General features: G+C 35.3%; 5 protein-coding genes and 2 pseudogenes across 5 annotated transcripts; 6 read left to right on the forward strand and 1 right to left on the reverse strand.

The window, feature by feature from the left end:
• Positions 1 to 179: 179 nt before the first annotated feature.
• On the forward strand, positions 180 to 3344 carry LOC131654900 (CO(2)-response secreted protease-like). The gene is made up of 9 exons (XM_058924825.1): positions 180 to 399; positions 502 to 749; positions 849 to 960; positions 1059 to 1581; positions 1679 to 1779; positions 1872 to 2117; positions 2227 to 2341; positions 2410 to 2608; positions 2698 to 3344. Exons 1-9 carry the CDS (start codon positions 221 to 223, stop codon positions 3255 to 3257), a joined length of 2283 nt encoding a protein of 760 aa, XP_058780808.1. The 5' UTR covers positions 180 to 220; the 3' UTR covers positions 3258 to 3344.
• Positions 3345 to 11599: 8255 nt separating this feature from the next.
• LOC131654901 (CO(2)-response secreted protease-like) lies at positions 11600 to 14770 on the forward strand. Its single transcript, XM_058924826.1, has 8 exons — positions 11600 to 11841; positions 11952 to 12311; positions 12410 to 12917; positions 13034 to 13134; positions 13239 to 13484; positions 13586 to 13700; positions 13789 to 13999; positions 14089 to 14770. The coding sequence occupies exons 1-8, from the start codon at positions 11663 to 11665 to the stop codon at positions 14646 to 14648; spliced, it is 2280 nt and encodes a 759-aa protein (XP_058780809.1). The 5' UTR covers positions 11600 to 11662; the 3' UTR covers positions 14649 to 14770.
• Positions 14771 to 37806: 23036 nt separating this feature from the next.
• Positions 37807 to 41539, forward strand: LOC131660277 (CO(2)-response secreted protease-like). The gene is made up of 9 exons (XM_058929489.1): positions 37807 to 38042; positions 38131 to 38381; positions 38459 to 38570; positions 38678 to 39191; positions 39387 to 39487; positions 39937 to 40179; positions 40280 to 40394; positions 40467 to 40677; positions 40844 to 41539. Exons 1-9 carry the CDS (start codon positions 37852 to 37854, stop codon positions 41401 to 41403), a joined length of 2298 nt encoding a protein of 765 aa, XP_058785472.1. The 5' UTR covers positions 37807 to 37851; the 3' UTR covers positions 41404 to 41539.
• Positions 41540 to 45828: 4289 nt separating this feature from the next.
• LOC131657526 (secreted RxLR effector protein 161-like) lies at positions 45829 to 46470 on the forward strand. The gene has a single exon (XM_058926913.1). It carries the CDS (start codon positions 45829 to 45831, stop codon positions 46468 to 46470), a length of 642 nt encoding a protein of 213 aa, XP_058782896.1.
• Positions 46471 to 55069: 8599 nt separating this feature from the next.
• On the forward strand, positions 55070 to 56338 carry LOC131657527 (uncharacterized). Its single transcript, XM_058926915.1, has one exon. The coding sequence runs from the start codon at positions 55070 to 55072 to the stop codon at positions 56336 to 56338; it is 1269 nt and encodes a 422-aa protein (XP_058782898.1).
• Positions 56339 to 65222: 8884 nt separating this feature from the next.
• On the reverse strand, positions 65223 to 68670 carry LOC131660278 (la-related protein 1C-like; annotated as a pseudogene).
• Positions 68671 to 69842: 1172 nt separating this feature from the next.
• On the forward strand, positions 69843 to 70823 carry LOC131657528 (protein NODULATION SIGNALING PATHWAY 1-like; annotated as a pseudogene).
• Positions 70824 to 72089: the final 1266 nt, after the last annotated feature.

Genomic DNA, 72089 nt, shown 5'->3' on the forward strand with positions numbered 1-72089 from the left:
TTAATTTGAGTCTAATAATATTTTTCAGGGATTAAAATTAAAATTAAACATATGCATTTATTTACTCTATGTTAAATTTTACCATTTACAACATATGATAAACTCTGATGTAAATTTGTTTTCACTATATATAGAGAAGTTATACCATGCATATTTCTCATCAACCAATTGAACACCATCAAAGCTAGTTATACTTAATTGAAAAGAGAATACTAAAAACATGAGAGGAAATCCAATTTTGTTGATATTAATATTTTACTCTCTCTTCATTTATCTTGGAGAATCAAGTGAATCAGAGAATGATGATCAAGTTTATATTGTTTATATGGGAGCTGCAGCTTCAACTAATGGAACCCTTCGCAAAGATCATGCCCATCTTTTGAACACTCTATTAGCAAGGTCCTTAACATATTACTTTTTTTCAACACTCTCTTTTATATTGCTTGATTTCATGCACGTAGTAGTAGAGAGTATATTGCTAATAACATTTCTATTATTCAGGAATGGGAATGCTTTAGTACACAACTACATACATGGATTCTCAGGCTTCGCAGCTCGTATGTCAAAAAATGAAGCAAACTGGATTGCTGAACAACCTGGAGTCGTGTCTGTGTTTCCGGATCAAACTATGAAGCTTCACACAACACGCTCTTGGGATTTTCTCAAATCACTAACTCCCATTCAAATTGACAACAGGCCATCCGATTCTTCCCACTCGTCAGACATCGTAATTGGCGTGTTAGACACAGGTCGGCTATTATTTAATTATTGATATGAACACAAACTACATAGCATACAGATGTATATAACTAGTTACTCTATCATTATTTGAACAATGAATTCTTCAGGTATATGGCCAGAATCAGCAAGTTTTTCAGACGAGGGAATGAGTCCTATTCCATCTGGTTGGAAAGGAATTTGTATGACATCAACTGATTTCAACTCATCCAGCTGTAACAGGTGTGTTGGTGAATATATACCAGTGTATCAGAGTTTATTATTTCTATGATCTATGAGAATAATAACTACATTGAATTTTGGTTTCTTTTCATTTTTAGGAAGATAATAGGAGCAAGGTATTATCCTGACATTGGTGGTGTGGAGAACACTGTCAGAGATATATATGGACATGGGACTCACACTGCTTCGACAGCAGCAGGGAAGGTCGTGAGTGGTGTATCATACTATGGTTTTGCGAAAGGGACGGCAAGAGGTGGATCTCCTGAATCGAGGTTGGCGATTTATAAAGTATGTTATGGAACTCATCCTGAATGCTATAACTCTGCCATACTTGCGGCTTTTGACGATGCTATTAATGATGGAGTTCATGTACTTTCTCTTTCACTCGGTCCGGGTTCGAAATCCCGGCCTGCCTTGACAAACGACGTGATTGCAATCGGAGCGTTCCATGCAGTGGAGCGCGGCATTATGGTGGTTTGCTCTGCTGGAAATGATGGAAATGTTGGACCGGGAGACACTACCGTTGTGAACGACGTGCCTTGGATATTTACTGTTGGAGCCACCACCATTGATCGTGATTTTCTGTCCAATGTTGCCATGGGTAATAAAAAAGTTATTAAGGTACAAAATTGACTAATTGCAAACCATGAGCCATAAATTGTTGCTAATTGTTATTATCTTGATGTATGACTCATGCTTAGCAATTGTTATTCTTCAGGGTCGAGCTATAAATCTCTCTCCGCTTTCAAAATCCGCAAAATATCCATTGATAACAGGAGAAGCTGCAAAGGCAACTACCGCGGACTTAGCAGAAGCAAGGTACGTAAGAGACATTTATTTTGAATGTATTGATCATAAGCAAAAGACTAGAACTGAAAAATTTAAAAATTACTATAAATTGTGAAATGCAGGCAGTGTCATTTTAATTCATTAGATAAAGATAAAGTCAAGGGAAAGATTGTCCTCTGCGATGGTACAACTGATCATCTTTCAACCGGTTACAAATTTCTTGCAGTAAAAGAGGTGGGGGGATTAGGTCTTGTTCATATTACTGACATAGATATAGCAGAGGCAAATATCTATGAACTTTTACCAGCAACAACAGTGGTAACACCAAAAGATGCATCCTCAATTCTAGAATATTTGAATTCAACAAGGTAAATATTTTAAAGCTTTTCACTTGTTGATTTTCTTAAGACCGCAAGCAAAGTTGAAAGATTATCATTAGTTAATGTAATTGTATTTTTGTATATAATTAATTTGAAGCAATCCAGTGGCAACAATTCTACCAACAATTTCAGTGATAGATTACAAGCCTGCACCTATGGTGGCAAGCTTTTCAAGTAGAGGGCCTTCAACGCTTTCTAAGAATATTCTCAAGGTAATAATATAAATAACTATCATTTTATACTTATTATTAAACATTACCAACTTTTTTTTTCTTTGCAGCCTGATATTGCAGCACCAGGTGTTAACATTCTTGCTGCATGGACTGGAAATGACGCAAAAGGGAGAGAACCTCCGCTATATAACCTTGAATCAGGGACTTCCATGTCATGTCCACATGTTTCAGGCCTTGCAGGAAGCATTAAATCTAAAAATCCCACTTGGAGTGCCTCTGCAATCAGATCAGCCATCATGACCTCTGGTTAGACTTTTCTTTTTGATATAAAATTTAATTCTTGATATGATAATACTTATATAGTAACTTATCAACTCATATATTTTTAAATGCAGCAACTCAATTTAACAATATGAAGACTCCCATTACAACAGATTTAGGGTCGGTTTCCACACCTTATGACTATGGAGCTGGAGAAATTACACTGAATAGATCATTCCGTCCAGGGCTAGTTTACGAAACCAGCACAATTGACTACTTAAACTATTTGTGTTACATGGGATACAATACAACCACAATTAAAGTTATCGCAAGAACCATCCCTGATAGTTTTAGTTGCCCTAAGGATTCGAATCCTGATCATATTTCCAATATCAACTATCCTTCCATAGCAATCTCCAACTTCATTGAAAGACAAATCGTGAATGTGAGTAGAACTGTTACGAATGTTGGTGAAAAAAATGAAATAGTCTACTCCGCCATCATTGATGCTCCTAGCAGCGTGAAAGTCCAATTGATTCCAGAAAAACTCAATTTTACCAAAAATAGCAAAAAACTGAGCTACCAAATTATTTTCTCCTACACTTTAATTCCATTGAAGGATGATCTGTTTGGATCCATTACCTGGAAAAGTGGTGATTATGAAGTTCGAAGTCCTTTTGTATTGGCCGTCTAGTTAAATGAAAATAAATGATGAATAAATACAAGTTGAGCTATGGTAGATGCCAACTCTTGTGGTGCTTATGTTATATGTACTATTTTATTATAATTTTAAACAAAAGAAATATGTGTTTGTTTGTAAAATTACTATTATTGTTGTAATTCTATGTCAGAATGCACTATGAACAACACATTAGCCCCAAAATTAATCTCAAAATCTATATTACACCATAGTCATGCAGAATGCTCACCTGTTCACCAAAATTGAAAATAAGGATCTAGATCAATCAATTGAAGGAAAATAAATATGCTACAATTAAAAATAAAGTCAACGCCAATGTTTATGCAGGTTTCCAAATTCTAAATACTAGTGTTATCACCTGAAGTTCATCAATTTTTTCATTCAACTTTGAAATTTTTAAACACTGCGCTGATGATTCCAAATGATTGCAACCTCCTATGAAAAAGACACGTCTAAGCATATTAGAAAAGTAGGAAAATACACAAAAGTATGTGCATGTTAATAAAGGAATAGTACCTGTTTATTTGCATGCTGAGACAACAACTTTTTCTGCAACATCTCCATCTTTAGTTTCTCTATTCAACTGTCAGACACATAATTCAAGGAAGATTAAATACTAAAATTACAAGAAAAAATAAAATCAAGATTGAGATTTAGCCACAAGTGTGTTAGAACAGAGTGATCTTTAGTTTGAACTGGTATCTAAATCAATAGGCCATAACTGAGAGAACAGAATAATCTCCCTTCCACTTGATAATATCTTATACACACATTGAAGGAGTAAGATAATGTAATAAGCAATAAATAATTTTCATTTTCTCTAGCACTGAGATTTGTAGCTTCAAGACTTCATGTACATAGTTAGCTAAGTAGCAATGCTGTTAGTCTCCTTTTAAATGAAACTTGTAGTTATCCGTTTTCTTTGCTTGTGAAACCATTCGTATATGTGTCCCTGATGTTCCCTATTTAACTCTGCACATAGATATCAAGGTTCTTTTTAAATGCAGAATTAGTAAATTCACAAAGCTGGGCATATTCTTCATCATTTTTGCTTTCTCATGAATTCGTATCCAATGTGGGATCTTCAATTCAGGATTGAAGAATTCTATGAGCTTTTGCCATTGAAGATTGGATTTCCTTCATTTATCTGTAATGTCTACAATTTACACTATAGTTTTTGTTATTGTTATGAGTAGCTAACCCCCCATTGCTAGGGGGTGATCTTGATTCTGAATGTGATAACTTTATTTCTTTGATTCAATAACAATTTGGTTTTCATATAATTGGTTTGTTTTACATCTGTTCTTTATGCCTTAACCGTCGGACAAACGGATAATGAATTTGTATGAATAAATTTAGCTGGACAGCAAATTGTTCATTGACATGAGTAAGAACATAGGCTAATAATTATCGCCTAGGACTAGGGATATTTTATCTTAACCGGAAATTCTTGGTATTGGAATGCTTGATCATGATTATAATTATCTATGGACATAGTAATTAGGTTGTGAAGTCAAAGATCTTTTCACTAAGGCCTTAGGATTAGATATTCTTGAGAACCGGTAACCAATTGTGAAACTATGTTATTGCATTGAGAAGGATAGTTGTTACAGGAAGAATCATTCACCGACCCCTAGCAATCTACTCATCTCTGTTCATCGTTCTATTATTCTGTATATTTACTTTATTTGCAAAACCAACCAAAATCCCTTTTGAACTTTTGTTTAATTGAAATACTGATAAAACTCTGTATCGTCAAGCAGTCCTTGAGATTCGACATTCGGAGAATTTCCCTTTATTACTACAGAGGCAAAATAGTACACTTGCTATTTTACCGATCAATAGGCCATAACTGAGAGTACATAAAAGTATAGTAGAGAACAGAATAATCTCTTTTTGATTGTATTGTGAATGCCTGGGCATAAATTTCAAAGCACTTTTACCATATCATCCAAAGTGAATGATGCATTGAACGTACGGAAGACTTTTGCTGTAAATATAACAAATCAACTAACAGAAAAATACTAGCAACTTTTGATAGAACGTCTTTTAATAGATATTAACTACAGCCTGTGCTATGCTTTCTCGTTTCATGTTCTGAGTTCTATACATTTAGGTTGTAACACAAGCCACTGATGTATGACATTGTTTTCCTTGTCTGTGTGCTTTCAGTCCTTATAGATTGAAATTTAACACAATATTAAGATGGAATTAGTACACTTTTGGAATATGGTCATATCTTGAATCATAAATAATCGTCAAAACAAGGAATTATTGCACTCACAAATAGACATAATGGTGATAGATAAGCTCAGACTGTTTCCCTTCCACTTGATAATATCTTATACACACATTGAAGGAGTAAGATAATGTTATAAGCAATAAATAATTTTCATTTTCTCTAGCACTGAGATTTGTAGGTTCAAGACTCCATGTACATAGTTAGCTAAGTAGCAATGCTGTTGGTCTCCTTTTAAATGTAACTTGTAGTTATCCGTTCTCAGCAAATAAGTAGCAACAACCATGGTTTTAAATTGCGGTCCGCAACTGCAATTGTGGCCGCAATATTGCTGATGCGGTAGTCTCCGCATCCGCATCGGGCCGCAATTGCGGTTTAATTTGTAATCACACGTCTAACAACACTAGAATTCGCATCAAACACCTTCACCCATGTTTCTTCACATATTTTCATCATAACTCAACCACACAAAACCAAAATATCTATCATTCATGAATTCATTTTCATGCAATATCATTCATATCCATTGTGGGATCTTCAACACACATGATTGAAGATATCGAGCTGACTCTCTGATACTACTTAGGATTTGTATAGTGTCTAACCTAATTCAACTCCACAAAATAAGCTTGTAAAAATTGGAATATAAAAGCAAGCACAATTAGAAGTTGAATTGTTAATTTCTGAATGCACGAAGCTGAGATCCTTTTAAACTTACGAGAAGCCTCCACAGCCATTTGAAGTCGACGGAGATGTTTTCCGATCAGAGACGGAACCCTTTTTCGCTCGCAATATTTGAAACAAAAGAGAAAGGGAAGAAATCTTATATATACTGTTCACGTCACGTGCGACTCATTTCTAAGAAAACCCTGCGAAATATTTATTTTATTCTATAAATTGCAATAAATGTCATAATTTAGTGACCAAAAAGTTTGATTTTTAAGTAAGAGAATTCTTTTGTAAGAGAAGTAAAATAGAAAAATCTAAGATGATTTCTTAATAGACCCTGTAGGTTTCTCATGCATCACCGAATTGGCAAAAATGCTTTCGTGTTTCTGTAGATGTATTGAGAAAATCTCAAATTAATTTTCTAATTAATTAAGAAAATTCAAAATTAATTAAGTGTAAAAGCGTGAGATTTTTTTAATTAATTGAAAAAATCTCAATTAATTGAAAATTTTCAAATTCATTATGTTTTAACCTTTTAAAGATGCATCTACGAAAATTAAATACAATTTTTTAGATTTTGCACAGTACATGAGTCATTGGATGCTATCAGTAATTGTCAAATCTAAAGTGCAACTATATCTTTTTATTTATTATTAGTTGTATAAGTATTCACTATTAAAGATCTATTTGTTTTTTTTTTTCCTTTTTCTATGTTTTTTTATGGTTATGTTTTTTTTTCTTTTTGTGAATATATTTTTCAATACAATAAAGAAAACTAGAATTAATAATTTCTAATGGTTTTTGGTGTCTATTAGTAGGGGTAGAAATAAGTTAGGCCGAGCTAAGATTTGTCAAGCTTGAATCTGACCTGTCAAAAATTTAAAAGCCTAAGTCAGGCATGTAGCCTATCAAAGGCTTATTTTTAGGCCTAAACTTGATCTTTTCGAATGCTTGTTTGGCCTAAGAGCCTACATAAAAGCCTATTTTATTTGAGCATTTTGTAAATAAAAAATTTAACTAATGTTTAAATAGACTAACAAATTAAAAGATCAACAAGACTAGATGCTTATTTGCGTTGACTTATTCAAGTTTACCTATTAACATAATTTTTTTGATACTATTTGTTTGAGGGAACTTAAGAAAACAACTTATGACATTGTTCATAAAGTTTTTGCAATTGATTTTTATCCGTACTAAGCTTGATTTTTGTATTTGAATTCAAAGTATGAATACAAGATTATATTAATAATAAAATTATTCATATATATATATATATATATATATATATATATATATATATATTTAAGTAGGTTAGCCTACTAGGCTTAAAAGATTTTTTGTATGGCCTGTGGCCTAACCTTTTTAGCTAAATAGGGTTTTAAAAAAGTCTAGGCTTTTTCTATTTGAAAAAAAGTCTGGCCTGGCCTGGACCTATGTAGGCTAGACCGTAGGACCATGTTAGTCGGTTTGGCCTATTTCCACCTCTATCTATTAGTAGTAGTAAATATGATTATCGTATTTACAATTTTTTTTAATTTCTATAATTTATATGAAACTAAGAAAATCATACATGACTTTAGAAAACTAAATGACATAATATAAATAGGTCTGACCCTGTGTAAGTGCAACAAAGGCATTAGCACAGGGCCTCTAAATTTGGAGGGTCTCATCTTATGAAAACAATATCTTTTGTGTAACAACAACGTGTTTATTGAGAATATTCAGCGTCCATAAACAAATCTTTGTCGTCTACTTAATGATTATCAACGTTCAAGACACTACCATTATTGATTCGTGTGAAAACATAAAAACTTTCATTATAAAAGCATTCTGAATATTAAAAATTGATAACGAAAATATGAAGCGCTTGAAACAATCTACATCCACCACTATATATATCTTCTCCTCTTTCTTGTTAAAATGTTTTCCATGAAAAGTTTTCTATGATGGATTCCAAGAGCAAAAAATTATCTAAGTTTAAGGTTCTATGTTCTTAAATATTTATTTGAGTAGAAAATCATTTATATATCTATCCTTTTTTTATTTATATCAGAAACAAATGCAAACAAAAGCAATTGAAACATAATTCACTCTTGCTTAAAAGTTCATGAATGATTCACAATTACAACTCATAACAATTGAAAACACTTTTGATAGGGTAAATATTTCCTTTATCGTTTTCACATGGATTAGTAAGATATTACCGGCGTTCTGCAGTTAAATATGTTTTGAGTGAGGGTTTTGAAAGAGTTTATCAACATAAGGTTTAGATCGCATGAAAATAAAGCAAAGACGCTAAAATAGAATTTTTAAACGATTTGAGAAAAACGTGTCAAGATTAGGTTTCCTTAACTTGCTTCATATATATTCAATTAATCAAGCGTATGAACTTATTAATGATTAACACAATCACGTATCCCCTCGATAATGTTTATCCCTAAAGAAATATCGTAAATATTATCATAATAACCATTAGATGATTTCTCATGCCAACAATCAACATGATAATCTTAAAAAAAAAAACTTGATACAAATGATTATCGATTCACAAACCTATATCTAGAGTTTGTTTGTTGATAGATGAATATCTTTAGGTCATGGTTCGAAACATATCTCTCAATAGTGATTCAAAACAACAAATAGAACACAAACAACAAGGTATTAACCATATAGTAATCATCAACCAAGTTCGTACAAAATAGATCAAAAGAAATACATGATACACAAGTTAACTACCTCTAATCTTGACACAAAAGATGTTTAGCTTTCCATAGCCATGGAAGCTTCACTAACAAGTAACAAAAGAATATTAACTCAGTGGTGGAGTCAAAAAAATTATGCAGCCCGAGCAAGTTTTCATTAAATCTACAAAATTTGATGATATTTTTTTAGCATAAGTTTTTTATGAGAACATGACACAAATCATTTGAGATAATGTTAACTTTGTTTTGGCTTTGTAATGAGTAATTGGTGAATTGAATTGAAAACAGAAGTAACAAGTGGAGCATATATTGAACTGAAAGTTCCAAAGAAAACTATAGATAATATGATATAAAAGCATATACATTCATTCAATTCAATTGCATAATAACTAAATAGGATAGAAGGGGCGCTCTTTGATACTAAACTCGCTATTATAGATATTCTACCACCAATTTTATATTATCATCTCCATCATATTGTCATTCTAATTTAGTGCAAATAACCTGTTTATGTTTTAACTTCAACATAAAAAAATAACAAATAGTATATTAGTCATTCTGTTGCAACATAAACATAAAATAAAAGAGAAGAATATCATTCATGAGCAACATCATTAGTTGGGAGCTCATTCAAATAGAAGTTACAAACAACTTTTTTCCCCAATACTGTTTCAACAATCGTCGGAAGCTTGTTAGTCTAAGTTATGAACAACTCTTGACACCGTTGTTTCACGCTTGTTAGCGACACAAATGGTTTCTGCATCACCTCAGTATCATTCACATGACTTGAAAGTTTCGTCCTTTTATACTTACGATGATTCAAATCAAGATTTGAACCAGATTCACGAGACATATCCAACAAGGGTATAGGAGCAGTATTACTGTTTCAAAAAATCAGTAGTAATCACCAAGCTGCCACGCATCAAGAAACTCGAAAAAGATTTCAAAACAGATAAACAAAAGAACCTAGTTCAGTCATTCCATCGAACACTTGGCATGCAAGTACAAACAGTAAATATGTTAAGAAATTTGGCACCGATTAGCAAAACAGAATAGAACAACAATCCTACAACATAAATCAAAGAAGAGAGATGAAGAAGATTGTAACCAAAATAAAACTAAATTCTCAGTGGAAGTTAGAAACCGAGTCATTCTCAAAATCAAGAGTTGGGTATACGATTTTCTCCATCAAAAAGCCGCATTCAGAATAAATTGCTTTGTCCGCAAAATCGCAAAATCACGTTTAAAAAGCTACTTTGTTGTCGGACGAAGCCTGGGCGGCTGCCCTACCTGGTCGGGCGCTGGCTCTGCCACTGTATTAACTAGCATCAAACTCAAAGATGAAGATGAAAGATGTTTGGAAATCTTCCTAAAATCTCTCAAAGTTGTTTTTCTTTCCTCTCTATTTTGTGCCTGGAAAGTTACAATGAATGCACCGTGTAAATATCACTTCGTAGATGTCTGTTGTTGCTTCTCGCATATATAGAGAAGGGAATAATTGTGTTGATTCTCTTGATAATATAGATCTTAATGTTATAGACTCAATTTAATTTAGTTCAAATACCATTATTTTTTAGGACAGATTTTGAGAGGGTCTTGCTCTAGTTCTGCTCTCTATTCTAGAATATTTTTTTAAAATTGCTTTATTAAAAAAGTTTTGCTCTCTATTCTAGAATATTTTTTTAAAATTGCTTTATTAAAAAAAATATTTTAAGGAGAGACTAAAACAAAAGAATCTTTATAATGTAGAGAGGAGATCCAATTTTTTTACCGTGGATTTTTTAAATTTTGCCTAAATGATAGGGAAAATAATAAATATTAACCTTAATGTATATTTTAACACATGTCTTAATTATTAATTTTTTAAATTACAAAATTTAGAATAAAGTTAAAATATCATAATTTTATTGTATTGGTCACCATTTCGAAAAACCAAATATATCTAGTAAATTTCATCCTTTATCTAAAAGAAGTATGTAAATTATTCCAATTTCCAAATAATTGCAAGGATAGAGAAACCAATTTATTGGTCAGGTGAATAGTATGGCATTACAGTAAGAATAAATGGGATTGCTTTCATTTTTAAAATACTCCTAAAATAGATATCTTTGCAAAGATAAGGCATGCAGCTAGAGTTTTTCTTCTTCTTTTAAAATGTTATTTATATTGATATATATATGCTTTTGTGTTTTCTTCTTCAAAAATACTATTATTCGAATTGTGTTTGTAAATAATAATTAAAATCATATATAGTATGTTGGCTACTACTATTACTAATATATAAATTGTTTATATAGACTTGGCTTGTATTTGTATTGTATATTATATGTACACTAACTACTTGCTACCTCCTCAATTAAGAAACAAAAATATCATATGCTTGCACCCAATTAAAACAATGATTGACCTTGATTAGTTAATAAATTTCCCAATGGTTAACAAATTTACCATTAGAATTTCATGTAACCGGTATATACATTACAATTTTACTATTTTAATGTTTTTTTATTATTTAAAAAAACCCGATGTCTTTATGTAAATACACTTTTTTTTAATTTTTTAATTTTTATTGAACATATTTAGCTTATATTTTTCACTTTTCAGGGATTAAAATTAAACATTTATTTACTCTATTAAATTTCAACCTATATGATAAAATCTAGTTAAACTTGGATGTATATTTGTTTTCTCTATATATAGAGGAGCTAGGAGCTACCATGCATATTTCTCATCAGCCAATTGAACACCATCAAAGGTAGTGATAATTAATAGAAGAGAATACTAAAAACATGAGAGGAAATTCAATTTTGTTGATACTAATATTTTACTCTCTCTTCATTTATCTTGGAGAATCAAGTGAATCAAAGAATGATGATCAAGTTTATATTGTTTACATGGGAGCTGCAGGTTCAACTAATGGAACCCTTCGCAAAGATCATGCCCATCTTTTGAACACTCTATTAACAAGGTCGTTATGATAGTAAAATCATATTACTTTTTTTCAACACTCTTTTATATTTGGTTAAATTTCATGCACGTAGTAGAGAGTATATTGCTAACTTTTCTATTATTATTTAGGAATGGGAATGCTTTAGTACACAACTACAGACATGGATTCTCGGGCTTCGCAGCTCGTTTGTCAAAAAATGAAGCAAACTGGATTGCTCAACAACCTGGAGTCGTGTCTGTGTTTCCGGATCAAATTATGAAGCTTCACACAACACGCTCTTGGGATTTTCTCAAATCACTAACTCCCATTCAAATTGAGAACAACCTCTCCAATTCTTCCCCCTCATCAGACATCGTAATTGGCGTGTTAGACTCAGGAATATGGCCAGAATCAGCAAGTTTTTCAGACGAGGGAATGAGTCCTATTCCATCTGGTTGGAAAGGAATTTGTATGACATCAACTGACTTCAACTCATCCAACTGTAACAGGTGTGTTGGTGAATAATGGTGTATCAGAAATTTTTATTTCTATGATCTATGGGAATAATTAATAACTTGCTTGAATTTTGGTTTCCTTTCATTATTAGGAAGATAATAGGAGCAAGGTATTATCCTAACATTGATGAGGATGAAGGTGCGGAGAACACTGTCAGAGATACAGATGGACATGGGACTCACACTGCTTCAACAGCAGCAGGGAACACCGTGACTGGTGCATCATACTACGGTCTTGCGAAAGGGACGGCAAAAGGTGGATTTCCTAAATCAAGGTTGGCAATTTACAAAGTATGTTTTGATGGATGTTATGGCTCTGCCATCCTTGCGGCATTTGACGATGCTATTAATGATGGAGTTCATGTACTTTCTCTTTCACTCGGTCCCCAATCGAGGCTTGCGTTGACAAACAACGCGATTGCAATCGGAGCATTCCATGCAGCGGAGCGCGGCATTATGGTGGTTTGCTCCGCTGGTAATGGTGGACCGGAAGATTCTACGGTTGTTAATGACGCACCTTGGATATTTACTGTTGGAGCCACAACCATCGATCGTGATTTTCTGTCCAATGTTGTCTTGGGTAATGACGAAGTTATTAAGGTACAATTTAAGTTCTTATCTCTAATTACTAAACATGAGCCACAAATTCTTGCTAATTGTTATTATCTTGATGTTTGATGATGTACCACTCATGTTTAGCAATTGCTATTCTTCAGGGTCGAGCTATAAATTTCTCTCCTCTTTCCAAATCCGCCAAATATCCATTGATAACTGGAGAAGCTGCGAAGGCAACTACCGCAGACTTAGCAGAAGCAAGGTACGTAGGCGACATTTATGACAGCAAAAATTTTGAATGTATTGATCATAAGCAAAAGACTAGTACCAAAAATTTTAAAAATTACTAAAAATTGTGAAATGCAGGCAGTGTCACTTTAATTCATTAGATAGAGATAAAGTCAATGGAAAGATTGTCCTCTGCCGTGGTACAACAACTGATCATCTTGTAACCGGTGACAAAATTGATGCAGTAAAAGAGGTGGGTGGATTAGGTCTTATTCATATAACTGACAACGAAGGAGCAGTGGCTGATAACTATAAAGACTTTCCAGCAACAGTGGTAAGACCGATAAATGCTTCTGCATTACTCCAGTATGTCAATTCAACAAGGTAAATAATTACGATCATTTTTACTAGTAATTTTATATTGTTGGTGCATGTCCAATTTTCTTATAACTTAATTGTATTTTTTGCATGTAACTAATCTGAAGCAATCCAGTGGCAACAATTCTACCAACAATTATGGTCATGGATTATAAGCCCGCACCTGTGGTGGCAATTTTTTCTAGTAGAGGACCTTCTCCACTTTCAAAGAATATTATAAAGGTAAATACTTATATCAATATGGATTGGATTATAAATAACTATCATGAATGTACACCACTAAATATGATCATCAATTCTCTCTATGTAGCCTGATATTGCAGCACCAGGTGTTAACATTCTTGCCGCGTGGTTTGGAAATGACGCAAAATATACTCCAAAAGGGAAAAAACCTCCGCTATATAACCTTGTATCAGGGACTTCCATGTCATGTCCACATGTTTCAGGCCTTGCAGGAAGCATTAAATCTAAAAATCCTACTTGGAGTGCCTCTGCAATCAGATCAGCCATCATGACCTCTGGTCAGATTTTTCTTTTTGATGTAAAATGTAATTCATGATATGACAATACCTATCTAGTAACTTATCAACTCATACATTTTTCAATGCAGCAACTCAATTTAACAATATGAAGACTCTCATTACAACAGATTTAGGATCGGTTTCCACACCTTATGACTATGGTGCTGGAGAAATTACACTTAATAGATCATTCCATCCAGGGCTAGTTTATGAAACCAGCACCATTGACTACTTAAACTATTTGTGTCACATGGGATACAATACAACCACAATTAAAGTTATCGCAAGAACCATCCCTGATAGTTTTAGTTGCCCTAAGGATTCGAATCCTGATCATATTTCCAACATCAACTATCCTTCCATAGCAATCTCCAACTTCATTGGAAAAGAAAGCGTGAATGTGAGTAGAACTGTTACTAATGTCGGTGAAAAATATGAAACAGTCTACTCCGCCATCATTGATGCTCCTAGTGAGGTGAAAGTCCAATTAATTCCAGAAAAACTCAATTTTACCAAAAATAGCAAGAAACTAAGCTACCAAGTTATTTTCTCCTCCACTCTAACTTCATTGAAGGGTGATCTGTTTGGATCCATTACCTGGGACGATGGTAACTACAAGGTTCGAAGTCCTTTTGTATTAGCAGTCTAGTTAAAAGAAAATAAATGATGAATAAATACAAGTTGGGTTATCGTAGATGCCAACTCTTGTGGTGCTTATGTTATATGTACAATTAATTTAAAACTATTTATTATAATTTTAAACAAAAGAAATATGTGTTTGTTTGCAAAATTACTATTATTGTTGTAATTCTATGTCAAAATGCACTATGAACAACTTCTGATGAACAACTCATTAGCCCCAAAATAAATGTCAAAATCTAGAATACACCATAATCATGCAAAATGCTCAACTGTTCATCAGAATTGGAAATAAGGATCTACATCTATTGAAGGAAAATAAACTATGCTTCATGCTCATTCTTTATCAAATTTGATTAAGCGAAGAATACTATAATCAATATTAATCATAACAACTGAAGAAGTCCGTACCTTTTTCATAGGAACATCCTGCCGCTTGCACCAGGTAGTTAATCTTGGACGTGCCAAGTGCCACCGTTTTACGATCTTATTTTGTATGCATATCACGTTGCAGTTTCCCATTTTCTGTGCTGGTTTGTGTAATCTTGATCTCTATCCTGTAAAGATGCTAAAGAAGATGTATATTCAAAATCATAAGCAAAACCCTTGTCGTCACCGTCGTTGTCCATAGAATCATGAGTATGAGAAGTTGAATTGCTAATTTCAGAACGCAATTGATTACTCTTCCACGAAGCTGAGATCCTTTTAAACTTACGAGAAGCCTCCACAGCCATTTGAAGTCGATGGAGATGTTTTCCGATCAGAGTTGTAACCCTTTCTCTTCATTCACACGGCAAACCACTATTTTTTCGCTCGCAAAGTTTTAAACAATAGAGAAAATGTAAGAAAACCCGCTGTATATATTCTTTTTCCATTCCTATTACAATGAACAAATGTGATATTTTAGTGACAAAAATGTTTGATTTTTAAATAAGGAAATTATTTTGTTGAAGAGATAGAATAGCAACGCAATTATATTTGTTACTTATTATCATTGTCTTAAAAAATCGGACCGGACATCAAATCGGTGAAGGTACTAGGTCACTGATTTATTGGTCGAACCATTGGGTCACTGGTCGAACCGCATGACTAAACCGGGTTAAAACGGATAACTATCACTTAAATTATATAGGTATAAAATATGTCGAACAAGATGATTCAGTTTCTATAAAATATAACTAGCATTTAAATTTTTTGAAAATATCATATCACAAGTCCATAATTTAAATTCAAATTTTAAGCATATGTATCACACATAATAAAATAGTACAAAATTACAATGTATAATTACAAACAAAGTTTAATCGCAATATAATATAATTGAATAATTTATAACAAAATAATTTCATTGTCTATTAAATTTAATTTCAAGAAAGGAAAAAATGTTTCAATGTTGGGATCTCCTTCTTCAATAGCAAAATCATCGATAACAAAATCAATCGTATATGCAATAATTTTTATTTTTTTATTTTATTTTTTATTTTTATTTATTTTATTTTATTTTTTATTTTTCATTAAAATAATTAAAATGACGTCGTTTTAATTTTTTAAAATAAATAAAAAATAAAAAAATAAAAAATGCATTTAAATCGCCAGTTCAGAAAAACCGCCGGTTTTCCCGGTTTTGACCGGTTCGCACCGGTTCAATGGCATTTCCGATCCAACTATTAAACCACACTGGTTACCTGGCCGGTTCCCAGTTCGACCGGTCCGATCCGGTTTTTAAAACACTGCTTATTATATTATTTTTGAGAATTTCTAACTAGATCCCATGAACCTCTCACGCACCACTGTATTGACAAGATTGTCCTCCTTATTCCATAGATATACCTCCAGAAGTATTTTTTTTATATTTACGAAAAAATATTCCGTAGATGCACATAGAAAACACATTGTAGATACACTTGCGGAATAAATCCAAAATCAGCAAAACAACGGAAAAAGAAACATTTATTGATTAAAATCAGCATTACATCAAAATTTCAAACAGAAAATTAAATACTACATCTAAGAAATTACAACAGTCAAAATAATTTCATCTGATCCACACTCTTCTCCTCCCCATTCTTCGTTTTTTTTCTTCTTCAACTCTCATACTCTCTCAACCTTAAAAATCAAACTTCCCCAAAGCTTGTTTTCTTTCTCTCGAGCTCGGCCGATAACATCCACATCAACTATCAACACATTCTATCAAGTTCAAAACTCAATTTAATCGGTAAGTTTTCGACTTTTTGAGTTATTTAAGAGTATTTGTAATATAGAGTTAGAATTCGATTTTTAGGTGCAGCAATGATTGGATTGTTTTAGAAATATAGTCGTGAGACAATGAAAGTGTTGTTTGATGTGTTAAATGACGTTCAAGCCACCAAATTGGGGTTTTTAACCCTCTGCAACAGTGACCCGACGCCATTATTGGATTTTGTAGGTTTGAGAAACTTTCGTAGATGCATATACGGAAGAGATAAACGTTAGGTCATTCCATAGTTGTATCTACAGAATATAGAAACATCTTCTTTTTTTTGAGTTTTTCTAAATTAATTGTGTCTAATTCGACTTTATTTGTATTACGCAGACATTAAAGTCGACCAGGAAGATTGCACAGCATGCATCAACATCAACAGCAAAACATAAGTTTCATATTCAAACAAAATAAGGCCCCAAAAAAAGCCTAGCCATCAACAGTAAAACATAACTTCTTTGATGTTATCCAAGATAATTGAACTCTTCCGGAGCATAGTCGACCAACATTACCATGTGTTGTATGATGAAATTAGATCCAGTGCAGATCAGCTACAAAATTTTACTAATAACTTATGTTAAACGTAATTTAAAACAACTAAAACTTTGTAGTTGTTATGCACTGAATCTATTTTCATCATACAACATGGTAATGTGTTGGTGCTCCGAGAGAGTTCAATTATCTTGGATAACGTCAACGAAGTTATGTTTTACTGTTGATGTTAGTTAAGCTTTTTTGGGGGCCTTATTTTGTTTGAATATGGATTAAAACTACTAGTCTCATCAGTCTCAGTTTGAGACACTTTTGAACACGTTCCGTAGATGTACCTACGGAAGAATGGCTGAACTGAAATTCATTGTATTTTCCCACTGTTTACTACGGTTGTTTACGTTTCTGTAGATGCACCTACGGAAAAAAACCAATATTTTTGAAAAATAAGGTGCTTCCGGATGTACATCTACGGAACTAGGGGGCATAAATGAAAATTCGCCAGGTGACTGAGAGAATCATGGGGTACATTGAAAAATTCTCTTATTTTTAATTGTATTAATTAATAAAATATAAAACTTGTTAGATATTCTAAATGAAAATTAAAATTGTTTAACAAATCATATAGTGAAGTGAAACCCATTGTGAGTTTGTGAGTTTGACGTGGTTTTATATTTTTGATGCGGTGGAAAGAAGACGGACTAATAAGGTTAGTACTCGGACACCTAAGTCAGTAAGAGAGTAAGAAATATAATTTGAATTGGGAAAATAAATTTTACCTCGAGAGTGACGCGCGCTATCCTTTAAATAGGATAGGTGGTTGAAAATTTCATGTGAGTAAGAAGCGGTTGATCGTTGGATCGTTTCTAGGAGATCATGCATGGTGATTTTCTGAAGAGATTTCTCGTGTATGGAGGAAAAATAGAATTACATACTTTCTTCATGACCACCCCTTATACAACCATTGGGCCTTATCTACTAGGTCTTGCGACCGCCTCAGAACAATTTTCCCCTAAACCCTTGTCTTTGGTTGACTGAGTATGGGTTTGTAATGTATTTCAGCATACAACTAGGAAGCCCACGGGCGTGGATACCCTAGTCGGGACCAGTAATCCATGGGGATGGGTACACATAACTTCACTCTTTGAAGTCGTAACGTGGAATTGAAAGAAACTGACACATCTTCATTGATTAACGGTGAAGTTACTTCTCCTTCTAGAGTCCTTAGATGTAGGTAGTCTGCTTTTTTTAAGGAGATCTCCATTATCGAAAGGATGTTGTTGATTGAATGGACTTTAAGTACTTTGATAGAGGGTAAGGGTTTCTTTGAGTATTTCTTATCTATATGGAAAGTTATTGCGAAGAGGGTGTTTTGTTGTACCATTGAATCTAACTAAGACCATCTTGTTAGCCAATATTCATTCTCCATTTTGGATTGATTCCTCTTCTTAGCTTGAAATCCCTTTTTGTTCATTCTTGTGCTCTTTGGTTAAGGCATAAAAATCGTTCAAATTTGTCCACTATATTGCACCTGCATTAGTTCTATTTCAGGTATATTTTATTCATGGCAACTATATCAGTTTCAACCAAGAAGGGGTAGGAAGGATATTTCATGCAATTGAGTGGATCGCAAAATAATAGGGATTACTTTTGGCTTTGCTTTGGAAAGGGTTTTTGATCAAGCTTTGAGAGATGTAGGTTAAGTTACTAATTTGGATGTGTTTCCCCCATAGAAATGAGAGGATCTGCAACCCATACTGCGGGTGTGCCATCCTTTTCCAAGAAACCTTGTTCTCCATCATAGAAATCGTCTTCCCTTCAATGATTTTGAAGTAAGTGTCTTGAATCACTTGTCGATCTCCCCTTCGTAGTTTAATCATATAAGTTAGGTGTTCATAAAAGTCTTTCCGTATTGATGTGATATATAGGAGGCTGAGGGTGACACTACTCTTTCATCTTTTTAGGATCCAAAATAGTTCCAACTATGCAAACGACTCTAGCTCCTTCTTTGTAAGACAACTCATCCAGTATTTTGAGGCTTATTCAGAAAGTGTGGAGGATGTTAACAATCACTTTTATTTGGTCGCCCTTTTGACTGATGCTACGCATGCAAAGATTTTTCGTCTAGAGCTTAGTTCCTCTTATAGTTGCTTAGATATTTTTCACACAAATTGGATATAGATCCACTACCAGACGGGAGTCGGTTCTCACGCTGGTAAGGAAGAAGACATATCTCTAGAAAAACTATATATGAAGATTCAACTGGTAGCCTTTTGCAAAGAGTTAAACTATATTGATGATGCGTCTAGGCATTGATCAAAGAAGTGCATGTAGACCTGGTGGCAAGTGGATACCAAATCGATAGGGAGGAAAAGAATTTTTGGTGAGTGGAGCTACGATATTCGTCTTCAGTCTTATTTTTCTCAAACATTTCTTGATGTTTATTTTTTTACTTTGTATATGTGATGATGAATGGAGATGTTATGCGTCAATTGAGGAAGGAACTTCGAGCGGCTACGACTTTGGTCAAAATACCGAACACCCCATTTGTTAGAGGAGCTAATACTAAGGTTGCGCCTAACATAACACCTTCAAATAGGGTAGCTTCCCAGGTGTGGGTCCGAGATTTTCTCGTTCGAACATCTTCTGAAAGGCTAGCTTCTACCCCTAAAATGGATGAAATCCAGGAAACGAGGTCTCTTTAAAATGTTTGACTTCCCTCCGGAGGAGCAATATCTTGTATTGTAGAATCGTTTGGGGCCAAGGACAGATAGGGAGTTGAGGTCTTTATTTTCCTATGAATATTACTCATATCTCTAAAACTTATCTGAGGAAGCTAAGAAGAGGGAATTTTCTAATTCGGCCTTTCATAACCAACGAGCATCGACAATTTTTCCATTTGAGGTTATCAGTCGATGGGAAATTTCCTTCATGACCTCCTCCTAAGTGAGAAGATGAGATTGAAGTGGCATTTAGATGATCTTACCATTGAGCGAGATTGATACTTAAAGGAAGTCTGGGGTACTTCTGATAAGTTCCTTGCTATAAAGGTTGTCATGGAACACGTACATTGGCTCGCCTTAGAGGTGGTTGAGAAGGGTGAAGCCTCGGCCTCTATCCCGAGATCTTCTTCCCATGCCCTCAGGTGAAAACATGGTTCGAGTTTGGCGTATTAGTGGACCCACCGCGACCGCTTTCCTTGAGCATATGTGTTGGCATCGTCGGGTTTTGGTTTCTTTAGTTATACGCCTCAGGTATTTGTGACATCACCCCTGAGCCTTTGTGAAGGGGCTCTGATTTCTCTGGTATCACCTTGGACTCGACAATACATTTCATAATCATCAAAGAAAAGATAATTTAGTGAAAAATAATTCTTTTCAATTTAATCAAGATGGTTATAATACATTGTGATAGTTTGGTTTTGCATGAACAAAGAGAACTCGGAAATAACGTAACCAAGTGGCATGCCACCACTTGATGGTTATTTCTAAACTCTGTATGGAGTCATACAGTATCCCTTGTTCGGCCGAGGCGGATTGCTTTGGTCGGAGATGGGTTGAATGGCCATGTCTTTTAATTATGCGATTTAGGGAGGCCACATTTATCTCCATCTCCTTATTTTCACTTTCCTTCAAGTATTGTTGTAAAGCCTGGTAGATTTGTTTTGCTCCCAGAAGGTCAACAGTGATTGTGGCATGTTCTCCGTGTACATTGTAGTATTTGAGCTTAAGAAAGATGGGTGAAGCTACTTTATCACTTTCGTTGCAAAAGGCCTACCATGATGCAATAATACATAAACTTGCATTGAAGGACCAAGAATTGAGCATAAATAGTTCTGGTGTCTCTTCCCTCCCCAAAGTAACCACCAGCTATATGTATCCCCTAGAGCGGTTCATAGTGTCTTTGAAGGCCTGCAGGTTAGAACCTTCGTGGGGCCACAAATTTTGTTTCTTTAAACCCATATCCTTAATATATTAAGACAAAATACAAGGTTTCCCTAGAGCGGGTCATAGTGTCTTTGAAGGCATGCAAGTTAGAACCTTCATGGGGCCACAAATTTTCTTTCTTTAAACCCATATCCTTAATATATTAAGACAAAATACAAGGTTTCCCTCCTAACTTCTCATTAAATCCGTCAATATCCCGCTTAATTGCATTTAATTGTTCAAATGCTTCATTTTTTTCATCCTAGAAACTTTTCATATTCTTAATTAATCGTTAATTTCAAGTTCCATTAATTAATTATTATTTTTATATTCAAAACGTATAAAGATATAAAATTTTATTATTTTTTGTTATAAAAATGCAATATCTATTCTTAATCTTTCCTGTGCACCGCACGGGTAAAAGTTCTAGTTTTCAAAGAGACTATAGTACATAATATCGCAGAAACTTCCGCCATGGATCAATATCCTATATACGTCAAAGTTAGAGATCATGGTGCTAAGGACCAAAATGAAAATCTCATTGGGGATTCCTCTATCCTTCTCACTATCTCAGAATCTGAGGATAGGTATTTCTAGGCTCTTGGCAGAGGTAGTACCTTCTTTTTTTTCCTTGGTCGGCAGAACTCGGGAGGAGTGTGGCTTCCTCTTCTTCCTTTAGGATATGGGGAAGGAGTGTGATGTTTGTGTCGTTGATGGCTTATAGAATTTTGGACTTCTCCCGGATCCTTGGCTCAGAATTTTTAAGCAAGGCTGCGTCCAACACGGTGTTACTCTTTATAATGGTATTGTGCATGCTCTTTTCAATCCAAGTTAACCTTTTTATGAAGACTTGAAAATTTTATTTTTGAACCATATATTAAATATTCTTCAACAACTCATTATCTCCTTTCTTACCAAGATTAGCCTATAAGAGTTGGAAATCTAGAAGCACTTTGCACTCGGCCACATCAGGTGGTAACGTAGGTCTAAAGGAAGGCTCACCTAAAAGCAATTATTGAGAAGTTACGGCAAATGAAGGAGGTTGGGATGCTCCCAGATATTCCCTAGAAACAATAATATGAATGTGGGTCAAGGCAACTCAATATAAAAATGTGGGCTATGCTTATATAAGTTATAGTTAGCATGTAGTTAATTTTTTAAATTTTTTAAAAACGAGGGTTATGCTTATTTCAATTTAAAAAACTGGAACTAAAGAAAACTTTATTTGTAATCCAAAAAGTCATTACACAGGCAATCCTACATATCCAACCTACCTTTAAGGGCAAAGAAAACCAAGGGAAAACCACCAAGCTAATGCATTAGCAATTTACCAATGTGTTGCCTCGACTTGGGATTTGTCCAAGTCCTATACATTATTGTATCTATAATATTTGGACCTATGTTATTTCTATTTATACTGTTACCAAAACTCATATTGTTTATATATCTCCAAGCTTCATATATAGTTTCAACAAAGACACACTTTAACAAAGTTGCCTTTCATCCCTTGCCTTTACTGTTCGAGCAAATCCAAGTTAACTTTTCTTGCCATCTTCCTAGTTATGTTGAATTTCTAACCATATCAGTACCTATTTCCATATTTGTTTCAAGTCCAAACATTCAAAAAATTAATGTTGAAATGTTTCCTTTTGAGTACAAAATTAGCACATATCATTATCTATCATTCCAAACTGGTACAGTGGTTCCTGGATGGCCAGTCTATCATGGAAAGCTAGCCATAAGATAAATTTGGCCCTAAGCATTGCCATGTTATCATAGAATATTTTCCTCCATTGAACTAGTTGTTGGATACCTTTCAGAGCCAAGTATGTCTTAGTTGTTTGGAATTTGGGGATGCTCTATAAAATAGTCCACATCTTTCTCTATTGCACAATGGTTCTTTGTTTCAAAATTTCCTTAGTACACGAGAACAAACATTTCTCATTGGTACACTTGATCAAAAGACTATCAACTTTGCCACTTAGATTTCAAAGAAGTTTGATCATATTGGCTTGGCTCCACTCTTTTAGGGAGATCATATTCAAGCCCTCTTAGTTTTTGTGGGAGAATACCTTGTCCCAAGCCATAGGTGACTTTCTAGTCAAGGCCTTTTTGCCTGTCCAAAGAAATTATCTACAAACAGCTTCTACTTTTTAAATCATTTTCCCATAAATAGGAAAACACTACATCCAATAATTGGCAATTGCAAATATGACACTTCTAATTCATTGTAACTTGCTAGCAAAACTTAACAATATAGAACTCTAGTGCTTAATTCTAACCATAATTTTATCAACCGAAACGATACAATGGTGCACAAACAACTTTTTGCTAGTCAAAGGAACCCTTAGATACCTGAAAGGCAGTGATCCTTCAGTGAACTCAGTAAGGGAATGATTTTCCTGCTTAATATTATCATCTACATTCCCATAGAAAGTATTGCATTTAGCTTGGTTAACTTTAAGGCCTTTGGACTTTGAGAACTGATGGAATTTGTGCAGCATAGTCTCAAATGACCTTGTGGCCCCTCTAGCAAATAATAGGAGATCATCAGCAAAACTTAAGTTAACAATACTCAGTTGCTCACACTTGGCATGATAGTTATAATCAGGGATGTGTTTCATTTGTTGCAGAGTTCTGTGAAGATATTCCATTACTATGACAAACAAGAGGACAGATAGGGTCTCCTTGTCTTAAATCCCTCTTTGGCCTTGAAGAATCTTGTCTGTTCACCATTAATCATATACTTTTAAGAAATTGTTTTAACTGTCATCATCACCCAGTTGGTAAAGATTGTTGGGAAGCTTATTTCTTTCAGAATATAGTCTCCAAGGCATTCCATACTACAGTGTCATATGCCTCTTGTAGATCTATTTGCACCATGCACTTTGGTACTCCTCCCTTCCTAGTAAACCCTTTGATAAATTCTTATGCCAACAATATATGATCTTGGATGTGTTGTCTAGGTACAAATGTAGCTTGACTTTTGTGAATAATGCTCCCTAAAACTCTATCCTAATCTATTATACATGATATTATATATAATCTTGTAGACTATTGTGCAACATGATATGGGCCTTTATTCTCCTATTGATTTAGCATTCGTAACTTTATGAATATGATTTACTAAAGTGCTATTAATTGCACCATAAATCTTCCCTCCTGCAAAGAATTCCATGACAGTAACTCTCATATCCATCTTAATAATACTCTAAGAGGTCTTAACAAATTTAGCACCAAAACCATCTAGCCCCGAGGCTTTTGAGTCTCCTATGCTGTCAAGAGCTTTCTTAATTTCCATTTCAGTTATAGGGGAGATCAGATATTTCCTTCCTCAAGGGTAAGCCGAGGACCATGTCCCATATTTTAAATCATTTTTGTCGAGTTTGAACGGTTTGTATTATGGTGGGTTAGGTTAGGATTTTGGGCCTGCCGCCTACCAAAGCCCGCACCGCCTAAGCTCGTCCCGCCAAAGCCCGCCACCCGCTAAAGCCCGCCTCATCTATTCGTTAAGCTCATCTCGCCTTAAACCCACCCTTTTTAAGTTAATTCTAGTAATTCAAATTCTTGATGGTTTTATTTTATACATTTGTTTGTAAATATATGCAATATTTTTTTAGGTAAAATTTGTTTAAAAGATGCTTTGTAAAATATTGTTCTAAAAAATAAATGAAAATTTTAATTGAAAGGTAAAAAAAATACTATTAATCTATTAAAAATTAAAAGATAAATAAATAAATAAATAGACGGGCAAGCCCGTCGCCCGCCACCTTAGCGGGGCGGACATGAATGTTATGCCCATTTTACTTGGCGGGCTTGTCTACCCCGCTCGCTTGTTGACGGACTTAAGGTGGGGCGGGCAGTCTGTTTTGCCATCCCTAATTTGTATACAATTTTGAGCTAATTTTATAGTTTGACCGAGAATGACTTATGTCCTCTCTATTTTGTATTTCTTTTGTTATATATATTTGTCTAATGAAAAAAATTATTTATCATCCAACTATTTAAAATTGTGTAAAAAAAAATTATATTTAAATATTTTAAAATGAACCCTATAAAATTTATTTGACTTTTTTTATTTAAATATTTTAAAATGACTATAAAATATCTGTATTTAATAACAAAAATCCAATGTCTTAAATAATTTTTCTATATTTTATTGAAGTTTTATTTTTATATAAAAATTGACAAAAACATGATTTTATTCAAAATATTTCCCTAGTACTAGTTAGTTGAATCTAGACCAAAACCATTTAATAAGTGGAAACTTTACACTTAATAAATAATTTTAACAAGTGCCCATTCAGACCAAATTCAATTAATAAATAATTTTAACACGTGCCCATTCAGACCAAATTCAATTAATTTGTGTATATATATGGTTTAGCAAAATGCTTGTCTAGTAAGATTACCATATTTCTCCACAAATTACAGTACCGCATGATTAATTTCTATTTCCATAAACCTACAACTCTCAAAAGCTAATAATTACACACACAAAAAATTAATCTTGTGAATAATAATTACTATCTTACTAATTTGTTATGATAATTTTTGGTTTGATGTTCAAAGTTTCATTGCTAGAGCCTAGATGTCAAGATTTAAATTTACGAATTAAATTTTCCTTCTATGTTATCTTAACAAAATAATTTATTATAATTTTTAATTAGAAACATTAACCATAATTTTTAAAAGATGGAGTATTGAATTATTCTGATCATAAAAGATTTTTTTTATAAAAGGTTATTCAAAATCGCCGGTTCATTAATTTTGACTGGTTTTAACTTGTTCTGACTAGTTTAATAGCATAATCAATCCAACAATCAAATCATACTAATGATTTCTCTGATTTCTAATTAGAGCCAATCAATTGACCGGTTCAATCCGATTTTTAAAACACTAAAATATATAATATCTTTAAACAATGAGAAACAAAACCTTCCTTTTTAAACCCAACTCAATAAAAGTGTTGGATGCTTCAATAAAGATAAGTGAATTACCGCAATTAAACAACTAGAGACATACAGCAACAAAGGCCCTGTTTCCATAATTCTCTACCTCCACTTTTGAGGGTCAGTTATACATCAATTTATTATATACATTTGTGGTTATCTGCAATTATCTCCATACTTTTACACATTCATATATCTTCAGTGGCGCACTATATACAATGCGCATGCATTCACTCCACCGTGCATTCACTTCATATAGGATTTTATTTTATTTTATTTTACTATAACATTTAATTAATAAAAAGTGACTTTGATTCAATAAAAAAATAAGACAATTTTTTTATCCACCTCCAACCTTCTTAAAAATCTGTACGAAATTTCTAAAATGCTCATATATTTTGGAAGTGCATCTCCGAAGTCATCAAAAAGGGTGATTTCGGAGATACATCTCTGAAATTATTTTTTATTTAAAAAAAGGTGTTTTCGGTGATGTATTTCCGAAAAGGTAATTTCAGATATGCATCTCCGAAAACACATGCGTTTGCGGTTTAAACAAAACAGTCTCCCCCTATTTTTCATTTTACCCTAAAACACCAAAACTTTAAAACACCAATCATTTGCTCCTACACAAATCAAAGACTACTTCAAAACAACAACCAGTTGCTCTCCAACATTCAAAGGCACCATCAACAAAGCTTCAAATCTGTAAGTTTAACAACCTTCAACTCTAGGATTGAAAATTATATTAGGGGATTTTGAAATTAGCATAATGTAGTAGGTTTAAGTTATTATATGTCACTGAGTGTGTTTAGATAGAAAAAAATTGATTTTGAAGCATTTAGGGCAAGATGTGGGTTTTCTGCAAAAATGGAGTTTGCAGGTTGTTTCGGAAGTGCACTTCTGAAAACACCTCTCTGACCAGTTTCAGAAATGCACTTCCAAAATGAACTCAGAATTGTTTTTTTATTTTCTTGATTGTTTCGCCTTCTTACCAGTTTCAATTTTTTCAGGAAAATGTCAGGAAACCCCGCACGACTTAGACAGGGTAGGGAGACACAAACCGCATCAGCTCGACACGAGCGGGCCTCACAGTTAGCATCAACACGGGGACGGGGTCGAGTACCCGTCCAAATGGATTAGGCGCCTGCTGGTTCCTCATCTGGATCTAGGAGTCGGCTGGCTCGAGCGTCTTCCTCTCGTGAGGTGGTACGTGAGGAGGAGGAGATCGAGGAGGAGGTGAGACATCATGAGGATGATATACCTGATGCTGACCCTCCGAGCGGGGAGGATGATGCGGAGGAGGGCTACCTGGGAGGGCCTACAGACACTTCCGTGCTGATTTACTACCACGACCACGTCGTTCGACGTGTTTGAGAGGGAGAGATAGTTTTTTTAATTACACTTTATAATTAAACCGTTTTTTATTTAGGTTTTTATTCCACTTTCTCCTAACAGTCTAACTAAGTTTCTTTTTTGTTTTTGTTGTGACAGGAACGGCCGACCATAAAATCCGTGAAACATGCACGGAAGATATTTTCTCTGTTTAAATCACAGGCTCAGTAGTTTAATGATGTGGTAGCAGGGAGCGGGCTTGGTGGGTTATACATGACCGGCTTTAGTACCATTAACCACGGCATGCAGAGCGCTTTTGTCGGGAGGTGACACAAGGAGACGTCTTCTTTCCACCTTCATGTTGGGGAGTTGACGATCACCTTACATGATGTGGCCTGTTTGCTCCACCTGCCGATCAGAGGGAAGCTGCTCGACCATTCCCGGATACAGAGGGTTGAGACCATTGAGTGAATGGTGGACTATCTGGGCATGGACCCAAACATGGTCGATTACGAGTGCAGAGCAACGAGTGGGGCGCATATCAGGTTCTCTAGTTTGATACAGTTGTATGAGAACCATTTGGTGGCGGCAACGGAGTCGGAGCATGAGGGTGACGAGTTTTTTATTGAGTACCACCGTGCTTGCGCTCTGCGGTGCTGGTTCATGTTCTTGGTAGGAACTGCACTCTTTGTGGACAAAAGTGGAACCTAGGTCGACATGACGTATTTCTGGTACTTTATCGATCTGACTACAGTGGACCAGTGGAACTGGGGGCAGCTATTCTGGTATACTTATACCAGAAGCTGAATGAAGCCTCCAACTGGAGGACCAGACAATTGATTGGATCATGCACACTCCTGACAGTACGTTTCTTTTTAATTATTTCACATTTAATTATGGTTCATATTTTTTTCAACATATTATATTATTCTATCGTATTATTTCAATATTATTTCAATATTATTTCACATTTACTATTTAATATTATCGTATTATTATTTCACATTTAATATTTTTTTCAATATTATTTCACATATTATATTATCGTATCGTATTTGTGTTTTAGGGCTAGATCATCTCATACTTCCACCGCATCCACGGCTTCGCCATTGATCCTGTGTACGTTTACGTCATGCCCAAGGCCGCACGATATGTAACACCCTGATATCCGCTGCACGCATCAACCGTGTCGGCCAACCGAGCATGTTACCGGCTTAATCAATAATCCCCCCTAGGTCCGCTTATCGGCTGCCCAGGAAATATTGTTTTTGCCTCCCGCAGGAATCGAACCATGTACCTAGGGGTTAAGTACATATTCATAGCAATTCCTGCTACCAATTGAGCTAGCTCAATTGGTAGCAGGAATTGCTATGAATATGTACTTAACCCCTAGGTACATGGTTCGATTCCTGCGGGAGGCAAAAACAATATTTCCTGGGCAGCCGATAAGCGGACCTAGGGGGGATTATTGATTAAGCCGGTAACATGCTCGGTTGGCCGACACGGTTGATGCGTGCAGCGGATATCAGGGTGTTACACGATACGTCCTCCAAAGGGGGAATAACGTAGTGGGCCCATATCGGGTGTACCTGGACCGCACTGTGCACGACGACATCCGTTGGACGCCTGTCACTAATTACCGTAATGTTGTCCCTTTCGACCGCATCGCATTATACTCTTGATGGTTGGCATGTAGGACCAACATCATGGTTAGGTATCTGCTGGAGCGGTGCATGAGGCAGTTTGGACGTGTGCAGATGATACCGAGGTCTCCGTTTGAGGCTGCTCCCGACACCGCTACCAGAGTGGGCCTCACTACTATATTTGAGGATTGGGCGCATCATTTGGTGCCTGATGTAACACCCCATAATTTCAGTTTATTAATTTAATTTGCATTTAAATTAAATAATTGGAATTTTAATATTTTATTTGGATTTAATTGGAAAATGATGGAGTAAGAGCCATTGGGCTTATGGTGTGATGTTAGTAAAAGAGGGGTGCTAATTGGTTAGGCCTTTTACTAAGTTGTGGTTAATTTATTATATTTTATTTTTCATAAAATAAGAAAAAAAGAACCATTTGGGGAAAAAGGAAGAACACGTGAAAAGAGCAAGAGAAGAGAAAGAGGCAAGAACGTGAAACCGGAAGGAAAGCATTCAAGAGATTCATCGAGGTAAGGGGGGACTCTTCCTTTTAGTATATCTTATGTGGTCTTAGGTAATAGGTAGATTGATGTATGGTTTGATTCAATTAGACATTGGGGTTGTTAGGTTAGGTTGTTATAATTGGATTGAATTGATGATAATTGTGGGAACTATTTGGTTAATAATGCGTTTAAATGATGTTTTGTGGTGTATAATTGAATATATGATGATTGTATGCCTGTATGTGATGTCTGGAATCGTTTTTGGGTGAAAAGGGAGTGAAATCGCAGGGTCTGTCGCAGACTTGGGGTTTGCTGAAATCGCAGTTCCGCTGAGCGGAGGTCCCAACGTAGTTCGCTTCTGTTGGACGTCGCTAGTGGTCCGCTGAGCGGAGGTCTGAAGGATTCGCTTCTGTCTTGCTTCGCTGAGCGAACTTTGCTGTGTGTGAATATTTCTAAAACTTTAAAATAACGTATCTTTTGATCCGTGTATCATTTCTTAGTGTCGTTTTGAGCGTTGTGCAAGTAATTAAATGTTTTATATGACGAATGATGAATATGGGCGGTGGCTGACTTTATTTCTTTAAAACTCGATTTAATTACTTGATGAGAATTGAACATTGTGTGCATATGAGATAGGTGTGACGATGTGTTTGATGTGATGATGAATTGGTTGTGATTATTATTATGATTGTGATGAATGCATGACTATTTGAATGATGTTGAAAACATGTACATACTTATTCGGTGATGTGGTGTTGAGATGAATTGTTCATCGTGATTCGGTGATGTTTTTAAGTATGTTATGTGTGTTTCATTTATTCATATGCATTTGATGTTGGATCCCGGTGATGTTTGGATCGTTGGTGGACATATTTTCCATTGTGCGGAAATTGTGTCGGTGGGCCGTATCTCGATGAGGCGTAGATTGGTTAGGTGGATTGATTCCACGGTTTATTGGTACCACATGCATAGTGTCAGTTGTGTCATATGCATTTTGTCATAACATGATCGTATGGATTTTTGTGTTATGTGTTGTAATCTATTATTGTGTGAATTAATGAATAATAGATGTGAATCTGAATATGTATAATTGGGTGAACGGTATATTATGATGCTTGTTACTTATGAATTGCATAATATTTACTAATTGAGAATGAGACTCACCCTTACATGTTGTCATTTTCAGATTGAGGAGTAGCGGCATTAGTGCTTGGTGAGGATGACTCGTAGAGTTTATCCGTTTATGTTGGGTTGTGTCGGTCATGCTCTGATCTGTAACACTGGGGAACGATAGTTTTTAGAGTTTTCATGAGATTACTCTATTTTAATTGGTGATGAATGGTGTTTCCATTTAGTTGTATTTAACGATGTTCCTTATTCCGCTGTGTTAAACATGATTATGTTTTGGTGAATCGTTTCCTAATGAAGCATGACTTGACCATGGTTGGTTTAATTATTTTAAATAATTGTGGCACCCTTGTGCATATGTTTTTACTCTGATTAATTATTAAATTGTCGCGGGGTCTAGAAGGGTGTTACACCTGAGGGGTACGTCACATGGTTCTATCATGTGTCACATCCTTTGATGACATCCGACGCTCCCGGAGATCCTCCTAGGCCAGCACATGAGGAGATCTTTGAGAACCTGCAGATCGAGGATGACCATGTCACTGATCTCCTGCCGGTATGCCAGCGGATACAGATACTTGGACAGGATGCATTGGACAAAGATATCATTGACCAGGGCGGTCCAGAGGAAGTTACCAATATGGAGAGGATGGTCAATGACGCGGCTGGTGCGGCGGCGTATAGGCGGCAAAGGAGGTCCCAGGGAGTTAGGGTTAGACATACTCAGTAGCAGTTGTCTATTTATGTTTTACTAATGACTTTTTTGTATTCGGGTTGTATTATTGTTTTGACACTAAGCACGATCCCGTACAACTATTTTTCGTATTTATAATATTATTATTCTAATTTATGTGTTTTATTTTGTCGATTCTATTATATTTTGTCGATTAACGTAAAATATTAGATTAATCATTGTTTTGAAAGAAAAAAAACTCAGAGTATATTTCGGAGATGCATCTCCGAAATAATAGAAAATGTGAAAATGAGCGTTTTCGGAGAGGCATCTCTGAAAACACCAAAAAATATGTTTTCGGAGATGCATCTCCGAATTTAGAGAAAATAATAAATAAAAAATTGACTTCAAAGATGCATCTCTAAAATCAGAGATATTATAAAATTTTAAGCCGGAATTCTCAACCAGGGAGTGAATAAAGAAATTGTCAAAAATAGTGGTTAGTTCAACTTTTAAAGTCTTTGGATCTTGAGACATGTCTTATCATGTTACATCTAGAAGCCTAACATTCTTAAATTTATTAAGAAAAATTATGATTATTTAAATTATCATCTAATAAAAGGCTAAAAAGAATTGTAACAAAAAATGCTCAAAGACAAAAAAAAAAAAAATCGGTTGTCGAATCATAATAATTATGGGATAAGATAAAATAATCTTGATCGGGTAATAAATTTGTGTGATGGTTAGCTTCTCTAAAAGCATGGAAAACAGCTTCTTTTGGGAGAAGAAAATGACTTATTGACGAAGAGGTTGGATATGCACACTACACCCAGAACAGTCATTAATCATATAAACCACTGGTGTGGAATATAAGTTTATACTATTAATGGTGGAATACAATTCAAAGTAGCTTTAAGAAAAAAAACCATCTGTGTGTTGTAAAAACCTTTAAGAAAAAAAATACTAAGTAATAGAATTTTATTTAATTGGTTATCATTGACTGTAAATTAATACTAATAAATATACTTAATGATTATCACTCAAATTAGATTATTTAATTGTACGTGGGGTTGCCAATAAATATAGGTTTTGACAGTTTAATTTTTACTTGAAGCTATTTAATTTAAGAGTGTAGACCCATTTTGGTCTCTCACAAATATTACACGAGTCAAATTAGTCCTTCACAATAAAATAAACTCAATTTAATCCCTTATAAAATTTAACCGGATCTTATAAGTCCTTCTATTAATATTTTTTTCAAACCAGTTTTTTCCTAGATTTAAACCGTGATTGGATTGCCACGTTGGATTTTATTTTATTTTTCGTTTTTTAAATTTTTATTTTTAATTTCATTTTTAAACAATTATAAATTAATAATATAAAAAAGCCGAAATTGTTTCTTATAAGGAGTTGAACTGAGGCCCATGTGGTTAATCTTAAACAATTCTAAATTTAAAATAAAAAATACAAAATTTGTACCAATATGATCTCGAACCTAAGTCTCTTCAGATTAAATGACAGTCAATTTAATAAAATAGAAATTGATTTGTCTATTTGTAAATGATAGTCACTTTACTAACAATAGAAATTGATTTGTCTAGTTGTTATTAATAGTCACTTTACTAACCGTAGAAATTGATTTGTCTAGTTGTAAATAATAATCACTTAATTAACAATAGAAATTGATTTATCTAGTTAAATGATAGTCATTTTACTAACAATAGAAATTGATTTGTCTTATTGTAAATAATAGTCACTCTACTAACAATAGAAATTGATTTTTCTAGTTGTAAATGATAGTCACTTTATTAACGATAGAAATTGATTTGTCTAGTGGTAAAGTGAAAATCATTTAACTTGAAGGGACTTGGATTTGAGACCTCATAGATAAAAATTTATGTATAAAATTTGTTAATATTAGTAGAAATAATGAAAATTACTTATTTAAAAATTACTTTATAAAAAATAATTTTGGCTTTTTTGACATTATTCATTGATAACTGTTTAAAAAGGAAATTAAATATAAAAATTAATTTAGTATTTAAAAAATAAAATATAAAAAAATCCAACGTGTCAGTCCAGTCACGGTTTAAAAGTATGGAAAGAACCGGTTTAGAAGTAGGAAAAAACCAATTTGAGAAAAATATTAGCAGAAGGACTAATATGATCCGGTTAAATTTTGTAAGGGATTAATTTGGGTCAATTTTTGTGTGAGCGACTAATTTGACTCGTGTAATATTTGTGAGGGACCAAAACGGGTCTTCACTCTTAATTTAATTATGAGTAATGTTAACGAGTTTCTGAGGAGCACTGGTTAAGAGTTTAAAATGGTATATTTTGTTTATCAAATATTTTTATTAAATGTAGTGAAAATTAAAATAATTGACAATGGTAAGAAGTAAAAAATATGTTTTTCTTAAAAACATTTGTATTCAATGCATTACAAGTTTAAATAATTGATTTATTTAAAGAATAAATATATAATTTTTAATCAAAATATACCAGTATAATATTTTTAATTATTTTTAATTTTTGTGCAGGTAAATATTTTAATTTTACAATAAATATATAATAAACTTAATATATAACACTATTATACTGTATACCACTCACTGATATTAGTTTATATGTGTGCAATACTAGTATAAACAATAATACATCATATTTCATAGAACGATGTTTAAATCTTTTCATAAATATTTTAAAAATATTATTAATATTTTCTCCGTTTTTTATTATAAGTTGTTTTGGAAAAAAATTGTATTTTAATATAAGTCGTTTTATAATTCCATCGAATAATTAATAATGTTTTTCCAATTATATCCTTAAATATTTATTATTCTCTCTTCTTTCAATTATGTAAGTTTATCTTTCACATGTCATTAATGAAGGATAATTTTGGAAAATCCTTCATAATTTCTCATTTTTATACAATAATTATTAGTTTTCTTAATACGTGTGAAAAATCCAAAACGACTTATAATAAAAAATTGAAGTAATATTTAAGTTTGTTGGAAATTGTAAAATTTCAATCACCACCAATTTTTTTATGTTTGGAACAAAGAGTAATGTTAATCAAAATAGATCGTCTTAAAAAAATGAATATACGCACAAAAGGATGTGAGAAAATTAATGTCACAAAAGGATGTTAGAAATTCACACGAGGAAGAATTAGAATAAAATAAAGTGACGAGAACACAAATTTTATCAATTTTTAACAAATCTATCATATTTAAAAAAGAGTGCAGTAATTAGGGATTCCAACCTTTAGAACAAGAGGACTAGCAGCCCTAGCAGTGTCTAGTATGGTAAAGCACCAGTCTTGAGGTAGAATAAATCATATGATAAACCCACTGAAGACGCGTGTTATTGTTTTAATGGAATAAGTCACAAATCAAATGTTTGTCCAACAAGGAGAGTCACTATTGTTGCGAAAGAAATGGTAGAGGAATAGAAAAAGAGTAGGACATATAGTTGAAATGATAAATATGCAGGGGTTGAGTTTGTAGAGGGAGAATCTTATGAGACGGTAAATTTTGCATTGTAGATAATTTTACTAGCATCCAAAGATGAGGGGCAACACAAGAATTTATTTAAAATACAATGTTCTGTCAAGAACAATGTGTGTAATCTAATTGTGAATAATGGCTGTACAGAGAATCTGGTGACACAGAAATTGGTAGATTATTTGAAATTGTCCATAAAACCCCATGAGAAGTCATACAACATTCGTTTGGTAGAGTTCCTATCTCCAGTGGAAAGCATCACAGAGAAGAGATACTTTGTGATGTTCTTGATATGGATGTTTGTCATTTTTTACTTAGTAGGCCTTGACAGTTTGATAATGATATCACTTATTGAAGATGGGATAACATGATAATGTTTACATGGGACACACATAAAATTTGCATGCCTCCTATTTTCACTTTGATAAGAATCCAAGAAGAAGAAAATGTAGCTTCTTGGTGATGACACAAAGTGAAAATAAGCTTGATGAGGTGGTTAAAGAAAATGATTTTTTCCGTCAAGTGGTGAGTAAAAGGCTGATGAGTGTTTTAAAGGCAATTCCAAAAGAAGTGATAGGAATCCTAGATAATTTCAAGGAATTGACTGCATATAATCTATCAAACGATTTGCCTCCTCTGAGAGATAAACATCAAAATGTTAAATCTTTTAATTTGGGAGATAGTGTGATGATATTTTTTGCATAAGGAGGTTTTTTTTGTTGGTACTTACAACAAACTGCAACCACGCTAATATGACTCATTCACAGTGAACCGAAAGATCCATGATAATGGTTATGTGGTAGCTCTTCTGGATTTCAGGAATATATCAAATACTTTCAATGTTTTTTACATTTAGAAATATCAAGCTGATGAGGCTATTTATCAAGAAGAAAACGCAGCGTCGAGTCCTTCAGAGGTGGAGAAGACTTATAAGGAAGACTTTTTAAGCTATTCGAATTTGTTTCTGGCCCAAAAATAACATTTTAATATTTTCCTTAATTTTTTATTTTATTTATATTTTGGATTAAAAGTGCGTTAGACTTTTTTCTCTATTTTATTTGTTTTGGATTAAAAATCATTAGGGCTTCTTTGTTTTCTGTATTTAAAGACATTTGGCGTGGCCATCAGGATTATCTTTCATTATATAAAACTCAAAGTTTTCTTCTTTATGGTGGATTCCAGCTTTATTTGACAAGTTCCTCACTTGCAAACTTGTTTTGTGTAGGTTTAGAGCTTGTTATTCCTTTCAAGTTTCCGACTGTGTCATGTTTCTCTCAAGATATTTGGTTCTGAGTCTTGCAAATCTTTATCCACATTCACAGCATAACATCAACACAAGTGTATCCTTACGATGTTACAATTTCCTTCCTTACCTATTTACCTAATAATGAGTCAAATATAATTAGAAGGCATTATAACTTACCCTTATTAGAACTAGACTCATGAGCGTTTACCTCCTTTCCACCTCTAGTTACCCTAGCAGAAACCACCACCTCAAACTAAACCTTCTCAACCATAGTTTCTAATTCTTTCACCTCCATGTATTTAATTTTAACCCTTTAAGGGTATGGTCAAAAGTAACGCACGTGTTTTTGATGAATTTTAATCCTCGATGTTTCCCTTCACACAACCTTCAACTGTTCTCACCTTTGGGATAACTAATAAAGACACACTACATAATCCTATTGTTATGTTGGTCTAGCTTGATATGTGAAAATGAAAAAGACCTAAATAACTTCAAATTATATTAGTCTACCAGTATCCTATTTAATAGTTCCATGCAAGGGTAAAATGTTTTATCTCTATCCTTACTCTAGAAACTCTTTGGCAACCCAGTATCACTAATCTTCAAATATTTCAACTTATAAATTTAGCCTATTTGCTCCATAGTATGCCCCATTTATTGTGAAACTCAAAAGATTCAACTACACCAAGAACTTTGATGTGTGAGATAAAGAACAATGACAACCAAACTTAAAGTCCTCAAACAAATTTAATGTACACACAAAGGGTGGTAGCAAGTCCTCTATACGAGCAAGAAAATTAAGATAAAGTGGCGAGAACGCAAATAATTTGTTTACCAAGTTCGACTAAATTAGGGAGTGGCGGTTCTCTAATTTACTATACTTAAAAAATTGTTACAAGAGATATCAAAAGAGTTACAATAAAAAGGTCTTACAAAATTCCAAGAACATCTTTTATTTTCTATCAATGTGTTTCTCAATCCTTCCAACTCTTAATATATAAATCACGCAAATCTAAAGTCTGTAAAAGTGATTATCAATCACTCAGATGCCTCTACATGCTTTTTAGTTTTTATCCTTCAATCCTACAAATCTCTCTCTTTGTATCTCTAAATTTCTCTCACTAAAATTGAACCTTGAAAAAAACGCTTGTATGTAAACGCATTGTATTCCGAACATATCATGTTATGATTATACAGTGTTTTTGCCAAACCAAATGTGTTTTCACATATACTCCAAATATGACTTTTGAAGCCAAGCACTATAAAATTAATAATATTTTTCTCTTCCAAAACATTATATATATATATATATATATATATATATATATATATATATATATATATATATATATATATATATATATATATATATAATGAAGATAATATATCTTCCTATACATCATGAATTCAATGCTGACACAATAAAGCACCAACTTATCATCTTTAATAGGAATAAGCACCAACTTATAATGACCTTTAACTAGAGACACTAGACAGATTGCTTCTTATATAAAGGTATACCCCGGGAGCTAACAAGTATATTTCTCATCAACTAATTAAATAGAACACTAAAAACATGAGAGAAAATCCAATTTTATTAATGCTAATATTTTACTCTCTCTTACTTTTTCTTGGAGAATCAACATCTTCATCAACTCAATCAAAGAATGCTAATCAAGTTTATATTGTTTATATGGGAGCTGCAGATTCAACTAATGGAACCCTTCGCAAAGATCATGTCCATGTTTTAAACACTGTATTAAGAAAGTAAGTACATATACATAATGATCAATTAACTAGTATTGTAAAATGTGATTAATTAATGATCTATGATGTGAAATTGTGAATTATTCAGGAATGATAAAGCTCTAATACACAACTACAAACATGGATTCTCAGGCTTCGCTGCTCGATTGTCGAAAAACGAAGCAAACTCGATTGCTCAACAACCCGGAGTCGTGTCTGTGTTTCCGGATCCCATACTGAAGCTTCATACCACACGTTCTTGGGATTTTCTCAAGTCAGAAACTGAAATCATAATTAATAAGAGACTCTCTGGTTCTTCTCCATCTTCATCAGACATTGTAATTGGCATGTTAGACTCAGGTTGATTTAATTAAATTGTAATTAATTGATTTGTTTTATAAATTTATTAATTAATTAATTAAAAATGGATTATTCAGGTATATGGCCAGAAGCAGAAAGTTTTTCTGATAAGGGAATGGATCCTATCCCAGCCAAATGGAATGGCACATGCATGAAATCAAGTGACTTCAACTCATCAAATTGTAATAGGTAAATACAACAAAATTCCCATTAAAAATATTTTTTTCATGCAATGAAAATTTTATAAAATAAGTTTTTTATTTGTCAAAGCTAACATGCTCTTTTGACTTGCTTAGGAAGATAATAGGAGCAAGGTATTATCCTAACCCTGATGATGATGATGCTGGGGCAAACACTCCAAGGGATACATTTGGTCATGGTACCCATACAGCGTCGACCGCGGCAGGGAATGTCGTGACAGGTGCATCTTACTACGGTCTTGCGACGGGGACATCAAAAGGCGGGTCTCCTGAATCAAGGTTGGCGATTTATAAAGTGTGCAGTGTTGGATGCTCGGGCTCTGGGATCCTTGCGGCGTTCGATGATGCAATTTCAGATGGAGTCGATGTGCTTTCGCTCTCCCTTGGCAGGTCTCCGGGGTTTCAACCTGACTTGACAACCGATGTGATTGCAATTGGGTCGTTCCATGCTGCGGAGCGTGGCATTTTGGTTGTTTGCTCGGCAGGGAACTCAGGACCTGGTCAAAATACAGTAGTTAATGATGCTCCTTGGATACTAACGGTTGCTGCCACCACCATTGATCGCGACTTTCAGTCCAATGTTCTCTTGGGTAATACCCAAGTCATTAAGGTATACTTTATACTCCTCTTATCTCAATTTTATTAAAAGAAAAAATTTACTTCAATATATTAATTATTCGACGAATTTAAAAAGATAGATTTTTTTCTTATAGTAAGAATTAGAGGGAGTAACACCTACTTTCCAATGTTTGTTATAGTTTTGTTTTTTATTTTGAAAACTCTCAACATTTTTGTTATATTTTAGGGTGAAGCTATAAATTTCTCTCCTCTTTCAAAATCATCTGATTATCCATTGATAACTGGAGAGTCTGCCAAGACAACAACTGCTGACTTAGATGAAGCAAGGTACACAAGCAAAATATATCTAACAATGAATAAACTTAAACAAATGTTGTTCAAACTCAAAAACCTCACACCTCCACTACTAAATAATTAAATTTAGAGAGAGTAGAAATCTGCCGCAAAAGTATTAAAATTCCATCAGATACTGTTTTAATGACAAAATTTACGACGATCCAAATTTCATAACGAATTTTGGCCACGTAAAAAGTAGTTAGGGAATTTAGAATTAACGAATTTTATGACGAAAAAATTGCCTCACAAATTTCTTCGTTAATTTTTATTCATTTATGATTTATCATCTATATTTTTTCTACTTACTAGATTCATCGCAATTAGTGAGGAATTTACTTACCTCACAAATTATCATCACTAGCTAAATTGCATTTTTTTTTTATAGTGCGCAATGTTTTAATGTAAAAAAAATAATAATTAACATAATTCGTAAAATGCAGGAAGTGTCACCCAAGTTCATTAGATACAAATAAAGTGAAAGGAAAGATTGTTGTTTGTGATGGAATAAATGATGATTATTTAACCTTTGACAAAATTACGACCGTGCAAGAAGTTGGTGGAATAGGTCTTATTCATATTACTGACAGCGAAGGAGCAGTGGCAAATAACTATAAAGATTTTCCAGCAACAGTGGTAAGACCAGTAAATGCTTCTGCATTACTCCAGTATGTCAATTCAACAAGGTAAATAATTATGATCAATTTTACTAGTAATGTTATATTGTTAGTGCATGTCCAATTTTCTTATACCTTATTGTATGTTTTGCATGTAACTAATCTGAAGCAATCCAGTGGCAACAATTCTACCAACAATTACCGTCATGGATTATAAGCCCGCACCTATGGTGGCAATTTTTTCTAGTAGAGGACCTTCTGCACTTTCAAAGAATATTATCAAGGTATATATAACTATATAGATAACTATCATGAATGTACACCACTGAATATGATCATCAATTCTCTCTTTGTAGCCTGATATTGCGGCACCAGGCGTTACCATTCTAGCCGCGTGGATTGGAAATGACGAAAAGTTTGTTCCAAAAGGGGAAAAACATTCTCTATATAATCTCGAATCAGGGACTTCCATGTCATGCCCACATGTTTCAGGCCTTGCAGGCAGCATAAAAGCTAGGAATCCAACTTGGAGTGCCTCCGCAATCAAATCAGCTATCATGACCTCTGGTTAGTATTTTCATTTTTATAGCAGCGCAGTTTGTTGTCAGTTTATCTATTAATTCTGTATAATCTTGATCATTCGTATGTAATATAAACATTAGATATAAAATGTAATTCTTGATACGATAATACCTATTTAGTAACTTATAAACTCGTTTATTTCTAAATGCAGCAACTCAAATTAACAATATGAAGGCTCCCATTACGACAGACACAGGACCGATTGCAACACCTTATGACTACGGAGCTGGCGAAATAACATCAACAGAACCATTTCAACCAGGGCTAGTTTATGAAACTAGTACCACTGACTACTTGAACTATCTATGTTACATTGGATTCAACACAACCACAATTAAGGTTATCTCAAGAACTGTCCCGAATAGTTTCAGTTGTCCCAAGGATTCTACTTCTGGTCATATTTCCAATATAAACTATCCTTCCATAGCAATCTCCAACTTCAATGGTAAAGAAATCGTGAATGTAAGTAGAACTGTTACGAATGTTGGCGAAGATGATGAAACTGTCTACTCCGCCATCGTCGATGCTCCTAGTGGGGTGAAAGTCCAATTGGTTCCAGAGAAACTACAATTTACAAAAAGTAGCAAACAAATAAGCTATCAAGTTATTTTCTCCTCAAGTCTAACTTCGTTGAAGAATGATCTGTTTGGATCTATTACATGGAGTAATGGTAAACATAATGTTAGAAGTCCTTTTGTATTAAGTATGTAGGTAAATAAAAATTAAAAAATAAATACAAGCAAAGTTCTTGTACATGTATTGTTCTGTCTTTATATATATATAAAAACAAAAACAAAAAACTACTTTGTACATAACAAAAAATGAAAACCAAGATGTTGAAAGACTAATAATAGCAATATCATGGTTTGAGGTTTTCCAAAGGAAAAGCCAAAAAAAAGCTAATAGTAGCAAGAGTAGAAGAACATCACCCATGTTGAATTTAAGATAAGTTTCAAATTAATGATCCACTTTTGGTGAACCTCCCACTATTTTGCCAATACTCATTCCCCCAGCCAAATTCATCTAGAGGAAGTAGTGGAGCACTACACATAGAGTCAGACATTAAAGAAAACGGAGATATATTTCCAAAAAGATTTATATCCATTCATTTACTGGTGGTGGTGTTTTAAATCATGAATAAAATCTATCATTTTAAATCAATAAGCACTCACTAATTGTCTTTTAAATCAATAAGCACTCACTAATCTTCTTAGGCCATAAATATATATATGAAATGAATAGATGAGCATATCTTGGATAATAGAGCAGACCAATCACTCAATTCTTTAAAGAGAAATGTTCACGAATATTTTAGGAACACTCTTTAAAGGTTAAAAAAAAGTATTTTTTTTTAAATATGTGTAGCCAATGCATTGGAAATTAAAATAATTAATTTTTTTAAATATTTTCTTTATTTAAATTTTTTAAATATCCATGAAAGACTAGTTAGTATGACCCTTCTTTAAATAGATCTCAGCTAGCTAAGCCGTTGTTGAAATAATAAATTTGATTTGGACCTAATTATTATTAGTATTTTTGGGCTTAGTTATTTTGGGCTTAAGTAATTTTGTGTAAAGTTTCTAAAGAATTCTTGTAGTATTTGGAGAGTCTAGATATTTCTTATTATTGTAATATTCTCTAGAATACTCTTTGAATTTCTATGATTGAGAACTCTCTAGAATTAATGAGCCTAGAGTTCTCCTTAGTACTATAAATAGAGATGTAATCTCATACATTTGCATCAAGCAAAATACAAAGTTTACCATAAAGAATTCTCCTACCTATCAAGTTTCTATTCAAGCCTCCAATATTTATAAACACTTGTCCTACATACAAAAACAATCATAATTCCAACAAAGTGGTACCAGAGCTTCGAGGTCCTCAAACAATGGTGAATGGAGGTTTCCCTTTCCAAATATCGATGCTCACAAAAAATAACTATGATAATTGGAGTATCAAGATGAAGGTACTACTAGGATCCCAAGATGTGTGGGATATCGTTGACAAAGGCTTCAAGGAGAAAGATGAAGCCTTGTTAAGCCAAAGTGCGAAAAATACGTTGAAGGAGTCAAGAAAGAGAAACAAGAAAGCTCTCTTCCTCATTTATCAATCGGTGGATGAAGATACTTTTGAGAAGATATCCAATGCAACGACAACCAAAGAAGCATGAGACAAGCTTCAAACTTGCAACAAAGGAGTTGAGCAGGTAAAAAAGATTCGCCTTTAAACTCTTAGAGGTGACTTTGAACGTTTGTTTATGGAGGAGTCCGAGTCAATTTCTGATTATTTTTCTCGAGTATTGGTCGTAGTCAATCAACTTAAAAGAAATGGGGAAGATGTTGATGATGTGAAAGTCATGGAGAAAATACTTCGTACTTTAAATCCAAGTTTTGACTTCATTGTTTCCAACATTGAAGAAAACAAGTATTTAAAGACCATGACCATAGAGAAACTCATGGGTTTCTTACAAACATATGAAGAAAAACAAAAGAGAAAAACTAAACAAAAGGAGGCTATAGAGCAACTACTACAACTCAACATAAAGGAAGCAAACTACGTAAACTACAAGAGTCAAAGAGAACGAGGTCGAGGCCAAGATCGTGGACATGGACGAGGACGTGGAGGAGAAGGATGAGGAGGTTACAACAACTACTCTAATAACCTCAACAATGGAGAAATAAGTTGGAATCCACAAGCGACAAGAGGTCGTGGAAGAGGAAATTCATGGTCGACGTACGAAAAATCACAAATCAAGTGCTTCAACTGCAACAAGATTGGTCACTATGCATCCGAGTGTAGGTTCTCGAAAAAGGTTGAAGAGGAAGCTAATTTTGTAAAAGAAAAAGGTGGAGAAGAAGAAACTTTGCTACTCGCATGTCAAAATAAATTGAAGAGAAAAGAAATAAGTGGTACCTCGACACTGACGCAGGCAACCACATGAGCGGCGATCGAAGCATGTTTGTAAAGATCAATGAAGCGGCAACTGGCGATGTCTCATTTGTAGATAACTCAAAGATACCAGACAAAAGCGAAGGTAAAATTCTCATACGCTTGAAGATTGGTAGTCATCAATTCATATCCAATGTCTACTATGTGCCTAACATGAAGAATAATATTTTGAGCTTAGGACAATTATTAGAGAAGGCCTATGACATCCACTTGAAAGAAAATAGTCTTTTCTTAAGAGATTATAGACATAACTTGATTGCTAAGGTGCCTATGTCAAAGAATAGAATGTTCCTTTTGAACATTCAAAATGATGTGGCAAAGTGTCTCTAGGCTTGCTATACCGATTCTTCATGGCTATGGCATCTACGATTCGGGCATCTCTACTTCAATGGTCTAGAACGTTTGGCAAAGAATGAGATGGTGAGAGGCTTGCCTAGCATCTACCACCCAGACCAACTCTGCGAAGGATGTCTAATTAGGAAGCAATTCTGAAAAATCTTTCCAAAGGAATCAACATCAAGAGCCACAAAGCCGCTAGAGCTTATACACACAGATGTTTGTGGACCAATCAAACCGAACTCTTTTGGCAAGAGTAAGTACTTTCTCCTATTTATTGATGATTATTCCCGAAAAACATGGGTTTATTTCTTAAAGAAGAAGTTAGAAGTGTTTGAAAACTTTAAGAAGTTCAAATCCCTTGTGGAGAAAGAAAGTGGTCTTTCCATTAAGGCCATGAGATCTGATCGAGGAGGAGAGTTCACATCAAATGAGTTCAACAAATATTGTGAAGACCGTGGAATCCGTCGTCCACTAACTGTGCCACGATCGCCATAAAAAATGGAGTAGCAGAGATAAAGAAACGAACCATACTTAACATGGTGAGAAGCATGCTCAAGAGAAAGAAGATGTCGAAGGAGTTTTGGCCGAAGTAGTGGCATGTGCGATTTACTTGACAAATCGCTCCTCAACAAGAAGTGTGCACGAGAAGACACCATAAGAAGCATGGAGTGGAAGGAAGCCCGAGACCTCTCACCTTAAAGTGTTTGGAAGCATTTCATATACCCATGTTCCAGATGAAAGGAGAACAAAGCTCGATGATAAAAGTGAGAAATATGTGTTTGTAGGTTACAACTCAAGCTCCAAAGGGTACAAGCTTTATAATATAAATAGTGGAAAGATCGTCATAATCTGCGACATGGAGTTCGATGAAGAAGATTGTTGGGATTGGAGTGTTCAAGAAGAAAGGTATGATTTTATTCCTTACTTTGAAGAAGAAGAAGAAGAAGAAGAAATTGAACAACCAATGATAGAGGAACATCTTACACCACCGACCTCACCGACACCAAGGTTGGAGGGAACAAGCTCAAGTGAGAGGACACCGCGACTAAGGAGCATTTAAGATCTTTATGTGGTAACCGAAAACCTAAACAACATTAACCTCTTTTGTCTTTTTGGTGATTGTGAGCCTCTAAGCTACCAAGAAGCGACGAAAAACATAAAGTGGAGAGACGCCATGGATGAAGAAATCAAGTCAATCACAAAGAATGATACGTGGGAAATTACTACACTTCCACGAGGACACAAAGCAATTGGAGTAAAATGGGTGTGCGAGGCGAAGAAGAATGCAAAAGGAGACGTGGAAAGATATAAAGCAAGATTGGTGGCGAAAGGATACAGTCAAAGACAAGGAATTGAATATGATGAGGTATTTGCTCCCGTTGCTCGTCTTGAAACTATTAGACTGATCATTTCTTTGGCAGCCCAAAATAAATGGAAGATCTATCAAATGGATGTGAAGTCGACCTTCTTGAATGGTTTCCTCGAAGAAGAGGTTTATATTGAGAAACCATTAGGCTATGAAGTAAAAGGGCAAGAAGAAAAAGTCTTGAAGTTGAAGAAGGCATTGTACGGTCTCAACCAAGTACCAAGAACTTGGAATGTTTGAATCGACAAGTACTTTCAAGACAACAACTTCATCAAGTGTCCATATGAACATGCATTTTATATCAAAGAGAAAAATGGAGATATTTTGATTGTATTATTGTATGTAGATGACTTGATTTTCACATGGAAAAATCCAAGCATGTTCGAAGAGTTCAAGAAAGACATGTCAAATTAATTTGAGATGCCAAAGAAGTTTCCATCACCCAAGAAGGATATGCCAAAGAAGTACTTAAGAAATTCAAGATGGATGATGCCAATCCAGTTGGCACCCCGATTGAGTGTGGTAGCAAGTTGAGTAAGCATAAAAATGGAGAGATTGTGGATCCAACTCTTTACAAAATTTTGGTTAGAAGTCTATGTTACTTGACATGTACAAGACCAGATATTCTTTATGTTGTAGGAGTCGTAAGTCGCTACATGGAAGCTCCAACAACAACTCACTTCAAGGCGGCAAAGAGAATCCTTCAATACATCAAAGGTACAACAAACTTTGGCTTGCACTATTATTCTTCTAACAATTATGAGATTGTTGGCTATAGCGATAGCGATTGGAGTGAAGACTTGAATTATAGAAAGAGAACTACTATTTTTGTGTTATTTATGGGAGATACTGCTTTCACTTGGATGTTAAAGAAGCAACCAATAGTCACACTATCAACTTGTGAAGTCGAGTATGTCGCCGCCACATCATGTGTTTGTCATGCAGTTTGGCTAAGGAACTTGTTGACAGAGTTAAAGATTCCACAAAAAGATCCTATGGAAATATGTGTTGACATTAAATCAACACTTGCTTTGACAAAGAATCTTGTATTTCATGAAATAAGTAAGCACCTCGACACCTGTTATGACTTCATAAGAGAATGCATAGAGAGAGAAAGGAGGTGAAGTTGAAGTATGTGATGTCTCAAGATCAAGCTGCCAACATTTTCACCAAGCCACTCAAGTTGGAAACTTTCGTGAAGCTAAGGAGTATGCTTGGAGTCACAAATCAAATTTAAGGGGGGATGTTGAAATAATAAACTTGATTTGGGTCTAATTATTATTGGTATTCTTGGGCTTAGTTATTTTGGGCTTAGTTATTTTGGGGTTAAGTAATTTTGGGTAAATTTTCTAGAGAATTCTTGTAGTATTTGGAGAGTTTAGATATTTCTTATTATTGTAATATTCTCTAGAATACTCTTTGAATTTTTAGGATTGAGAACTCTCTAGAATTAATGAGTCTAGAGTTCTCCTTAGAATACTATAAATAGAGATGTAATCTCACCCATTTGCATCAAGAAAAATACAAAGTTCTCTCTTTCATAAAGAATTCCCCTACCAATCAAGTTATTGAAGAGTAATTCAATATTCAGAAGATGGACTGATCTTCTGATGGTTACTCAGAAGATAGTATTGACCAGAAGATGCTGTCTGGGTCCCATTAGCTTAGCTGTTTAGTAGTAAGGGTACTTTAGTATTTTGTAGTACTGTACTGTTTGTACCTTAGACCTATTCACTAAGTTTACTGTTTTAGGGCTTATGTGGCAAGATTTTCTTTTCTTATAAATAGCCTTGTAATAGCTATCATTAGTAGTAGAATACAACATTTATTCTCTCATCTCTTTTGCGCCGTTATTCTATTATTCTCTTTGTCACCATCTTTATTCATTGTGCACCAACAATTGGTATCTAGAGCTCCGGTTCCAAACACAGGAAAAAACGAGTGAATGTGAGTTTGTGTGACTGTGTGATTGATTTTGTTTCTGGGAAACAAAGTTGTGTTGAATCACATTTTTCTTGGTTGTTTGTGGGTTGGGAAACACTGTGTGAGTGTGAGTGAAATCGGTTTTTGTCTGCACAAGTTTAAAGATGAGTGGAAGCAATTTGAATACCAAACTTCCAGTTCTTGATGGTAAAAACTGGAATAGATGGATGATTCAAATGCGTGTATTATTTGGTGCTCAAGATGTTCTAGATCTTGTCACTGGAGGATATATTCCGGCTGCAGCGGATGCAACGGAAGAACAAAGAGAAGCGCAGAGAGAGACGAAGAAGAGAGACCAAAAGGCGTTGCTCTTCATCCATCAGTGTGTGGATGTGAATGTGTTTGAGAAGATTTATGATGCTATGACGTCTAAGGAGGCGTGGGATATACTGGTCAGGTGTTACGGTGGTGACGTATCAGTAAAGAAGGTGAAGCTTCAATCCCTGAGAAAGCAATATGAAAATCTCAACATGAAGAACAATGAGAAAGTTTCTGAGTATATCTCTAGAGTGATTGTGATCACTAATGAGATGAAGGCTTGTGGAGAAACTCTTTCTGAACAAGTAATCATAGAGAAGATATTGAGGTCACTTACTCCTCAATTTGATTATATTGTTGTATCCATTGAACATTCTAAAGATCTGGAAACCATGAGAATAGAAGAGTTGCAAAGCAGTTTAGAAGCACAAGAGTTGCGTCTGACTGAGAGAACTTCTGAGAGAGAAATTGAGCAAGCTCTGAAGGCTTCTTTTGTCAAGAAGGACCAGAAGCATAGACGTGGTGATAGATTCCAGAAGGAAGCCTCAACTTCTGATGAGAAGAGATATCAGAAGGGAAAGGATAAGAAGAAATTTCAATGTTACTGTTGCAAACAGTTTGGCCATTTTGCTAGAGACTGTTTGGCAAACAAAGGAAGGAGATCAGAAGAAGCAAATATAGCCAGAGGAGGATCAGATGATGAACCTGTGCTATTGATGGCTTCAGAGTCTGACGAAAGACGTTCGTCAGAGTGGTGGTATATGGACACTTGGTGTTCAAATCACTTGACTGGAAACAAACAATGGCTGATAGACTTTGACTCTGAAAGGAGGACAAAGATCAGATGTGCTGATGATAAGTACCTATATGCAGAAGGTATGGGAAATGTCAAAGTCAAGGTGAAGAATGGAAAGACTGTTCTGATCAAAGATGTTTGGTATGTTTCTGGAATCAGAAGCAATCTGATGAGTGTGGGTCAGCTCATTGAGAAAGGTTTCTCAGTTGTTATGAAGAATAACCTCTTGAAGTTGTATGATTCCAATTAGAAGTTGATTATGCAATCTGAACAGGGAAGCAACAGAACATTCAAGGTGAATGTAGAAACAGCTGAAATAGAGTGTCTGAGTGCTGAAGGCTCAGAAGGTGATAGTAAGCTGTGGCACAAGAGGTTGGGGCACTTGAACTATAGAAGCCTGGGGCATCTAAGTTCTAAGAAGCTTGTACATGGCATTCCAAAGATTGTGAAGCCTGAGAAGTCATGTGAGGTATGCATGAAAGGCAAGCAACCCAGATTGCCATTTGTATCAGAAGTTGCTCCAAGAGAAAAGCATGCTCTGGGAGTAGTGCACTCTGATGTGTGTGGACCATTTCCAGAATCTTCACTTGGAGGAAATAGGTATTTTGTGTCTTTTGTGGATGAGTTCACAAGAATGACGTGGGTAACACTTATCAAGTTTAAGACTGAGGTGTTCACAGAATTCCAGAAGTTCAAGGTGAAGGCTGAGAAACAGAGTGGTCAGAAGATAAAGATTCTCAGAACGGATGGTGGAGGCGAGTATAACTCTACAGAATTCCAGAAGTTCTGTGATGATAATGGAATTGAGCATGAAGTTACTGCTCCTTATACTCCTCAACACAATGGTCTTGCTGAACGTAGAAACCGTACTTTGCTTGATATGACGAGAAGTATGCTTAAAGAGAAAAAGCTTCCTCATAATCTATGGGGAGAAGCTGTTGCTACTGCAGCATATGTGCTCAACAGGTGTCCAACGAAGAGGCTGAAGGAAATTGTTCCTTTAGAAAAGTGGACTAAGGAGAAGCAGAGTGTTAGTCATCTGAAGGTTTTTGGTTCTGTGTGTTACAAATACGTTCCAGAAGCTAGAAGGAAGAAGCTGGATGATAGAAGCAAAGTGATGTTATTGGTGGGGTACCACAGTACAGGTGCATACAAGCTCTATTGTCCAGAGACTAACAAAGTTGAAGTCAGCAGAGACGTCATTGTGAAGGAATCAGAAGTTTGGGATTGGAGAGAGTCTCAACCAACTTCTAATGTAGAGATAACTTTTGAAGAAAAGTTGGAGTCAGAAGATGAAGAATCTTCTGAAGACGAGTCAGAAGATGAAGCATCTTCTGAAGATGAGTCAGATGGAGAATCTGATTCTGATCCAGATCCAGATTCTGATGATGATCCAGAGTCTGGTGGTAGTCATGATTGTGGAAGGGAAAACTCTGAAGACATAGGGTCTGGAGGACAAGCTTCTAGAGATGATCATGGAGGTGGTGACTCTGGAGTAGCTGACTCTGAAGTAGCTCAGCGACCACAAAGAGTCAGAACTATACCAAGAAGGTTTGCAGATTTTGACATGTTGCAAGACACAGAAATTGACTCAGAAGGAGAGGTCATTCAGTGCGCCATGTTAGTAGATTCTGAACCAGTGAGTATAGAAGAAGCGCTCAAGAAGAAGGTCTGGCTGAATGCCATGAAAGAAGAACTTGAGGCTATAGAAAGAAACAAAACTTGGAAGCTGACAAAACTTCCAAAGAAGAAGAAAGCCATCAACGTCAGATGGGTTTTCAAAGTAAAGCTGAAGCCAGATGGATCAGTTGGTAAACACAAAGCAAGGCTAGTGGCTAGAGGTTTTCTTCATAAACCTGGACTAGATTACTTTGAGGTGTTTGCTCCTGTAGCTAGACATGAAACAATCAGACTGGTGATTGCGTTAGCTGCGAACAGAGGTTGGTCCTTGATGCATCTGGATGTAAAGTCTGCATTTCTAAACGGTCCATTTCAAGAGGAGGTATACGTGTCACAACCCCCTGGCTTTGTGAAAAAGAATAAGGAAGGGATGGTGTACAAATTACACAAAGCTTTGTATGGATTGAAGCAAGCACCCAGAGCTTGGAATTTGAAGATTGATTCATTTTTCAAGAAGCAAGGGTTTCAGAAGTGTGAGATGGAATATGGAGTCTATGTGCAACATTCTGGAAGCAATATGATTCTGTTGTGTCTTTATGTTGATGACATATTGCTTATGGGGAGTTGTCCAGAAGATCTGATGAAGTTCAAGAAGGTGCTGATGAATGAGTTTGAGATTACAGACCTTGGGAAAATGTCATATTTTCTAGGGATGGAGATTCTGTACTCAGAAGATGGTATCATTCTGCATCAGTTGAAGTATGAGTTAGAACTTCTGAAGAAATTCAAGTTGGAGAATTGCAAAGCTGCTGTTACACCGTCAGAAGCGAATCAGAAGTTGGACTCTGATTCTGAAGGTGAAGATGTTGATGCTACGGTATTCAAACAGCTGGTTGGTTCTCTAAGGTATTTGTGTAATACCAGGCCTGATATATGCTATGCAGTTGGATTGGTTAGTAGGTTCATGAGTAAACCTAAGTGGTCCCATTACCAAGCTGCTGTCAGAATCTTGAGATATGTCAAGGGAACTCTGAAGTTTGGCATATTGTTTCCTTCTGGGAGAAAGGAAGAATCAGAGTTATTGAGTTATTCTGATTCTGATTGGTGTGGAGACAGAGTTGATAGAAGGAGTACTTCTGGATATTTGTTCATGTTTCTGGGAGGTCCTATCTCTTGGAGTTCCAAGAAGCAACCTGTTGTTGCTCTATCAACCTGTGAAGCTGAGTACATCGCAGGCGCTGTAGCTGCATGTCAAGCTGTGTAGCTTCTGAATCTATTAGAAGACCTGAAGATTAGGGTGAAGAAGCCTCTGAAGCTGATGATTGATAACAAGTCTGCAATCAATCTTGCCAAGAATCAGGTGTTACACGGAAGAAGCAAGCATATTGAGACTAAGTATCATTTCTTGAGAAGCCAAGTCCAGAATGGAACATTAGAAGTTGTGCACTGCAGCACCCAGAAGCAGTTGGCAGATGTTCTGACGAAGGCGATCAAGACGGATCAATTTCTGCTCTTGAGGGATGGAATTGGCGTTGTCAGCTTTGATTGAAGAATATGAATTAAGGGATGGTATTGAAGAGTAATTCAATATTCAGAAGATGGACTGATCTTCTGATGGTTACTCAGAAGATAGTATTGACCATAAGATGCTGTCTGGGTCCCATTAGCTTAGCTGTTTAGTAGTAAGGGTACTTTAGTATTTTGTAGTACTGTACTGTTTGTACCTTAGACTTGTTCACTAAGTTTACTGTTTTAGGGCTTATGTGGCAAGATTTTCTTTTCTTATAAATAGCCTTGTAATAGCTATCATTAGTAGTAGAATACAACATTTATTCTCTCATCTCTTTTGCGCCGTTATTCTATTATTCTCTTTGTCACCATCTTTATTCATTGTGCACCAACACAAGTTTCTATTCAAGCCTCCAATATTTCTAAACACTTGCCCTACATACAAAAACAATGATAATTCCAACAAGTCGTACACGCAAATGATACCTTTATTTACAAATTGAAAAGGTTTGTTGCTTTCCATCATGGGTATGGTGCAATTGGTCTGCTTTGTGATGCAAGATATGCTCATCTATTCATTTCATATTTACATATCGAGTTTTGAATATGATTCATGATTTTACCTGAATTTTCGGAATGTTATATCTGTGTTAGATAAGGAATTAGTGGAAAAAATTAGTAAAATTGTTATTTCACGACAACCTTATGAAGATAAATGAGTGTGGAAAGATACTAAGGATATATGTCTCATTTCAAAGCAAGCTTACCAATTTCTTTTTTGTCTTCATGTTACTCTAACTTGGTCGGGATATCTTTGACATGATTTCATTCCCAATTCAAATTCATTCATAGTATGGAGGGGTGTATGTGAAAACTTCCTACATAATTTCTTCATTATCTTTTACAGGGGCGTTTCCATGGCCCAGCTAGCCCGGACACGCGCCCAGATACAATCTCTATTTTCTTTGTGCTCTCTAATCTAATAGCTTAATTTTAGACAAAATCAGAGGAAAAATTAGTAAAAGCAGGGCAAAATTTGATTGATGACTATTTATATATTATGTCACAGTAACTTGCGGTTAAAATTTTCGTCCAGACTGTCTAAAATTTCTAACTTTGTCGCTGATTTTTCATAAACAAATTTTGACATTTAGGTTCATTGAATTAATAATGTATTTGGACTGTATATATTTTGATCACATACATTAATTATTTAATTAATTTAAAAAATAAAATTAGCTTATAATAAAAAATGGAGGGAGTGTGAAATTTAATTAAGCGTGGTTACATCGCAGTTTCTGTTTGTGTACTCTGCATGGCTACACAAGAGGAAACAACTCACATTTTCCTTCAATGTAAATTCGTGAATGCCCTTTAGTTGTTGCTGGGTGATTTACTTGGGGTTTCATTTGACCTTTGCGGTTTCATATCTATATTTGAGTTATGTTCAATCCTTGAGTATCCAAGTTCGTCAATTATCTCTAATGGTTATTATTCATATGTTTCATATGATCGGGATGGCTCAAAATATTATTCGTTTTAATAATTCAGTGGTCTCGTTGCATGCAAAAAAGAAAAAATTCAAACGGCAATTGTGACTAATCCAAAAGCTTCTAAGGCATTCGGCACGCAGGTAGATAGATATCTTGATTCTTCATAAGCTTCTTATACCTTAGCGTCGAATGAATGCACCCAAGATTGTATTAGTTCTTTAGAAAGCTCCAGTGATTCATTGGATTACACCTAATACTAATGGCTCCCTAATTCATACTTCCACTACCTGCGGTGTCATATATTACGATCATATGGCAAAATTCGTAGGTGGTATCGTGGCAAAGCTCCCATTTTCTTTTGCACGCTGAAATTATGGCAATTATTATGGCACTTGAAGTTGTGATTAATAAAGGATGGTCAAATATATAAATTGAGAGTGACTTAAGATTGCTCTCAGTTAGGGGTGATCAAAACCAAACCAACCCAATAGAAAACCGCAAACCAAACCAAACCAAACCGAAACCGCAAAAAACCGCATTTGGTTCGGATTAGTTTGGGTCATCTTTTAACAAAACCGCATGGTTCGGTTTGGTTTGCGGTTTGTATTTTATAAACCGAACCAAACCGAATCAAACCGCATTATGTTACAACCTAACTTTTACTTAACTCACATCCAACCCAAACTTAAATATATAATACCTTAACCTTATGATTACGAACAATTTTCTCATCCTTACACATGATTTAGTCCCGATCTTCTCAAATCTCTAATAGTATTATCGCTTCTTTTTTGCCACATACATCTTCCCTCTTTTTCTATAATCTTTACTCTCTTATATTCTTTCTTTTTCACCTTCTCATTTTTATGCAAATGTTCCCTATTTCAGTTTCGTTTTTATCGCACATCTTCTTCTCTAATCTCTCAACCCTTTTGTTTTTTCTTTTTCACATTCACTAATCTCTCGTATCTTCTATTTTTTTGTTTCATTCTAATAATTTTTATATTATTTTATACTATTATTTTATGTTTATTATTCCACTTTTGTCTAATTTAATTTTTACATATTAAATAGAAAGTTATTGTCAAAATATGACGGGTTTTGTTGTTATTTGATAGTGTATGAATGTCTAAATACAAAGTTATGTTATCATCTATATGTATATGAATGGTTCAATAAAATATTTCTAAAAAACCGAACCAACCGCACCGAACCAAACCGCATTAGGTTGGTTTGGTTTGGTTCGGATTTTTTGTTAAAAGCCAACCGAACCAAACCAAACCGCACGATTTTTTCTCTTGCGGTTCGGATGATTTTTTTCGTCAAAACCGCCCAAACCGCACCGCGATCACCCCTACTCTCAGTAAATAATACATTTTACACCTACCTTTTTATATATAGGTATTAAATAATTACTTTCAAAAATATTTTACACCATGTTTTTAAATACAGGTGTAAAATCATGTTTTTTTCAAAATTTCTGTTCAATTTTTTATTTCTTTGGCCTTTTTTATTTAAAACAGGCCTAGTTTGTTTGGGTCGGCGTTATATATATATACATATACTTGCGTCCCAAATTAAAAGACGTTTTGAGCATTTTACACCAATTAAAAAATATAATTATTATTTTAAGAAAAAGTAAAATGATGTATAATTTTAAAAAAAAAAAATCTTCAATAATTAAATTGAAAAGCGAAATTAACAAAATATGAAAAAGAAAGAGTAATAAATGATAAAAGGTATATTGAGTAAAATTGTATTAATGTTGTATTAAAATTATAAAGTGACTTATAATTTAGGACAAAATTTTTCTCTAAAGCATCTTATAATTTGGAACGGCGAGAGTAGCTTATACTTAAATTGTTCAATAATTTAGTGTAGTTGAGTTGGTAAAATATAGGTCCTTTTCCTTTCGGTCCTGAGTTCAACTCTTATCAACCACAAAATTAACATTTGGAACCAGAAAATAATAATTTATAACTATATATTCTAATCATATCCATGGCTTCTAACCCTCTGCTAGGGTTTGTGAGCCAACCGGATATGGCGCGAGGAAATACAACAATGGTCGACATGGAGAAGAGTACGGCGGAGGTGGATCTGCAAGAGAGAAGTACTAAGAAGGTAAAGGAGGGAATGGTTAGTAGGCTGGAAGAAGGTATCTCGTTCCGGGATATCATTGCTGGCAGGGGTAGAGATGAGATGGATGAGGATCAGGAACTTATCCAAGGAGATTTGGGTGTTCCAGATGGAGACTTTGGGGAAATCACAATTGAAGAGGAGTTGATAGGTGGATATGAATGTCCGAATTTCATCTTTTCGGAGAAGGAGGAAAAGCGAATCCAAAGGTCGTGGAAGAGAGGCGTCATAGTTAAATTACTGGGGAAAAGAATAGGGTACAAAGCTTTGGAGAATAGATTGAATCAGATGTGGGTGAAGAAAGGAATCATTAGTATCATTGATCTCAGCAATGATTACTATCTTGTGGCCTTTTCAAATGAGGAGGATAAAAAGTCGGCGCTGATGAATGGGCCATGGTTTATCTATGATCATTATTTGACAGTGAAGGAGTGGAGACCAAACTTTCAACCGGAGACGGATACTATTAATGAGGTGGCAGTGTGGGTTAGAATTTCGGGGCTCCCAATTGAATATTATGATGCTAGGGCTCTATCCGCTTTTGGTGATCGTATAGGGAGCACATTGAAAGTTGACAAGACAACTATCAAGCAAGAAAGAGACAAATACGCCCGAATATGTGTTACTGTAAACCTTTCCAAACCTCTTCTAGCCATGTTGCGAATTCAAGGTAGTAGCTATAAGATTGAGTATGAAGGTTTGCACCTTCTCTGCTTAGTCTGTGGAAGGTATGGCCACTATAAGGAAAATTGTCCTATCACAGTTAAAGGAAAGCAGATAGTGGGAGAAACAAGTATAAGTGATGGCAGAAAAAGTAGTGAGATGGGGAGTGCTGATAGGGGAACCTATGGTGGCGGTATTTTTCAGGAGGGCCCTTGGAAAATAATGCAAAAGCAACGACGGGGAAGGAAGGTAGGCGATGGCCGGAAAAACAACACTCCGGGGAACATTAATGGAGGAATTAAAGAAGGAGGATCTCGTTTTCATATTTTGGGAAATGATACGCAACCGTTAATTGGCGAGAATCATGACAATAATGACAGGTTCATTTCTGAATTGGGAAAAGTTGGAACGGATACACATGGATCTAGTTTTCCTAATATAGTAGAGGCTAGTAATGAGCATACAGGTGGCAAACATGCAATAAATAAGGAAGTAAATGTGGGGAGAAATAAAAAAGGAGATATTCTATAATCTTTAATTAATCTGGAAATTAGTGGTGGGCCCGGAGAAACAACAAAGGGTAACATGGGGAAGAGGATTAGTAACAGAAAACAAAAGTTGGCCATTAAACCAAAAAAGACAGCACTAGCAACACGTGGTGGAATCCAATTGAAGGAGAAGGCAGGTGGAGTTAGTAAGGCAGGCGTGGAGGATATTTTGGGGAATCTTTTGTCGGGGGATGTGTCTGTGACAACAAAACATGAACTTTTCAGTTTAAAGAGGAAAGAGAATAGAGATGAAACTGGAACAGGTGTCAAACATGATGTGGCTGATCCTCATGCAGCTGGAAACGATGCGTTGGAGATAGATAAACCCCCAGATTTAAACGTTAACATGTGCAATTCCCTGCCTTTTGATACTGCGGTGTCTTCTGCTGGTGATTATGCAAAGGATATAGAAGAGGATAGTATTGCCATTGTGACAGTGGGTAGCGATGTGGAAGACGAGGTCATTACGGAAACTCCTTGCTGACTCGTGTGTTGTTTGACTTACTTTCGATTTGTTTTATGATGAATACAAATATCAAGATCATGTGTTGGAATTGTAGAGGTGCGGCAAGAAAGGCCTTTTATAGATACTGTAAACAATATCTGGATAATCATAATCCTAGTGTTCTAGTGATCATGGAAACAAGATGTAATCCTATTAATCTAAAGAAGGTGATAACAAAGTTGGGCTTTGATCTTATGGAATACTCAGAGAATATGGGTTTTTCTGGTGGTATCATTATCGCTTGGAAAGCTAGTGTCGTTAATATCCAGGTTTGTATGAAGAGTAATCAATTCATACACACTAAAGTACAAATGGAGAATATGGAGGATTGGTGGTTAACTGCTGTTTATGCTATCCCTAATGATAACAGCAAGAAATTATTATGGGAGGAATTGAAGGCTATATTGAATCGCATGCGTGGTGGTTGGATGGTTCTTGGAGATTTCAATGACATAGATGCTATCCATGATAAGAAGGGAGGGCTACCCGCTTCTATTCAAAGGTGTCAAAGGATGAGAAGTAGAATGGCTGACTGTAAGCTCAATAATGTGGAGGCTCGTGGCCCAAAGTTTACATGGAGAGGACCGGTTTATCATGGTGGACAAAGAATATATGAAAAGCTTGACAGAGCCCTAAGCAATGATGACTGGAAATTCCAGTTCCCAGATGCTTTTTTTCAGGTCTTAGTGCATGTTGAGTTCTCGGATCATCATCCCATCCTTGTTCACTTGCATGATAATCCACCCCGTGTCCAGAAGAAGGATTTTCGTTTTGAGAATGCTTGGCTCATGCATGAATCCTACCAACCTATGCTCCAAGAGGTATGGAGAAAGGATCAATCTTTGATTCAAAATCTCTGCAATGTGGTGAAAGGCATTGATCAGTGGAAGTTTGAGACCTTTGATCAAATTAAAAGAATGAAGAAGCGCCTTTTGAGACGCCTTGAAGGAGCTCAAATCAAACTCCAGGTCAAGGATAATTATGGTGGCATGCGGAGACTTGAGAAGCATCTGCAGCGGGAATTAAATGAGATTTTGAGCAAAGAAGAGTTGATGTGGTTCCATCGGTCTAGAACAATGTGGTTGGCTGATGGTGATCGGAACACGAAATATTATCACATGAAGACTTTAAATAGAAGAAGACGGAATAAGATTGTGACTCTTAAAGATGAGAACAACAATTGGATAACTGATCCTGAGGAGTTAAAAGCCCATGTCACTATGTTCTATAAAAAGCTATTCCCGTGTCCTCAAGGTTGGTGCAACTAGAGGCAAACTCAAATCACCTTCCCACAGCTTAACGAAGGAAGTTTAAAATCCTTGAAAGAACATGTTAAAGATGATGAAGTTAAGCAAGCTCTCTTCTCTATGAAGGCTTGGAAAGCTCCGGGTCCTGATGGTTTCCCGCCGGGGTTTTTTCAAAAAGCTTGGAAGATTTTTGGTCACGATTTGATTGCCTTTGTTAGAGATGTCTGGGATAATCCTAGCAGAATATCTGATTTGAATAAGACAGACATTTGCCTTATTCCTAAAGTAGAGCATCCGGTCTCAGTGATGCAATTTTGTCCCATATCGCTTTGTAACACTCTTTATAAGGTTATTAGCAAGGTGGTTGTTGCTAGATTGAAACCTCTCATGTCCCAGCTTGTCTCTCCTCTCCAAACGGGCTTTGTTCCAGGCAGGTCAATACATGAGAACATCATCATTGCTAAGGAAGTTATGCATTCCATGCATAAAAAGAAGGGAAGGAAGGGGTACTTTGCTATAAAAATTGATCTATCTAAAGCTTACGATAAGCTGAATTGGGAGTTCATCTGGCGGATCCTTGAGGAAATTGCTTTGCCCAAAGAGATAGTGAATGTCATTATGCATGGTGTTTCAAGTGTAGAAACTAACGTCAATTGGAACGGAAATAAAAATGAGTATTTTCACCCTCATCGGGGTATAAGACAAGGAGACCCTATATCTCCTTATCTTTTTGTCCTTTGCATGGACAAATTAACACACCTTATAGAGCATGCTATTCAAATGAAGAAATGGAAACCGTTTCGGATTGGAAATAATGGTACTCACATTTCCCATCTCATGTTTGCGGATGACTTGCTAATCTTTGGAGAAGCAAGTGAGGCTCAGATGATTTGTGTAAAGAACACCCTTGACCAATTCTGTAGCATGTCTGGGCAGGAAATTAGCAAGGAGAAGTCAACTATTATGTTTTCTGAAAATGTGTCGCGCAGCATGAGGAATAAGTTGGTTCACCTATCTGGCTTCCCTGAAACTCACAGTTTTGGAAAATATCTAGGTATACCACTTAAAGGTAGATCTAACAACAAGCAATATTTTCAGTATTTAATAGATCAAGTGGCCAACAAGCTCTCGGGTTGGAAGTCTAGGAATTTATCTCTTGTTGGAAGGATAACTTTAACTAAGAGTGTCATTGAGGCCATTCCCGTCTATCCAATGATGACTAACTCTCTCCCGAAATCGTGTATTAAGAATATTGAGAAGTTACAAAGAGCTTTTATATGGGGCGATACTGAAGAGAAGCGCAGGTTTCATGCTGTTGGGTGGGAAAAAATCATTACTGCCAAGAGTGTGGGAGGCCTGGGGATTCGAGACCTTAGCAAAATGAATACTGCATGTATCCTAAAGTTGGGTAGCAAGATATTAAACGGGGAAGATGAGTTGTGGTGTAAGATAATGAGGAGTAAGTACTTACAGGATAGTAGTAGTGATAATATCCATGCAAAAAACTCTGACTTTCAATTGTGGAAGGATATAGTTAGAGCTTCCCCTCATTTATTTGATATGGGCATTTGGAAAGTATGGAATGGTGAAAGAATCAATCCTTGGAAGCAATGCTGGATTGATAAAGGTCTAATTATAGATGCGATAGGGACTGCTATTCCTGACAATCTGGTCAATGTCAATATAACAGATCTTGTTGACAGTTCGGGAGAATGGAACTGGAGTGCTTTGAACTGGCTGCCTAATACTATCCAGAAAAAGATTGCTGCAATCCTTCCTCCTAGGGTTGAGAGTGGTCGTGATCAGTTTGTAGTTGCGACTGAAGAAGATGGCTCGTTTTCCATTAGCTCTATGTACAAGGCCTTGGATGGTGGGGGGGTTGATTCGAATGGTGATGTTTGGAAGGGTGTTTGGAAGCTGAGTGTTCCTGAAAGAGTTAAGACGTTTGTGTGGATCCTCTGCCATGATCGACTTCTAACCAACCATCGGATTCATGCCTCTGGCTTCGGCCCAAACGGGTGTCACTTATGTGGAGGTGCCAGCGATACGTCGCTGCATGCGTTACGCGACTGTAGTATCGTGAAGAGCTTTTGGGATAGCATAATCCCTATTTCACTAACGTTTGATTTCTTTAATGCAGGTTGGCAAGAGTGGATCAAGCTCAATATCTTTAATAACATGGCAGACCATCATGGTTGGTGCAATGTTTGGGTCATAAGTTGTCATACCCTTTGGACTTGGAGAAACAAAGAAATGCATGATCGTACGTATGCGCGTCCGGCAATGGCTAGAGAAGCGATAGAAGATAATATATCCCATTATAATCAAGCTATAATGTTGAGGAATAGAACTATGGGGAGAATTCATGAGCAGCAACTCGTTCGATGGAATGCCCCTTTAACCCCTTTTGTGAAGCTCAATGTTGATGGAGCTCATGGTAGTGATGGATACTCTGGGTGTGGTGGGCTCATTCGAAACAACCATGGAGAATGGATAGGTGGTTTCGCTAAAAAGATTGGTCTTTGTAGTGCTTTGAAGGCTGAAATTTGGGGCATTTATATTGGTACCAAAATGGCCATAGACTTGGGTTTTCAAAATATTGTTATTGAGTGTGATTCCAGCATAGCCGTGGAGTGTGTCAAAAAGGGCATGAATGGCAGCATGGGTGGGGAAAGTTTGCTAATCAACATTAGCAATATGTTACATCTTTTTCATAAAGTGGAGATCCGCCACATTTATCGAGAGGCAAATACTTGTGCGAATCTTCTTGCTCAAGAGGGGAAGAAGTTGCAAGTGGAGAGCGCTTTTTACAACAATGCACTGACCTGGTTGTTACATCTTTTGGATGAAGACATCAATGGGGATGCTAGAAATAGATTAGTTTTTGTGTAGTTTCCTTGTTTTCTGGGCTTAGGCCCTCCCTTGTACCAAAAAAAAAAACTTCATCAATCGTTATCTAAAATAACTTCTTGATCAATTATAAGATTTTTTTTATATCCTCACATATCAATCAATGAAAGTTTTCACGACAGATGAAACAAGTGTTTGAATATTTAATATTTAAATATTATTATTATATTTCAATTTTATATATATATATATATATATATATAGAGAGAGAGAGAGAGACGGTCAAAGGCCAAAAAAAAGTCATGGTCCAATCTACTTCAAATGACCCAACTTATAAATTCTTTCATATCAAATAATTAAGGTACACTATTTTAACATCCATTATTACTGCATTCATAAGAGAAAAGAGAAAGAAGAAGAAAATTAGGCATCTTCGCTCTCAGACGCCGCACCTTGATTCTCTACCAAAGACTCATCTTGAATGGCCTTGAAAGGATTTAGTTCTATGTTGGGGATAGGGACGTACAGGCATAAATCTCTATCCTGGTCGAGGGCCCTATACACGTTCTTCAAAGTCCGCTGAAGAGACTCCCGAACTCTCTCTTTCATATCAGAAAAACCTGGTTGTCATGAAGCCTTTGGTCTTCAACGATGGACTCCTTCTTTTCTTGAAGAGATTTTTGAGCCTCCTCAGCACGACGATTCACCTCTATCACAAAATTTCATGTTTCCTGGTGACGCTTCCTCTCTGCTTCTAAGGAAGACTTCAACTCAGCAATTCGAGTAGCCAGGACGGAGGGAGAGTCGCGGATCTTCGCCTCCTCCTGGAAAACGTCGGCATTATGAGCTTTCTCTTAAAGAGCAGTTGTCTCATTATGAAACTTAACTTCCGCTCCATTTCTTCGCATTTTCCCTTCCAAGTATCCCTCTCCTTGGAAGAATTTCCCATGGTCGTGACATCGCCTCAGCCAGAAGCAACTAGGAAGAACTGAGAAGCCACCCAGTAATTGTAGTAGGTGGCCTCAAGAAAAGCTTCATCTTGTAAGTTTCAGAAAGAATTTGGAGGAAGGGCATATCCTCATTGGATAAAGCAGCAATAGCTTCCTCGAGAGTATAATGGATCTGGGAAGGAAGAATGGCAGACAATCTAAGAAGAGAAGTCACTGACCTTTAAGCAACACCCTCAAAAAAACGAGCCTGTTTAAGAGTCTCTTCCTCTAAAGGGGAACTATCGTCATAATCTCGACCTTTCTTTGTTAGAGCAGTAGAAGGTTGTGGTTGATCCTCCAAAGATAGAGTGGCAGCGATAGTAGTAAGTTAATCAACACCTAGGGCAGTTTCGATAGCCTCGGAAGTAGACGATATGGTTGAAGCTGTAGGAGGAGGCGTAACAACCCGGCCAATGGGACTATGATTGACACCTTGAGTGGAGGCAATGGCGAAGACCTTCTACAAATTATCCATTTTATCTGCAAAATAGAAACACATGTGTCAAAAACGGAAGGACTCCGCCTTCGGCAAAGATTTCTTTAAACAATGGCAGTCGCAGATTTATCCTAGTGAATAGACACTCGTAAAATGGAACTTAACAACCATCAAAGGGGAATCAAATCCTTTTTTTTTTAGTCCACAGGAAGGATCGACCAATTAGATGGGCATCCGACCACGGTATTGGTTGCATTTATGGCCGCCTCAATACTTAGGTCAACTATCATTTCAACACCCACCCAATTATATCTGCTTGCATCTGTTGGCTCCACCAATGCAATCCTTTTTAGGGATACTTCATCAACCTTAAATTGCAAGGAAGGTTTAAGCCAATAACTCCACCCGGTCGGCAATTGCACTCTATATGGTCCTTGATATTAGCATTATTGGGGTCTCGGTTGTAGGATTTTCGATAATCTTGAATATAATCTCTAACGTGCTTCCTCCTCAGGTTAGCATCCTACATTTCCAGAGTCTATAAAGTAGGAGAAGTCGAAGTCCCAACAGCATTAGACGAAGTGGGCATGGAGGAAGTCGCTTGAAAACTTTCAGCGCCATCATCAAGGAAGATAGTGTCAAAGGAAGAATACCTAGAGGAATCCCCATCATCCTCAGAGCCCATAGAGAGTATTTTCGAATCAGAATCATCAATTGTAGATATGACCTCAGGACCCAAGCGGTCATAGATACTATTTTTTCCTTATTAAGATTTTTATCCCATTGGATTTTTCCTATTAAGGTTTTTGACGAGACAACATATATTCCCATAAGATTCTCCTCGACAAGACTTCAATGAAGCACCATGATAGATATTTCAAAGCTTGAGTGTTATAATAAATTAAAAAATTATTACTATTATTTTAAAATATCTATCTAAAATGTCAACTAAAATATTATAAAGTGAATTATCTAACAAAGTGTCAAGTTAAAATAGCAATATTTTGTTTACAATGACAATTTAGAATAGTAATGTAAATTACGACAATCATGTAATAATTGTAATTCTAATTAAGCAGGCGGACGAGATATAACAATCATGAATTAAGCAAACACGATAAAACAAACGCGGATTAAGCAAACGCGGTTGAAGTATAGGAACATTCAATCATCGAAATAAATCAATCAATTTTTAGAGAAGTCGAATTAAGCAAAGAAGATATCAAAGAGAAGAATTGAAAGGAAAATAAATTAATTGGAAAATATAAGAACCTCAAAGTAGGTATGTTTTATAAATGATGAAATAATTATTCCCTCTGTCCCAAAATAAGTGTTGCATCGGATGAAATTATTTGTTCCAAATTATCGCTTTTAGTTTCCCATACAATTCAAATTTTATATTTCAATTCAACCCTATAATTAATACTCTCAATTTATTATTCTCTCACTTTACATTTATAATAATTCGAATACACAAATAGAAAACAAAGATTATTTGATAAAAATATTATTCTCTCTTTCATTTATCATATTTTCTTAATCCATATAAAATGACTAACTATGACAATTATTTGGAACAAAGAGAGTAATTAAATAATACAGATTGTGACCGTACAAATATTTATCTTTTTCTTTTATCTCATATTCTATACTCGCATCATCATCAGAATAGTTATGGGTTAAGTATTGTAGTGCGCCACTACTTCCACGGATACCCTGTTATCCAATGCTATTGCTGTGTATAGCCGTATTTTGAAAGTGATCTATCTAGATAATTGGGGAACAAAATGTGCTATGAGTGCTCTTGAGATAATGAGCAAAAGCAAGAGAATAAAGAAACCAGAAAAGCATATTGCAATCTAAAACATCCTACCCTCAAAAGCATCGACTAATAAGAGCAAACCATTTAGAGTAACAAGTGAAGACAGAATCTTCAATTTGCGTTATCTTGACTAGATCCCAACTTCTAAAGGAAATCAACAGCATGAGTATCATGGATAAACCATTCCAACTTCAGCAAATTTTGGGTGCTATATGACTGTAATATCAAATATCAATGGGGGGTATGACTTCAACTGGTAAGATAATTCATAATGACACTTAGTAGTGTTCTAACCAAGTTGACGTGAAACTTAAATATGTTTTGGGACTGTATAAAGATAATAGTGAGCAATCCCACAAGAGATTGTAGGTAGACTAAAACAAGGGGACGCCGATGAAGAACTAATGTCATGTTAGAAATTGGCCGAGTGGGTGATCAATATACCTGAAAATATTTGACTACTTGAAGAGAATAATAAACATATGCTTTACCAAGGGCATTACACCACAAAAGATTAGTCAGGATAATCAAGACAATCTCATAAGACAAACTAATGAAGTACTTTTTGAACCTAAAACTTTTTTTACCTAAGACAGACATATTTACTAGCCTAAAGATTGTGATCAAAACAAAAACCAAAGCTTTTGAACCATGATCCTACCACATCCATTCCATTTTCCTATTAACCATTGTCATTGGTGATTATATGCCTTATATCATATTGTTGTTATGGTCCTTGACCACACAACAAAAATGGTTTCCTTATAACATGCAGTCTCCCTGTTACAGTTACAATAAGAGTTGCCAAACAAAAAATACGTCTAGACAACACTCACCAAACAACATGTGCATAGACAGCATTAGCGTCTTGAGGAACACAAGTTTCATATCACAAACGACTTTGATAACAACGGGATGGATAGGTATATAATGGGATGAATGGTCAAGAAAACAACCAACGCAAATGAAATTCAAGATCATTATGCATTAATAAAAAAAAAACAACTCAACAAACAAATTGGAACATACTCAATTCATCATGCCATTTCAATTGATGAAATAGTTCAACCACACAGACCACCAGAAAATGAATAAGTTAGTTGCATAAAATATAAAGCTATACAAAACCAATAAATCTATCTCCATCAAAATTCTAGTTTTCTTCTAATTCTAATCGACTTCTTTTTGTCTTTAAGACCATCATATCCCCATCAAAACCATAATTTCTAATCAACTACTACCAAAATCGACCAAAGTGATCATGAAAGAATCGAACTTCCAAACATCTCTTCCAAAAAATTTAAAATCAAAATAACATAGTCAAATACTATAATGGGTTAACTTTCGAAGATTGAGGTAGATATAGAGTTTTAATTGCTGCTCCCTGACTGTATAGAGAGCTGAGAGTAACAGGAAGACACTCCTACAAATCCCCAGTTGTTGTAGCATTGGAACTTGTATGGATAGTTGCTTCGTCTAGAGTGATCTTATCGAAATCAATAGCTATGTGATTGCAATTTGATCCACTTGGGATACAGAACCAGAACTAGCCCGTTGGTGAACAGAGGGCAGCCACCTCATCCAGTCATTACGCCTCCTCAGCTTGTCACCCTATCGCAAAGTTGAAAATAAGAAAATGAGAAACAAATTAAAAATATGATAAAATTGATAACCTTCGAGACTAGTACTATTGAAATGTATCTCAAACAGAAATACAATAGAACCACAACAGCTTACCTGCACTTCCACGATTGATGAAGTTCTCAATGAATCCAAAATCAACTCAACATTACTGGTCAAACTTTTAACCTGCAAAATGACATTTTTAAGAGTAAAAATAACATTATAATACAATATTAATGAAAGTTTAATCAAGTTAAAACCTGAATACTGGCGGAGCATGAAAACTTATCGACACCGGGTAGTACAAGGATCAATTCACAGCATATAGATTAATAATATTAACAACTAAAATCTCAATTACTTTGTAGTTTGAGTTGATGTCTCAATTTTTTTATAAAAAAACTAGGCAATATGACATCAGCACCAATAAAATCTAGTGCCACACTGGAGTGATCCAATATGTGGTTCCGCACGTTCCACCACTTCTCCGTTCATTTCCAATACTTCTCCGTTCACCATGAGCAGCAGGATGTTGAGGCCCGAGATTCAAAGTGAAATTTTTATTTGCCCGTTTCTTTATTCTTAGCTCATTTGTTATTTAATATTTCATTATACTAACTGCACCTCATTAACCCACTTCATGATCAACTGAAAAAGCAAAATCTTCAGAGGTAATGAAACTAGGTTTATACCTAAAATGTGGCCTGTAAATACCTAAAATCTCTCGATTATAAAATCTAAGACGCGACAAATAACTTACTCGAGGGAAGTTTGCAATCACACTAATTGGAACCCAGCCCTGTTCGTCCATGTTGAGCTGCAGATAGTCGTCTTTCTTTGCTAAATTAACATCGCTGTCAAAAACATATCAGATAATGAATAAAAATTTGCCAAAAAGTAATAGAGCAAAAAAACAATAAACAAAAGGGATTTGGGGATACAATAAATTGATTAAAAAATCACCTAAAGTAATAGTCAATTTGCTTGACTATTGCAGCGGTCAGAGGATTCTCTGGAACTGGCACAAACATAGCTGGAGGAGGTGGGTGAGTCAAAAATGGCACACCTCCGAAGGGTTCGAGTTGAACTGTTGGATAATAATAGAATTCTAAAAAGAAAAGAAAAGATTAGTTGTGTCTTGTAGTAGAAACAAGATTGCATAAACAGATTAATAAACTGACCGTGGAACCCAGCAGGGTTTACATAGGGTCTGATAGGCTGAGACCCTAAAAACGAAGCACTGTTAGGTGCTGTGGGCCTTGAAAATCTCCCAGACTGCATCCTATGTTGATGTCCATGAACATCTCTAGTGTTTATATTTCCCGGATCCTGATTGCGCCTAATGTTGTTGTTATGCGGACGGTTCCCATAATTACCCCTGCGATTAGCGTTCCTGTGCTCATCCACCGACACCCCATAAGCCCCAATGGGTCCTCTAGGACCCCAGCCATTGGTGTTCCGGTAAGGCGGAACCCCATTCACAAAGGTGGTATTCGGAGGGATCTGAATCACCGGATACGGTGGAGGAGGAGCCTGTGGTCGAAGATCAACTGGAGGGGGGCTGGAGAAGCTGTTCGGAAATGAACCAGGCCCATTGCTTATGTTGCTACTGTTGTTTACTGCTCCGCGCCTCACTGGTTGTCTATTAGCCACGCCATGATTCACCGGAGGAGTAGGTTCCACACTCCCATTAGCAATAGCTTGTTCCCGAGGGTTGTTCAATGTAACAGGCCCCTAGAAAATAAAATAACAGCAACAAAAAACATATAATTGGAAAATAAAGAGACTAACATATATCCGATGATTCCATGAACAAGATCATTACATGATTATGTTCTAATGTCATATAATGTGATATTCACCTTACCAAAATTTCATGATACTAACAAAAAAAAACAAATCAACAATTATTCTTTTGATCAAATGAACATAAATTAACATGTTTTTCTCGAAACTCAGTGAACAAAACAAAACAGAATTGAGACCGTTGCGAAAACCTAACCTGAGCAACGGAGGTTGATCCCTCAGCAGAGGATGACGCATCAGATGCCAATTTCGCAGAATTAGCAGACAAAGCAGGCCAGGAGACAGCCCCCATCACCGGACTCACCTCAGCAACACCGCCATTGGGAAGATTATTCCAAGCAGATCTCCTAGGGTTACCCGCATTGTTCTCCCTATCAGCGTTAGAGCTTTCTCCGGCAACAACAACAGCGGCAACAACAGCGGCAGAGGCAACAACAGGAGCAGTGGCAACAACAGGAGCAGTGGCAACAACAGGAGCAGTGGCAACAACAGGAGTAACGGAATCAAGAGACGACGTCGAAGAAGACTCCGGCGGCGATTGATTGCTGACCGAATCGGAATCGCCGCGAACAACCTGGGCCCACGGAGAGGTTAGGTTATTTCGCGGGAAGTTGGCGGCAGGGTTAGGAGTAGAAGAGGAATCAGGCGGAGGAGGAGAAGACATTGGTGATGATTAGGGTTTCTGATTCTGAAAAAACGAATGCAGAGAGAGAATCGATTTATCGATCGATCGAGATTAGCGATTAGTGTGATGATGATGCGAAAAGGATTGAAAAACAAATAGCCATGAATGAAAATGAATATGAAAATTAAGAAAAAGATTAAAAAAATAAAAGAGGGATTGGATTGGATTAGGGTTTGTGTTGGTAGAATGGATTAAGATCTTGATGATGTTATTGTCTCACTCTCCTCAACACAGAGCCATCATGGTTGGTTTCTTCTTCCGCTCCGATTTACGGCCCCTCAAACAAAGGGAACTGAAGCATCTACTATGTGACATCACATTATAAACCTAATACAAATATTCATTATTTTTTTTATTTTTTTTGTTATGGAATAAAATAAACCCCCGATTTAGTCGTAAAGTATTCATCTCTCTCTTTGATTTGGGCCATAAAATATATTGAAATGTTGAATAAATTATTTTTTTTCATCCTTAAATTTCGTCATTCAGTTAGTCATTTAATTAGGTGTCAAATGGAGACTCTTTGCTACGTATATGAGCAATTATATATCTATTTATAGATATTTATTTATTATTTAGCTTTTTAACTATGATACATTCATCGTATCAAAAAAAGTGATACATTCATTATAAGTCCTTAAACTAAAAAAATATATATCTTTAATTTTTTCTATATTATGGACTTAAACCCAAAAGGGAAAAGAACTACTATCTCCGTTTTTATTATAAGTCGTTTTGACATTTTCACACATATTAAAAAAAATAATAACTAAATAAACTATAAAAAAATTTACTAAATTATCGTTCATTAATAAATGTTTAAGCGTATAATAGAAAAAATAATATTAATAACTCATTAAAACTGTAATAATCTTATAATAAAAAATGGAGGGAGTACCATCTAATGATTATACAGAAAATTAAATTTTCCGTCAAATCATCGTCAAGTAAAATTTTAATGAGTTTCAGACATAAATTATAAATGTACATATTATTCATAAGTTAAATCTCACTTCTAGTTAAAGTGATTGCACGTCGATTAATTTTTGGGTTTAATATATTTCACCCCCTGCCAATATAGCGAGTTTCGGTTTGGCCCCCTTGAATGTTTTTTTTTAGCAAACGCCCCTTATAAAACTCAAAACGTGGATTTACCAAACCCTTTTACCACATTTGCTGACTGGGTTTTGACTTAATTGATGATGTGGCAGATTTAATTTTTAAAAACGTTTTCTTTAAAATCCAGGTAGATAATTTTATTATTTTATTTTAAATTACATTTATTAACTTTTTTAAAATTACGTTTTCTTTATTTAGTTTTACAAATATTTTTTTAAGAAATTATATTAACCAATTACTTATTAAAATATACCTTTTGTGATTAATGTACACTATGTCTTTGCAAAGCCCATCAATTGAAGTTTTTATTATTATTGTACAAAGTAGGTTTATAAACTCTTTTGTTTAGAGAATTATTTTCAATGTGGGACTCAAGTTGTACTTAGAATCATTTTATCTCTCTCTATGTACTTCACCACAACCCCTACCATTGTGCTTCCTTCTCATTCATCCCAAATCAGACAGAGGTATATCCATCTCCAAATACTGCACATTTGCATGTAGTGAGGATGGCTTTCTCAGTTTCGAAGTCTGCACTGCCATTGCTTGCTATAGCCTAACCCATTTACCGAAGAAACGAAATGTTGATGATGAGTCAAGTCTCGAGAAACAATCACGAAGCCAGAAGAACAAGAGAGTCAAGAGGCGTGTGATGAATGAAGGTGATAATGGAGATGCGGGTCTTGAAGGGACGGTGGTTAGAAAATCTGGTGGGAATAAGAAAGGTGTTGCTAAGGTTAATGGAAGTAACTGTAACAATGGAAACAATAAGGATGGTAGATGGGCTAAGCAGTTGCTGAACCCTTGTGCTGCAACAATAACCGGAGGAAACCTGAATCGCGTGCAACATCTTTTATATGTTCTCCATGAGCTAGCTTCACCTACCGGTGATGCTAACCACCGGCTTGCAGCGCATGGTCTCCGAGCGTTGACACATCATCTGTCTTCATCTTCATCGTGGGGACTATAACTTTTGCATCAACGGAACCGTGATTCTTCCAAAAGTCATTACTGAAGTTCTATGAGGTTAGTCCTTGGTTTTCCTTTCCTAATAACATAGCAAATAACTTCTCTTCAAGACTTCTAGGTTATGCCAAGTCCATAAATGTCAACCTGCAGATAAACAAGCTTGATAATATTCCATTGCAGACATTAAATGCTAAAAGTGTTGACACCGCCCCCGATGAAACCTTAATCGTCTGCGCTCAATTCAGGTTGCACCACTTGAATCATAACAATCCTGATGAAAGAAGTCAGTTTCTGAAGGTGTTGAGAGACATGGAGCCTAAAGGGGTGATACTGAGTGAGAACAACATGGAGTGTTGCTGCAGCCATTTTATTCTTCTTCATTTTCCATTAAAATTATGCCATACACTTTGGTACTAGAAAATGTCAATATTCACTAAATATATGAATGTATATGTTTTAGTTTTGTTATGATTTATCAAACAATCCACTACAATGTTTTGGTTTATGACATACACTTTGGTTTACCATGTATAAGAATTGACCAAAAACAATTTTAATTACATTTGATAGTGTAAATCTGTATCATATGCGTCCTGTTTTTAGATGTGGTGTTGTGTGGCATCTCGGAGAAGTGCCGCATTTCTCTCCCCATAATAATGAAGATGTAGTCATTATTTAGTTTCTATACACTCATTCAAAAATCTCAGATATATAAGCTGGTCCTTGAATTCGTTGCTGACAGATAAGTAGCAGCAGCAATTTTTTGGCCTTCATTTTCTCCTCCCGTTGAGATTAACATCGGTTGATGGTTGTTATAAAAAAACGAGATGGAATTGGAGAGTAGAGAATTGTGAATTACCAGTGGAAATTGAGAGCAGATGGAAAGAGAAGTGAGGAGTGGGAGATAGACAATATGAAAGTTTTTTTTAACTTATTCATGAAGCTGATGTTTAAAAAACAGTTATTGCAAGATTCCACTTGAAATGAAGTGTGGTTGGTATGTAGCTTAGTCCCACATCGTTTGCTACAAAACCATAATTAGTCTTTATATACCAACTAAATATGAGAATATATGAGTTAAAAATAACTTGAGGGAAATGGACAGCTAGCAACTATTGAGGCTCAAATTTAATATTTTGTTAAAAATAATTTATTAAAATATACAAAAAAAGAAAAAAAATTAAAATATACAAAAAAAAAAGAAAAAAATTAAATAAATTCCATGTCATGAAGTAGTTTTTGCCACATCATCAATTAAGTCAAAGCCCAGTCAGCAAATGTGGTAAAAGGGTGTGGTAAATCCAGGTTTTGGGTTTTATAAGGGGCGTTTCGTAAAAAAAAACATTCAAGGGGGTCAAACCAGAACTCGCTATATTAGTAGGGGGTGAAGTATATTAAACCCTTAATTTTTTTATAGACATGTCTACCAATCACATACATAAATTATAAATGTACATATTATTAATTTTGTTAATATCATTCACCACTACAGACAAATCTATATTCACATAAATAGCTTTCAACCCCAAACTTCTAGCCACTATAACACCTCATGTTTCCTATTATTTAATTTAATTAGAATTAATTATGTAGAATTAATTAGTTAATAGAATTATTGGGAAATTGTGGATAAAGAGCTATTGGGCTTAAGTTGTAGTTAGTAAAAATGGGGTGTGATGGTTA

This window comes from Vicia villosa, linkage group LG3, assembly GCF_029867415.1.
Source record: "Vicia villosa cultivar HV-30 ecotype Madison, WI linkage group LG3, Vvil1.0, whole genome shotgun sequence".
NCBI classification, from domain to species: domain Eukaryota; kingdom Viridiplantae; phylum Streptophyta; class Magnoliopsida; order Fabales; family Fabaceae; genus Vicia; species Vicia villosa.

Coding starts and splice junctions, on each gene's coding strand:
- LOC131654900 (XM_058924825.1), top strand. CDS start 221: ATGAGAGGAAATCCAATTTTGTTGATATTAATATTTTACTCTCTCTTC. Junction 1,582..1,678: donor GTAATAAAAAAGTTATTAAG/GTACAAAATTGA, acceptor GTTATTCTTCAG/GGTCGAGCTATAAATCTCTC. Junction 2,609..2,697: donor ATCAGCCATCATGACCTCTG/GTTAGACTTTTC, acceptor TTTTAAATGCAG/CAACTCAATTTAACAATATG.
- LOC131654901 (XM_058924826.1), top strand. CDS start 11,663: ATGAGAGGAAATTCAATTTTGTTGATACTAATATTTTACTCTCTCTTC. Junction 11,842..11,951: donor TTGAACACTCTATTAACAAG/GTCGTTATGATA, acceptor ATTATTATTTAG/GAATGGGAATGCTTTAGTAC. Junction 13,135..13,238: donor GCAGACTTAGCAGAAGCAAG/GTACGTAGGCGA, acceptor TGTGAAATGCAG/GCAGTGTCACTTTAATTCAT.
- LOC131660277 (XM_058929489.1), top strand. CDS start 37,852: ATGAGAGAAAATCCAATTTTATTAATGCTAATATTTTACTCTCTCTTA. Junction 38,382..38,458: donor AATTGGCATGTTAGACTCAG/GTTGATTTAATT, acceptor TGGATTATTCAG/GTATATGGCCAGAAGCAGAA. Junction 40,395..40,466: donor TTTCAAAGAATATTATCAAG/GTATATATAACT, acceptor CTCTCTTTGTAG/CCTGATATTGCGGCACCAGG.
- LOC131657526 (XM_058926913.1), top strand. CDS start 45,829: ATGGATGATGCCAATCCAGTTGGCACCCCGATTGAGTGTGGTAGCAAG.
- LOC131657527 (XM_058926915.1), top strand. CDS start 55,070: ATGGTCGACATGGAGAAGAGTACGGCGGAGGTGGATCTGCAAGAGAGA.